General features: G+C 45.3%; 1 pseudogene across 1 annotated transcript; it reads left to right on the forward strand.

Annotated features, from left to right (window-relative positions):
* Positions 1-14798: 14798 nt before the first annotated feature.
* On the forward strand, positions 14799-53058 carry LOC307067936 (myosin-13-like; annotated as a pseudogene). Its single transcript has 25 exons — positions 14799-15001; positions 17054-17195; positions 17281-17437; positions 19487-19514; positions 20562-20670; positions 21716-21807; positions 24640-24779; positions 27508-27626; positions 28576-28725; positions 28844-29014; positions 29812-30124; positions 33938-34011; positions 34107-34194; positions 37408-37525; positions 39128-39251; positions 40335-40471; positions 42432-42683; positions 44636-44882; positions 46923-47048; positions 47439-47564; positions 48427-48630; positions 50706-50804; positions 50899-50994; positions 52649-52783; positions 52933-53058. The product of its transcript is annotated as a myosin-13-like (transcript).
* The last annotated feature ends 19031 nt before the right edge of the window (positions 53059-72089 follow it).

Consider the following 72089-nt stretch of genomic DNA (forward strand, 5'->3'; position numbering starts at 1 on the left):
GGCCTCTCTATTTGGCCCTGCTGCTGCTTTCTCCATCCAAATCTGCATTTCCTCTGAATGCCCCTTATATAGTGATTGGTGGAGAGATTTGCTCCCAGGGAAATCAGGAAAACTTCTTCCTCCTCCTTAACACCTGCTCACTCTTTAATCCTTGGCTTCAAAGCTTCCACCCCCACCATCCTGCTGACATTAATGTCAGGATCACCTCTCTGACTGACCCAATGCCCTTTTCATGGTCCTCCTTTTCTCCATCTTCTCTGTAGAGCTTTTTACTATATCCTCTCTCTTGAAAATACCACCCTCTCGAAAATACCACCTCCCTTGACTTCTTCTGACACTAATAATAAAGTTCCCATCACTTTAGAGTTGACAAAATGATTTTGTAACAAGACTGGAGAAAACCCTCATTGACAGAAGTCCTCTCAGGGTTGGGAGAGATGGAATGATGGTGTGGGGTGTGAGCTGTGGACTACAGGGCATAGTGGTGGGATAAAGACGAAGCTCCCAAAGGGAATGTGTGAGTAAAAATAGGTGATCACCAAACTTTCTAAGGATAAAAGTGGTGTTCTTTACTTGAGGACTTTTATTTTGTTGAGTAACCAGATGAGTAGGAATGCAGGTCAATGGCAGAGCTAAATGGCCCCATGTAACAGAGGAACAACTGAGTACCCGCAGGGGTCGAGCAGACACCTCAGGGGAAGAAAGGAAATCAACCACCTGCATCAGTGTGAAGGAAAATGGTCTTCGTGGAAGTCATTGCTGATGGAAACTGAATACTTTAGGGGATGTAATATAATCCTCTTCTAGTCTGCTCTACAAAATCTTCAGTAAAGTCTGCATTGCTCACTCATGTTTTTTGTGCTAGCGGATTATTTGCCAAGGTCTGTGTCAAAGTTGTTACAGATTGAAGCATACTGTTTGGCACTGGCTGGAAACAGACTGCCTGTGGAGACAGCCACATCTTGACAGTATCTCATTTGATCCCCACACTATCCTCATGACTTGGGCAGAAACAGAATTATGTTTCTGATTTTGCAGCGGAAGGGGAAACATCACAGCTGCGAAGAGAGGTGATGGGACTTGCCATTTATGGCAGTAAATGACAGAAGTAAAATATGGATCCACGTGGCTCTTTTGACTCCAACAAGATCTCACTCAGGTATCTGTTTACCTGAAGAATAACCTTTTTTTTTTCCACTCTTTTTGTCTTCATTTCCGCCTCTCACCTCCTCAACATGCAGCCTTTCTCTGAGAACCCAACTCCCTTAATGAGTTCAACTATCAACGGCATACAGGTGACGCCCTCACACTCACAGACCTACATCTTCAGTCTTAATGTCTCCTGTAAACTTTGAACCCTTATCTCTACCTTCTTAGATGGATATCACCATCATCTCAATCTCAATCTGTCCAAAATCTAAATTCATATTTCCCCCCCTTCAGTATTTCTCCTGGGCTGGTATCATGCCCCTAGATTTCTAGGCTGCAATGAGGGCTGGACGAAAGGTAGGATCCTCTGATTCCTTTTTCCTCTGCAAACGCAGCATCATCAAAGTCTTGTGGATCCTGCCTTCTGGGTATCCCTTGGGTTTTCTCTTTCCTTTTACATCTCATTTCTGTACTGCTTAATCAAGGCCCTCTTCATTTTACACCATGATTATTTTTATATTCAATGCAAATAGATATTACTTGCATGTTTAATATATGTTGAGAGGATTTTAATATATTAATGTGGGATAGGGCCTCAAAAAATAAGTCTAAAGGACTTCCCAGTGGTCCAGTGGGTAAGACTCTGCGAACCCAATGCAGGGGGCCCGGGTTCGATCCCTGGTCGGGGAACTAGATCCCACGTGCACGCCACAACTAAAGATCCCGCATGCCACAATGAAGATCTCACATGCTGCAACTAAGACCTGGAGCAGCCTAAATAAATAAATATTAAAAATAATAATAATAGGGCTTCCCTGGTGGTGCAGTGGTTGAGAGTCCGCCTGCCGATTCAGGGGACACAGGTTTGTGCCCCGGTCTGGGAGGATCCCACGTGCCGCAGAGCGGCTGGGCCCGTGAGCCATGGCCGCTGAGCCTGCGCGTCCAGAGCCTGTGCTCCGCAACGGGAGAGGCCACAACAGTGACAGGCCCACATACTGCAAAAAAAATAAAAATAATAATAGGTCTAGAGCTCAGAGAGGTCTTAAATGAGCTAAACATATTCCTTTCACCTCCTGGGGTTCTCTTTTTGCCAGGCCTAAATGGGACAGTGAGGCAGACAACTTCAAGCCCGCACAATACTCTTCTTGAATCTACAGGATGGACCCGGAGATACCAGGGCACAATCACTTTGAAAGCCAGCCCTCTGGTGCTATGAAGAGTTCTAACACAGATCTGAATTTATAGGGTCATCCAGGGGTTAATTCTAACTGCCCACCTACTCCCGTAAATCATATCAGAGCCTGTATAATCATCTTGGCAAGTTGTACACCAAGATTTTCTAAATAGTTGCTAAGTGGTTCTAGGACCTCAGGTTCTCCCTCTCCGTTATATCCTACCATCAGCTCTATACTAATCTTCAGATATATGTGTGTCTACACACACACACACACACACACACACACACGTTCACTTTTCTGCTTAAAACCTTGAAAGGTTCCCCAATGATCTCAGAATAATGTCCTGACTCCTTCCATGGGCATTGGGAGCCCATCACAGACAAGCCCAGCCCACTTCTCCAGCCTCACCTCCATGTTACCCCCAACCCTTCCATCCAGGCTTGCCCAGTCCACCTTCCTGAAACACACCGTGGGAAGTCTTGTTTCTAACCACAGTCCCTAAGTTCCCTAAGCCTGGAACCTTCTCCCTGTACTCTTAAAATCTGCCTCCTTTAAGAGAGAGTAGAGGATAGAGGAAGAGGTGAGGCTTTGGAATCAGCAACCTGGGATCCCAATTCTGGCTCCATTGCCTACTAGCTGTGGGGCCTTTTGGTCAATCACTTAACTCCCTTAGGCCTCAGTTCCCCATATGGACAATGGGAGTAATAAGAATATAAACAGTATAACCCCCTAAGGCTTGCAGAGGAAAATAAACATAATAAAATAGACAAAAATGCTATGTAAACTGGAAAGAACTACAAAAAGCATTATTATTATTATTATTATCATCTCCACAGTCACCACCCCCTTCAGATCTCTCCTCTCCTCCAAAGCAGTATCATTATCATTAATAACAATTCTGAGAATATTTTACATACACAACATACCTTACGGGTTTTAAATACCCTGTCCGTACATCTAGTCCACTGTGCATCTCACTCATCTTGGCACTTAACTTTGGAAAAGTAATTTATCTTTTCGTGTCTATGTACTCTCTTCCCATGTCCATTATCACCTCCTTTGGAGCAATGCCCCTATTTCATATCTCCTTTCCCCACTGCCAGCACTCAAAAGTGATGGGCTTGCAAAAGTGAAAGGTCATAGGCATTGGCTCGAGAGCCAGAGAGGATTTGGATCCCATTTCTGCCACTTACTAGTTGTGTGGCCTTAGGCAGTTTATTTAAACTCTCAGTGGCCCAATTCCTTCCGCCATAAAATGGGAATGATGTTAGCACCTACCCCACAAAACTATTATGATGCTTAAGTGAGCCAATATGGATAAAGCCTGGCAGTAGTGAGTTCTTAATAAATATAAACTATTACTATTAAGTGAGACTGAGTCTGATTCCATTCTTTTCTGCCTTATCACTTCAGCCCTCTTTCAACGCAGATTCCCCATGAATCGTCCTTATTCATTTATACACAGGAACAAAATCTACTGAGCATCTGTTACACACAAAAGACTGTCCCTTGAATAAAAGCAGCTGTGTTTATGCCTGATCACTCTCTGTTGCTTTCTTCTGGGCCAAATGGTACTAAGAATGAGACAAGTTCTCTGTGGATTGCAGCCTTCAGCCTTCTCTTATTTTCTCAAGCAGGGAGTAAGATGGTGTTCCAACATCAAACCACCAGGTACAAAAAAGTTCTTCATATTTTTTTACTGAAAGGCTTCTCAGGCCCCTTAACATGCTAGTATTTATGGTGAATCTCCAACAACAGGGAATAGAGTTGGCCACATTTCCTGAACTCATTTAGCCACGGGACCTTTGATTTCACAGTTTCTCTCAGAATCAGCATTCTGTCAAATCTACTTTGGAAAATGCTACGTGGAAGTCCTATTCCTATCTGTTTCTCCTTTGTCCACAATTTCATTTTGACTAATGCAAACTGTCCTTGGAAATGCCTCACCTATATGAGACTACCCACTGGAAGACTAGAGTATCTTTTTTCTTTTTAATTGAAGTATAGTTGATTTACAACATTGTGTTAGTTTCAGGTGTACAGAAAAGTGACTCAGTTATATTGTTTTCAGATTATATTCCATTATAGGTTATTACAAAATATTGAGTATAATTCAGTACACACTGATCATATACAACATAAACAAGTCAGACTGTATTGCTGTAAATGGCTCTAACTTCTTAAATGTACAGTAATTCCTACATAGTCAAACATTACTTATGTTTCAGCCAAAAAACAACCCCAAGCAACCATAAGAGTTGTCACAAAGGCCATGTATTTTCATTAGAACTTCTAGAACTTCCCATGGAACTTATGAGTCCTTTTTTTCTTTTTCTTTCTTTTTTTTTTTTCTTTTAGCCTGCTCATCTGTTTCCCATTCTATAGCAGATTAGAAAAAGGAAGATTGGGCTCCCAGAGGCAAACACACTAACCACAGACAGAATACAGCTGAGTATCTTGCCGTGAAGGTATAGATATAAAAACTAGAAAGGTGACAAAAATTCATTGCAACCTAGGAACAATTAGTGCAGGGTAAAATCCACGGAGAAACTATAATATCCCTGACAACTTTATTCCATCACCTCCCAGACCCCTGAGTGATCAAGGAAAAGTTAAAGTCTATTCAAGATACTAGATTAAATAAATCAATATAATACATTTTAGAAAGTTTTCCACCTACAATGGATTTTTTTAACAAAATAAATTAATGGATAAGAATAGATGTGTTAGATGGACCTAGAGATTATCACACTAAGTGAAGTAAGCCAGACAAAGACAAATATATGATATCGCTTACATGTGGAATCTAAAAAAAAAATGATACAAATGAATTTATTTACAAAACAGAAATAGACCTACAGACATAGAAAACAAATTTATGGTTACCTAAGGGGAAAGGGAGACGGGGGATAAATTAGGAGTTTGGGATTAACATATACACACGACTATATATAAAATAGAAAAACAACAAGGACCTACTGTATAGCACAGGGAACTATACTCAGTATTTTGTAATAACCTATAAGGGAAATGAATCTGAAAAAGAATATATAGATATATACGTGTGTGTGTGTGTGTGTGTATATATATATATATACATATGAATCTCTTTGCTGTACACCTGAAACTAACACAACATTGTAAATCAAATATACTTCAATTAAAAAATAATGTTTAAAAAAAAAGAATGGATGTGTTAAATGGCCAATCTTATGTTTTCCGGAGATTTCTGAGAAGAGGCGCACACCACCTCATGTTTACGATGCTGGGTAAAGGAGATGTAGTTAGTATCCATGCTATTGATCACCCATCGCTTGACAATTCACCCTGTGGCTCTTCCCTTCACTGACCTCCTTAGCACACTCTGCCCCAGTTCTGCTCGGCCCCTAGGACTCTCTAAGTCTCAAAGATCTGTGTCCAACGTCAAAATCCCTACACAGCTGACTTGGCATTTTACAGCCTCCGCTGGTCATTTATCCAAGTAACTTAACAAGAGTGAGAGATCAGGGCTACGACGCATTTACATCTAAGGAGTAAATGGTGATCCCCCAAATACAGCCAAGTTAGAGTGCTGGGCTTGCACATTTGGGAGTGTAAAGGGAGCTGAGGGGGCCACACTTTCGAAACTGCTTCGACCGCACCATCGCAAGGTAAGTGCTCACAAGTGCCTGCTTTTTTGCTCCATGTAGCCGTGATTATACCTGATCAGGTTACCTGGAGAGGAGAGAAGGCAACACAGCAGCCTTTGCTGAGGGCCTACTAAGCATAAGGAACTGTGTTAAGGGCAATATGGGAGACAAGATGGCAAGGCCTTTCAAGAAGCTTCTACAAAGAGTAAAAAGACAAGAATATAAGCAATTATGACACCAAAAAAAAAAAAACTAACCTGCAGGATATAAAGCTGAATATAATGCATACTTACCCCTCTAATTGTTTAGGTCAGTATTATAACTGCAGTTAGCAAATAAACATGCTAATTTGTGATATCTCTTCTGTGATTGCCTTGAAGTATTATTTGAAATTTTTGTGGTTATGTAAATTTTTTTCTTATGTCAGGATCTCTGGGAGATGATTGCGGGAAGAAATTCTCTCATGCATTATATCCATCTCAGAATGCATCCTAGTTTGCTTATTAATGACCAGTTTCCAGACTGCTCATGCATGGCATGCCTTGTGGACTTGGGGCTGGGTCATGTCTGACACTGCAGGAGCATCCCTCAGAGGGGTTCTATAGCTATAGGAGACTTGTGATGTTTTGATTTCTGGCCACCATCTTCACCAGAATACCTTCTGTCATACATTCACAGGGCTAAGAGAAATCTTGGGGATTTTCTGGTCCATCTGCCTCATTTTACAGAAGGAAACCAAAGCTCAAAGAAATTACAACAGCTACTTTACAGAGCTGGCATTAGAAAACTGAGGTTCTGCCTCCAAGTGTGATTTCGTTTGAACCAAGGATTCAGAATATGATACTTAATCATTTAATCTTTTCCTGAGAAGGTTGTGAGAATTTTAGGATATAGCTGGAGATTATTAGAGACTCATAAAAGGAAGAGACCAAGAGTAGGCAACCAAAGTAGGAAAGCAAGTGTTGAAATGTCTCTTCCTGCCTAAATGGTATTTCACGACATGTTCCCCAGGTTCCATAAAAGTACTGTGTGGTAAATGGGAAGTTTAAGTTAAATTTGATATTGAAAATTATTCAGACTCTTTTGGTATCCTGAGATCTTCATGTAGGTTACAAACTTCTGGACTGAGATTCCTTAGTCCCAAATCAGTTATCAGCTACCCTACCTTCATCTTCTCCAAGAGAATATAGGATATTTAAGAGAGTGCCCTTCCTAGACCTCTTAAAGAAGTCTTGCCCATAATTCACAACTTTTCTCTCATTGCCAAAGAATTCAACTTCTGGTCTAAAAGCATCCAAGTTACAATCCGGATCATCCCCTCCCTCCTTCCTTTGTTTTTTGACCCCTCACAGCCCCCTACCCTCAGCCGGAAGCATCATCTCTCTAAGTCCCCATAACACTTCATTTAGATGCTTACAGAATTTGTATTATTCTTCCTTGTTCAAAGATTTATTTGAGCATTTCTCTTAACTGTTCCTAAATTTTGCATTCCTTTAGGGTAGAGACTGTCTTTATCCTTTTTTATACCCCCTTAAGGAGCTGACATGGTACTTTGCACACACAGAAGATACTCAAAAAACTTGTTAATCAATGCTGTAATTACCCAATTATTTAAAGAATGATGATTTAACCGAAGGGAAAAATGGAAAATTTATTTCCAGCCCACACCATCCACTGTGTACTATTTAAATGTAGCTAAACTTAGAAAAGTACAATTTCTAGATTTACTTAAACTCTTCGTAGTTCATTTGTTCTTTGTTTGGTTTGGTTTTGATTTCTGGAATCACTCTCTCAGAAGCCACTTCATTCCTGAAGGACACTAACCATTGCTTTGGAAACCAAGAAGGTAAGAGTCACTTTCATCTTGACTGGGAATACAATCATTGAAATTAGCAAACAGTGTTTTACACATTCTCATTCTTGCCACCCTCATAGGAATCTAAAATTGATGAAATTAAAATCCATTACTTAAGTATTTCTAAAGACAGATTACAAAATATGCAGGTAAGGAAGAAGGGCTTCCCAAATTTGCTCATCACACTAACAGGAAAAAAACACACTGCAGAACTGTGACACACAAGCTCCAGGTCAATATACTTAGGTTGGCCCCAAACATGATGTTCATAGGCTCAAGATTCAGTCTTCACACAAGTCTAACTTTGCTGTTTTTTGAGCAGAGTCCACAACCCTGAATCCACTCAGCTGTGTCTTTACTCACAAATAATGCTGAGAGAATAAGGGGAAATGGATTCAAACCTATGTCCACTGTAGTAATAAAAAAAAATTACTCCCCCACCTCAAAATTTGTGTTTATTGGAAGTAATTCTAGATGAATTAGGACCAAGGAAACCAAAGTATAATTAAGTCATGACCACACCATTGCTGACAAGATGCAGTAGCTGAGAAATTCCTAGGAGAGGGATGAAAGTTGAGAGCAGTGACATAGTGCACTGACAGCAGAAAGAGGGGTTGGGGAGCGCTCAGAAGGTGGTGCTGGAGGTTAGGTAGACTGGGATGGCCATCCCCATTGGGAGACCCCTAAAGACAGGAACAGAGGGGATGGCTGGAGGGACACAGCTGTGTAGGGTTGGAAGGAGGTCAAGCTCTCAAAACCAAGAAGAAGATAATTAGGGGACTTTCTGGGGGTAGAGTTTCCAGGGACACCATGAGTCATGTCAAGAGAGTTGGATGAGACCTAACGAGGGAAAGTTTTATCAGCCAAGAATAAATGGTTTTAGCCCTGGGTCCCAGAGTACAGTTGTATAAATATGGGGACAAGATCAGACTTAGCAACCGTATGCACGCAGCGTGCATTGAGGGGCTTTGCTTGACAGTGAGTGGTGAGTCATCGGTGTGATGAGGCTGCCAGAGGGCAGTCACCAGCTCGGGCATGACACCTAGGTCAGGAGAGGCGAGGGCACATGCTGATGGAGGACAACATGTGGTCTGGATGTCACCCTTAAGAGATTAACAGGAGTGAGCTCACTGTGATGGTAAAGGAGATGCAGAAGCATATCACAGAAGAAACAGATGAAGACAGCACAGGGGCTACTTAGACTGGAAAAGAAAAGCTAAGGAGGGACTTCCCTGGAGGTCCAGTGGTTAAGACTTTGCCTTCCAGGCTCAATCCCTGGTCGGGGAGCTAAGATCCTACATGCCTTGCAGCCAAAAATCCAAAACATAAAACAGAAGCAATACTGTAACAAATTCAATAAAGACTTTAAAAATGGTCCACATTAAAAAAAAAAAAAAAAAAAAAAAAAACAGCTAAGGAGAACCCAGAGCAGCCATCAAATGGGTGAAGAGTTGTCTTGGGGGGAGAAGGTTTGAACTCTTCCTGTTGTTACCAAGAGCCGAAAGGAGGATCAAACATCCTGAAGTCACAGAGAGCCAGATTTCAGTTTAAAGCAAGAAGTATCTTTGGCCTGCAGAGACTACCCCAAATGATTTTCCAAAATTTCCAAAACGGAAAAAAGTTATCTTGAAGGCATTTGAGTAGGCTGGACAACACTTTTGCAAGAATATCACTGAGACAACTCATGCATCATCTAGGCAGTAAAACTAGGAGATACTGGATTCTGAGTCATGGTTAGAGCTGTGGGTGGAAGAAGAAAAATCTCCACCTCAACACACGCAGTGACTTGAATCCCAGATGGAAAGTCTTGTTTTTCTAAGAGACCTAAAGGTATAGTTTGATCATGAGTCATTGTAGTCTTTCCCCAACTTCAGACTTCATTCTTACACTACTATGACAAATTTTGCAATACTCATTTAAGACCAGTACTGCTAATTCGCTTAATATTTTGATTTACCTTGATTCCTTTTTCTTCTTAGATGTGTTTTTCAAAGTTACCCTATATGCTTGCTATGAAAGTCTGGACCGTCTCTCTCAGCATCAGCTGAGACATTTAGATATTCAAAATCTCAAACTCTACTCCAGATCTGCTGAATCAGAATATCTATTTCAACAAGATTCCCAGTTGGATTCCTATGCCCACCAAAGTTTGAGAAACACTGCTTTATATCACTACGATAAACAGATATTTCACTGTCTCTAAGTGGTTAGCACATATTCTTCTATTTTATTCTAACTTTCTTCACATTTTTCACAAAATATTATCTCTAAACTTGGGATGCATCTTAGAATCAATGGAAGGAGTACTGTAATTAGCAGGGTGTTCTCCTTTATTAGTGGGACACAAAATAGTTTATCTTACAATCGATGGCATCTTACATTTTGCTAAAATAAGGTAATAGACTTTAATATAACTATTAAAATTAAGAAACAGTTGCCTAAAATCATTTTGTATTTGACCATTGGGACCATGCCATGGTTTCGGAAAGAGTGGCTTTATAAAAGCAAAATAATGCTCCCAAACTCTGTTTGAGGCCCTTGAGAACAATTCCGTTTCCTCAGTCCCAACCACAGAGATTCTGTTGCAGATGATTTTGATGTGGATCAGCTTTCAACACTTTGGGTAGCAGGCTGAACACTAAGTCAAGCTAAATGACATCAGATCATAAACTTGCAGCCTGACGAGATTCCCTCACACTATAGTGCAACCATTCTCAAACTGTGGCCCATGGATCCTTGGAGATTCTTAAGAACTTTTCAAGAGGTACATGAGGTCAAAACAATTTTCATAATAATACCCAGATGCCATGTGCTTTCTTCACTGTGTTGACTTAATGATGCAAAAGCAAGGATGGATAGAAGTTCTGACGCTTTATTACAAATCAAGACATGGCACCAAGCTGTACTAGTAGTCATAGTATGCTTCACAGCCATACACTGAGAGTGAAAAAAAATTTTTTTAAATTTAAAAAGCCAGCTTCGGGACTTCCCTGGTGGCACAGTGGCTAAGAATCCACCTGCCAGTGCAGGGGACACGGGTTCAAGTCCTGGTTCAGGAAGATCCCACATGCTGTGGAGCAACTAAGCCCGTGAGCCACAACCACTGAGCCCGCGTGCCACAACTATTGAAGCCCGCACGCCTAGAGCCCATGCTCCGCAACAAGAGAAGCCACCGCAATTAGAAGCCCGCGCACCACAACGAAGAGTAGCGCTTGCTGCAACTAGAGAAAGCCCACACACAGCAACGAAGACCCAATACAGCCAAAAATAAATATAAATAAATAAATAAAATTTTTTAAAAGCCAGTTTCATTGAAAAATGACCTAAAATTTGCAGCAGTGTAAAGTATTAATTTTATTACATCTCAATTTTATCCACATCTTTATAACATTCTACATGATCAAACAGGAAGTCCATGAAAAGCACTCCTTTTGCACACTGGACTTTGACATTTGTCTCAAGGAAAAACACATGTGCAGTTGTCTAAGTTGCAAGATGAACCAGCCACTTGCTTCATGAAGCACCATTTTTACTTGAAAGAATGACTAGCGGACAAACTATTGTTTCTCAGACTTGGATATCTGGCAGACAGTTTCTCAAAAGCAGTGAAGTGTGTTTACCCTTTCAAGGAAAACTACTGACAGTAATTTTACTAATGATATAGTTGAGTTTTCAAGCAAAAATTAAAATTTTGGAAGACTTGTATCTACTATCATTAGCTTGACAACTTCCTAATATTTGAATTTTCTAATGAGATCAGTACTGATATTAATGATTGTGATTTTTTATACTGTATAATGAAACGTGCCAATATTTGGAAGTTCTGTATAATTCAGTGAACAATATTTTCCAAATGATCAATGTATGATGTTTACACATGGGTAAAAGTTTCATTCAAAGTTCAACACAGACCAACAGGTCATAACGTTTGTTGATATGGTTTCAGATTCCACATTGTAACTAGTCTTTAAGGAACTACCACAGAAACTACCACGTGTCAAGTTTTGGAATAGTATCTAAAAAGAATATCTGCAATTATTTGAAAGGGCAATTAAAATACACTTTGCTTTTCCAAATTATATATTTGTGAAAGATTTTCTATATCTACTTTAACCAAAAAAAACAAACAAGCAAACAAACAACCATACAGCAACAGACTGAATACAGAAGCAGGCATGAAAATCTATCCATCTTCTACTCAGCAGACATTAAAGTGAGTTGCAAAAATGAAAGACAATGGTAGTCTTGCCACAATTTTTTTGTTTTGGAAAATATAGTCATTTTCATAAAAATATGTCATTAATGTTAACATGCAATGAATTTGATAGGAATTTTAAATGAATTAGATTTTCTCAATTTTGACTTCTAATATCATAAGTATTGGTAGATATGACCTGGATAAACCAAACTCACTAGGTTCTCAATGATTTTTAAGAGTGTAAAGGGGTTCTGAGAAAACAAAGTTTGAGAACCACTGCTGTTGTAAAACTCACTTAAGCCACAAAAGTAGGGACTATCTTCACAGATGAGGAAACAATATGGATGAATTCTTCCTCTCCACCAGGCAGTAACTGAGAAAATTTAAACCACATGAAGCCTGCAAGCCAGAGGTCCTCTTTGTGATGCTATATTGAGTTCCAATCTCTTAACTATGAAAACTTAACCACGAGCACACAGATGGTTCAGCAGAGCCGCTGGCCAAAGTAAAATCGAAATGCAACTTATCCTGAATAAGATCCAGAGGGAAGCAGTTGCTCCCCTTTCTGTAGGACTAGATTCCCCCCAGAATCTCAAGGAGGGATATTGAAACAACAGTCAGTTACCAATGAAGAGTAATTTCATCAAGTGTAAGATTGGGGGCGGGGGAAGTTCCAAGAGACAACTATAAAATGTTCAATTTTCCCACTTTTAATAGGAAACATAAAAGTCCTTATTCAAAACATATGAACTATTTCTTTTTTTTTTTTAAGCTTTCTTCTTTCTTTTCTTTCTTTTTTTTTTTAGAGAGCTAGGTTCAAGTATTGACTTAAACATTCAGCTTATTTATTTATTTATTTATTTAGATGATGGGGGTAAGAGTTTATTAATTAATTTATTTATTTTTGCTGTGTTGGGTCTTCGTTTCTGTGCGAGGGCTTTCTCTAGTTGTGGCAAGCGGGGGCCACTCTTCATCGCGGTGTGCGGGCCTCTCACTATCGCGGCTTCTCTTATTGCAGAGCACAGGCTCCAGACACGCAGGTTCAGTAGTTGTGGCCCACGGGCCTAGTTGCTCTGCGGCATGTGGGATCCTCCCAGACCAAGGCTCGAACCCGTGTTCCCTGCATTAGCAGGCAGATTCTCAACCACTGCGCCACCAGGGAAGCCCGAAACATATGAACTATTTCTTAAGAGAGATATGGGGATACATGTGTGTAACTGAACTCCATTTTATGGTCACTTACAGAAGAATGTATGGAAAAGAAAAAGCAGAGAAAGAAAGGGAGAAGGGGGAGAGTTGTGGGGAAAAGAAGTAGAGGGTCAGGAAGGATGCGGGAAGAGGTCCCGAGGGAACAGGAAAAGCAAATGCAGACGAGGAAAAGGAACCAGAAAAGTCACACAACCTGCAGGGGGCTTAGAAATGAGCTCGGATTGCTTCTTCATTTTAAGTGAAATTAGTGGCCCAAAGGAGTTAAGTGGTTTGACCAAGTTCAGTGCCGGGACTTTAAGCCGAATTTTCTAGCTTCTAAGCAAGGAAAACACACAAAGAGAAGGTCTGTGAAAGGGGATGGTTTGGAAAGAATTGACGGGAGGGTGGACAGAGAGAGGCAGAAAGATACATAAACACACCATACACGCACATGCACACACACACACACACACACACGCACGCTAAGCACTGAGTTCTAAAACAGGGAGGGAGACTCAAGAGGGAGGAGATATGGGAACATATGTATATGTATAACTGATACACTTTGTTATAAAGCAGAAACTAACACACCATTGTAAAGCAATTATACTCCAATAAAGATGTAAAAAATAAAATAAAATAAAATAAAAATAAAGCAGGTATTTAATTAAACACTGTTTGTCACACCCCGACACTGCTACGCATAACTAAAGTTTGGAGAACCCTGCCTTCAGCCCAGTACTTCTCAACTCTACAATGCCTAGAAATCACCTGGAGATCTTGTTAAAGTGCAGATTCTGGTTTTGTAATGCTGGGTGCTTCTGAGATTCTGAATGTCTAACAACTCCTCGTGATGCTGATGCAACATGTTCAAGGACCACACTTGGAGTCAGAAGGCCCTACACCAGCAGTTCTCAGAGTGTGGTCCCTGGACCAGCAGCATCAGCACTGCCTAGGAACTTGCTAGAAATGCATATTCTCAGGCCCCATCCCATACCTACTGAATCAGAAGCTCTGGGGGTGAAGCCCAGAAATCTGTGTTTTAACAAGCTCTCCAGGTAACTCTGGTGCATATTAAAATTTGGAACCATTGCACTAGGCCATAATGTCTCCTATCACCTTGTTGCCTGTAATTGGCTAAACAAGTGTAGCAGTACTTTATGTTCAAGTCATTACTTTTCACTGGGCTATCTGAACTTTCTACTAGGAATTATCAACATTCCAATAATTCTTTTCAGACACCCTTAAGGTTTGGGAATGACACCAAGATCATGAGGCTCAAATGTGATGTGTAATTAAGGAAGTATTTTCTGAGGCCTCCTTTATTAGGCTCAGCTTGGCTTCCTCTAATTGGTTTAGACTTCCACACCTGGAGCTGGACTAAGAGATGTCCCCTCAAACCTTTTTCTTGGAGTAAAATATCCCCGTTAGCTCACCCCCACTTGCCCACTCTAGGCCCCTATACCAGGTCCTGGATTCCTCAGAACGTAGGTTAATCCCAGGAACTTTTGCATCTGGCCCCCTGTCTGAATGGAAATAACAGGATGGAGCTCCCCAAAGCTCCAGACTCAGCGGCCCTGGTCTTCCCAGCCCCTGCAGTCATGAGCTCCGATGTGGAGATGGCCATTTTTGGAGAAGCAGCTCCCTACCTGCGGAAGTCAGAGAAGGAGAGAATCGAGGCTCATAATTGCCCATTTGATTCTAAGAAAGCTTGCTTTGCAGTGGATGATAAGGAATTTTATGTGAAAGGTATGATCCAGAGCAAGGAAAATGACAAAGTCACAGTCAAGACCCCGACGACCAGGTAAGTGTTGATCTCAGATATCCTTGCTAACATGGACATCCTCCTTTTCCTTTGGAGTAGAATAGTAGAAATTGCATGCTGGTCCATAGGAATCTGAAGATAGAACAAGACTCACATGGATCTACTCCGAGTGAAGTCACAGGTAAAAACTGCCATGGCACATACCTTTGCTCTGGCTCTTTCCTTCGAGGACTTGGGCTTTGAGAGTTTTTACGATGTTTGCTTTGGAGAAAGGGGAAGGTGGTGGTGGAAGAGTTTGGACTGTTTAAGGGAGAGATTGATACAGATTGCTGCTGGATGGGCGAATATACCAAATAGAACTCTCTAGACTGCAGAGTGACTTACAGAGGGAGCTCCGGAGGCAGTGCCTAATTTAATGCAGAGAATTACAGAGCACCATTCAATTCAATACTTACTGGACCCCCATCATGTCTAGGTCACTGTGTCTATCACTTTGCAGATATGAGCAGATCTCAGTCCTGCTTCCCCAAAGTTTATCATCTAGTGTAGGAATCAAGAGTACATGGTGGGTATGGGGACTTTCCTGGTGGCACAGAGGTTAAGAATCTGCCTGCCAATGCAGGGGACATGGGGTCAATCCCTGGTCCCAGAAGATCCCACATGCCACGGAGCAACTAAGCCCGTGCGCCACAACTACTGAGCCTGCGTTCTAGAGCCTGTGCTCTGCAACGAGAGAAGCCGTGACAATGAGAAGACCGCGCACCGCAACGAAGAGTAGCTCCCATTCGCCACAACTAGAGAAAAGCCCATGCACAGCAAGGAAGACCCAATGCAGCCAAAAAGAAATAAATAAAATATTTTTTTTTAAAGAGTACATGGTAGGTATGAATCGCAGTTCACAAATTCAAGCATACGAGACAGGTGATGGTGATGATGATGAGGATGAGGATGATGATGATTGTTATTATTAAACTTAACCTCTGGTGTCAGCCTCTTTTCACAGGGCCGGAAATAAATTTTCTGGAGTTACTATTGGGGTCCCCTCCCCAGAGCCATGCCACATTTTCAGTAATACCACATGGGGTATCACTGCCCCCCTGAAGGATGTGCTAAGAAACAAGCCCCAGTTTCTGAATCTTCAGGACACACAGATTTTTCCATCTCCCTTATGCTATTTTGGATGTCTCTCTCTCTCTAGTTTAGGGCAGTAGGGCAGAAGGGCTTCCTTTCCTCAAGAGACTTGGTCTATATCAACAAATCTCCTCCCTTTTACCTTTTCGGTAAAACCCTCAAAGCTCTTCTAAGGATTCGGGCTTTTGGAAAACAAACGCTAGAAAGGCTTACAGGCTCTCTCACTTTTATGCCCTATTTTCTACCTTTCCTGAGTAATGGAGTGCCAGTTGTATGCTTAAAGGGAAGGGAAAGCAGAGAGGGGAAAATGAGGTAATAGTCTCAAAATACTGTTCAGCCACGGACCATGCTTCAAGTCCAAATGTTTTAACTATTAGAGCAGCGGTGCAAGGAATTCTGGAAGCCTTGAAAAGACAGGGGAGAGAAGAAACAGGTCATGGAAGAGGTGGCACTTAAGAAGAGCTTTGAAGGTTGCTAGATGTAATTTCAATGTAGATATATTCCAGACAAAGGGACCCACATGAGCAGAGGTATTGAGGTGGAGATGCACAGAATACACTGGAAGAGTTTTTTCCAATATTCCAAGCTTGATCTCATTGCAGCACTCACAGCAAATGGGGTAAACAGAGGCAAGCTGCTGTGGCCTTGGCCATCCTGAGTTCCACCTGGCCACCCTGAGGCTGAAGGGCTCTATAACTTTGCACACCTGTAACCCACTTCTGGTATACAGAATGGCACGCCGACTTGGGGGCATCAGACCAGAATTGGTTATACACTTTGACCAGACTTAGATTTATCAAGAACAGTTATTTACGGATCATTGCTGGGTATAAAAATGATCCATAAAGTTAACCACAGTAATGGGGTAATCTCACCACAGTATCTCACCATTTTCACCACACTGGTAGCTCACCACATCGGCTCTCCCACTCATCATGTGATTTTCCTCTCAATATCCAGACACTCACTCTGAACAGTGACCAGGTGTTCCTCATGAACCCTCCCAAATGACAAGATCGAGGACATGGCCATGATGACCCACCTGCACGAGCCAGCAGTGCTGTACAACCTCAAAGAGCGTTACGCAGCCTGGATGATCTACGTGAGCGCCCTTCAACATCTCTTTATTCCATTTCCTTCTCTGAGTAAAATCAAGATCCATAGGTTGAATTTTCTGATTTTCTCAGACCTACTCAGCCCTCTTCCGTGTCACCGTCAACCCCTACAAGTGGCTGCTAGCATACAACCCCGAGGTGGTGGCTGCCTACAGAGGCAAAAAGCGCCAGGAGGCCCCGCCCCACCTCTTCTCCATCTCTGACAACGCCTATCAGTTCATGCTGACTGGTGAGTAATTTCTTTAATCCATATTTTTAAAAATAGTTTTAGTGAAGTATTCAAGTCCTTTAACTGTACTGGTTCTTAGTTAATTACTTGAGCCCTTCACAGGCTTTGGTCATCCAAATGGTGCAATGACCAAAGTGACCTCAGGAGATTCAGAGGATGTCAGGATGGAAAGCCAGGGGCGTAGTATCTTCCATTACCAGTCACGGTTCTTAAGCCAGAGCTTGGGACTGAAGCCACACTGAGTACATGCTTCTCTGGGGGTGGATGTGGAGCACAAGGACATGCGCTGCCCCCACCTCCAAAGAAACCCCCAACATGAACACACTTGGAAGAGAGACTATATTAGTAGCCACTTAGGAATGCAAAGTTGGAGAAACGGGCACGGCAACTTCCCTTCACCTGTTTTCTCAGGCTCCCTCTTTCTCCTCCTTAAATTTCCAGGATAGCAGATGAAATAGCAGAGATGTGGTAACACTGTCGCCCTGTCATGCCTAACATTACTTCAGTCTGTTCAACTTTCACCTGATTTGACTTGGTGCAGAGAGAAGAAGTAGAAGCCAGCATCTGCAATCTGAAGATGCTTAAAAGTCATCCAGGACAATGTTGCCCAAACTTCAGCCGTTCCAATTTCACAGTCGCAATCCTGGCCATTTCTGCATATTCAAAATCTTTCCTTATAGTGACTGAAGTTCCGTCCATTTCAAAAAGGAAGAATAGGGAATTCCCTGGCGGTCCAATGGTTAAGACTCTGTGCTTCCACTGCAGGGGACACGGATTCGATACCTGGTCAGGGAACTAAGATCCCACATGCCACGCGGTGTGGCCAAAAATAAAAATAAAATAGGAACCAAACAAATCTGCCCTTTGATCTGGAGGAAAACTATTTTTTAAGAAAAGGAAGAATAATATCACTATTCTTATTAGTTTCTTAGGACTGCCATAACCAAGTACTACACACTGGGTGGCCTAAGCAACAGAAATGCATTGTGTCACAGCTCTGGAGCCTGGAAGTCTGAGATCAAGGTGTCAGCAGGGTTGGTTCCTTCTGAGGGCCGAGAGGGAGAATGTGTTCCAGGCCACGCTCCCAGCTTCCAATGGTTTGCTGGCCAGCTTTGGCATCCCTTGGCTTATAGAATCATCACCTTGATCTGCACTTTCATCTTCACATTGTGTTCTCATCTGTCTCCAAATTTCTCTTTTTATAAGGACACCAGTCATATTGGATTAGGGGCCCATCTACTCCAGTATGACCTCATCTTAACTAATTACATCTGCAATGACCCTATTTCCAAATAAGGTCACATTTTGAGGTAGTGGGGATTAGTTAGGACCTCAACATATTAATTTGTTGCGGGGAACACAATTCAACCTATAACACTCTTTTTTTTTTTTTTTTTTTTTTGTGGTACGCGGGCCTCTCACTGTTGTGGCCTCTCCCGTTGCGGAGCACAGGCTCCGGATGCGCAGGCTCAGCAGCCATGGCTCACGGGCCCAGCCACTCCGTGGCATATGGGATCCTCCCAGACCAGGGCACGAACCCGTATCCCCTGCATCGGCAGGCGGACTCTCAACCACTGCACCACCAGGGAGGCCCCTAAAACACTCTTGTAAATGAAAAACCACGGTCACTATCCACAAGTAGAAAGTAAAGGTGAAAGAAAAATGCAATGACAACAAACCAGTGTCCATAAATTCTAATTAGAAGCTGTGGCTTCTTACAAGTTCTAAGTCTGAGACTTGCTTTCTTTGTTGAAAAGGGAGATAAGAAAGTGCTAGAGAGGAGGTAAAGATCTGTGAACATGAACAACTTTCACACTGTGGGACTCACCGTTCACTTCCCATGCTGCCCACGTTACACATCCAGCATTTGGGAAATCTGCACAAATTGTCTCAGAGAAGACTAGACATGACCAGATCATCACACCACTAGTTAATGGCAAAGCCAGAACTAGAACTCATGGGCTCTACCTACCCCCAATGTTGCCTGATTTGTATATCCTGCCTATATGTTGTTTATTTACTCTGTCCTGCTTCCTTCTGCATTTCTAGATCGAGACAATGAGTCCATCCTCATCACGTGAGTCACCTGTGTTTTTGCCATGATGACTTGGAAGGGGCTGTCCATTCCTTCTGCTCTCCTTTATCTCACTTACTTTTTTATTATTTTTTATTTTTTTATTTTTTTATTTTTTTTATTTTGCAGTATGCGGGCCTCTCACTGTTGAGGCCTCTCCCATTGCAGAGCACAGGCTCCGGACGCACAGGCTCAGCGGCCATGGCTCACGGGCCCAGCCGCTCCGTGGCCTGTGGGATCCTCCCGGACCGGGGCACGAACCCGTGTCCCCTGCATCGGCAGGCGGACTCTCAACCACTGCGCCACCAGGGAAGCCCTCACTTTTTAAAAAAAATTTATTTTATTGAAGTATAGTTGATTTACAATGTTGTATTAATTTCTGCTGTACAGCAAAGTGATTTAGTTATACATATATATTCCTTTTCATATTCGTTTCCATTATGTTTTATCACAAGGTATTGAATAGAGTTCCCTGTGCAATGCAGTAGGACCTTGGTGGTTATGCATTCTATATATAATAGTTTGCATCTACTAATCCCAAACTCTCAATCCATTTGTCCTCCATTCCTCCTTTCCTTGGTCCCCTTGGCAATTACAAGTCTGTTCTCTATGTCTGTGTATCTCACTTTATTTTATTTTATTTTACTTTATTTGATTTGATTTAGTTTTGGGTGCGTCGGGTCTTAGTTGCAGCACTCGGGATCTTTTGTTGGGGCACGTGGGCTCTTCATTGTGGTGCACAGGCTTCTCTCTAGTTGTGGCGTGCGGGTTTTCTCTTCTCTAGTTGTGGCACGCAGGCTCCAGAGTGCGTGGGCTCTGTAGTTGTGGCACGTGGGTACCAGAGCACGTGGGCTCTGTAGTGTGTGGCACGTGGGCTCTAATTGAGGCGCGCAGGCTCAGTAGTTATGGCGTGCGGGCTTGGTTGCCCCGCAGCACGTGGGAACTTAGTTCCCTGACCGGGGATCGAACTCACATCCCTTGCATTGCAAGGCAGATTCTTAACCACTGCACCACCGGGGAAGTCCCTCTCACTTACTTTTAAATCAACAGCCAAGAATCCGGGGCTGGGAAGACGGTGAACACCAAGCGTGTCATCCAGTACTTTGCAACAATTGTGGTCACTGGGGACAAGAGGAAGCAGCAGCCGGGCAAGATGCAGGTGAGCAGCTTCCTGCACCTGGAAGGCTTGCTGGAATAAGAATAACTTAACTCCCAGGTGAGCACCAAGTGTTTGCAGGGCTTTGTGCTCAGCAGAGATGCACAGCACGGGGTCCTGCCCCAGGGGGTGTTTACGGGGCAAGGCAAGAAATGGCTCCACCTTGCAGACTCAGGCTCTAGCACCAGCTCCATCAGCAACAGCCGAGTGACCTTGAAGAACTCCACATCCTCCTTTGGAGAAGGAATGGTTTAGGCCAGTGGTTCTCAAACTGGAGTGCACATCAGAATCACCAGGAGGGTTCGTTAACAATTGATGGCTGGTCCCCAGGCCCAGAATTTCTGACTGAAATTCCTATCTCACATTCAAAATCCTGGCATGTTGCATTTCTGTCACGTTCCCATTGTTTATGCTGCTGGTCCAGGGATCACACTTTGAGAACCACTGGGCTGTCAGTAGTTTCCAAACAGCTCTGAAGTCAGAAAGGCAAGCAATCATGTGGGGAAGGGGGGAAAGGTGAAAACTCTGCTTTCCATAAGTGGATTTCTACGTAATAATTCTCACAAAATATTTTATGCAACTTAAAAATTTTTTTGAGAACCACTGTTTCTATCATATGGGTCACTTTCATTGCTCACAGTCTATTTCTACTTCTGAACCCGAATATCTATACAAATGGGTCCTGGTGCATGCAGGAACAGAGGTCTATATTTTACAAATCCATGATTTATAATAAAATGTTATCAGAGAAGAAAGGCCGTCTGGGAGATTGAGATGTAGCGGGTAGTGCTCCAACCTGGAATCTGGTGTGGCCAGAAGCCACTTTGATGCTGTGCTAAGACCCCTTCTACGATGGGACCTTGAAGCCTCCTTGGGTGGGGTGGGGATGGGCCTGTGGGTACTCAGCACAACTGTACCTGCCACCAGCCTGAGCTGGGCGACATCTCTCCCTGGGCCCTTCCCAGAGCATCCACACTTTTGAGTCACTGGGAAGTGACTTCAGAAGACGTCCAAAGTCCTCTCTTTTCCTCTTCTCACTTATTATTAGGGAACCCTGGAAGACCAGATCATCCAGGCCAACCCCCTCCTGGAGGCCTTTAGAAATGCCAAGAACATGAGAATGACAACTCCTCGAGATTCGTAAGACTCAGTCCAATTGTCAATGACGCCCAGAAAGAAAACCCTCTCCTCCAATGCTGAATATGAAAAATGGCCACATAAACTAGCATATACCTGGCCTTAGTTTACCCCCAAGTGCTTCAGATCAAGCTGCCCAACCGGGATATTCTGATAACCCTTCAAAGAACATTGTGTCTTATTCCCAGCCGAAGGAAGATTTAGTTGTCCTTCCCTAACTAATCAGCATCACCTCAGAGCATCCTGAAGTCACAATGGTTCAAGATTCAAATTCCACAAGTACAAAATGACTTCTCTGTGGTAAAATTGGTCTCTTCAGGTGGAAGCATTTTAAAATACATAAGTCCATTGAACAGTATCCACTGACTTATTAGTCATGAAAACCATAGTGTGAAGTTAGTTAGCAGATCTGACCTTCTCCAAGTCAGGAGGTGCTGGGAGGAGGGAAAACCTGGAGGAGGCAGCAGAGCTCAAAAATTGGGAAGAAGCTGATACTGAAGATATTGAAGGATATGTCCCATCCTTCAACGTTTCACTCAGGTTTAGCTCAACCAAAGAGGCATTTACTTCCGACACTGGCAAATAAACAAGTATACAGTCTCCTATCTAATTTCACTGGCCAGTAGAGCAAGTACCCAGAGGCACTTCCATTCAGCAGCTAGAACTCCTGAAGAGCGAACACATAATTCACATAAACCTCCACTGGTCCTTCATTAACTCTTCTTAGGCTTCATTCAGAAAATACTGAGAATACAAAACCTCTGGGATCAGCACCACTGTTACCCCCGTTTCATAAAGGTAGAAGCTGAGTCTTAGGAAAAAAACACACAATTTGCTCGAAGACAGTTTGTAAACGACAGTCTGAACCCGGATCTGCCCAACCCCAGAACTTGCATTTTTAACTAAAATACACCATCTCAGTGCAATTAATCTCTACCCCGCTGGCTCTGCCCTCACGGAAGCTGTAAAAGCTTTTGGAAAGTGGTCTCACCCAACACCCCAGGGGCTCCTGCCCAGGGCCCAGCTCCCTGGCCTTCATTTTGTGACATTCCCAGGTGATGCTGATTGTTTTAAGGCAAGGAGAAAATGTTCATGTTCAAACAAACTTCATTTTACATTAGTCTGGCTATTATAGATTCTTAACCAGCTTTCCCCAGTCTTTACCAGCTGGGGAGGAGGGTTAGTGACTGATACAAGGTCTCCAGCCACCCTCCCCCACCCCCCGAAAGGCCCTCCTAAGGAATTCTAAAAGTCCCCAAAGTATCTCAGGTCCTCACCAGAGATCCCTGCCATCAGGGCTGCTGTTGCTCCTTCCTCCCATGGAGCTTCTCCAGGGTGATGGTTTATGGCCAGATGGAGGGGGATTAGGTGCCTCCAAGTGACTGCACCCCCCAGAAGGCTCCCCGGCAGTCGCGCTCTCACCTGCTTCCTTTCAGCACTTAGCGAAAGAAAGTTCTTTCTCTATTTTCCCGCAGCCGCCCTTCCTAGGACACAGATATGTATCAGCTGGGATGGGATACGGATTCGGAGCCTCAGAATCTCTCCTCCCCTCTGTCAGCTCCTGGCGTGGACTCTCCCTCCCCCACAAGGGGGCGCCACCCCAAGAGTGCCTCACGCTTCAATACCATGGTCTGTCCCGCCAGCTTACCTGACACATCCAGACATGTTTCAACTCCACCCCTGGGCATTGCTTAGGCTTGGGCTGCAAACCCTGCTACACAATCATATGTATACCCCAGAGAAGGATTTTCCAGTTTAAACCATTGTGGTAGAGCAAGAGGTTATAAAACCAAATCAGCATCTGCTATAGGCTTTGAAGTGACCCAGCGCCGCTCCAGTCCCCTTTTTATCACATCCTCCCTGCAGGGAGGTCCCTCAGAACCTCAGTGCTTCACCTAGAAATTTGGAAAAATCTGCACATCTATAAGGTTCTCATAGGGACTTAATGAGATAACATAGGGATGGTGCTGTCGACTTAAAAAATATTCACAACCTAAAAGTTGAGAGTTATGTTTTATTTGGTGGGGATTTTTAGGACTTCAAGCCCAGGAGGCAGCATCTCAAGTAACCCTGAAAGAAGTGCCCCGAAGAGGTGAGGGGGCAGCCAGGTTATACAGAAGTTTTGCCACAAAGGGCAGGTAGTCTGAACATCAAAAGATTACTGTTGGTTAAAGAAAACCAGCAATCCCAAGTTAAGGAATTTAGCACTTTTCTATGTGTGGGAAGATGCCAGAGTCTGAGCTCACCGAAATCATTCCTTTGATATGCACCTCAGCCATCTGGGGCTAGTATCCCGTGTTTTCACATCCTGAGTTTCCTCAGGGCTGCAATCGCTGATGACTGTGACATCCTTTGTTTACTGATATGGCAGGAAATATTCCATTTCTCAGTGCCTAGCCCCCTACCTAGCTCCCTTCTCATTTGAAAAATATCTTCCCTTCCAGTTCTAATAGTCTCCGGTGCTATATTATCTCCATGATGAACTACACTGTAATTCCTGGGTTGCAATGCAAAGTCCGCAAGCTCTGGTATGGTGCCCGTGAAAGTACATCCTCCCAGCATCACACAGTGTTCCCCAGTGTTCTCATCCAGAAAACAGTGCCCACATCTATGCACAGTGGAAAAAGATTAAAATCAGATTATTCACATTTTCTTCCCATAATCTTCACCCACCCACACAAACATGTTCAATTAAGACATGGTTTTTAAGCCCTAACTTGTCATCCACTTACTGGGGTAAATGCTGTATCACGTGCTATACAAAATGCCAGGGGAAAGTAGCATTTGGGTCCCTGAGGCCTGCTGTGACGGCTGTCCTTTTTTTCTAATTCCAAGAATGCCACGGACATCCTGGGCTTCAGCTCAGAGGAGAAAGTTGGGATCTACAAGCTCACAGGCACCGTGACGCACTACAGGAACATGAAATTCAAGCAGAAAACAGCGGGAAGAGCAGGCAGAGCCAGACGGCATCGAAGGTACCACATCTGGGAAGGGGACAGAGGACTGCCTCTCCCCCTGCGTTCACGTGTGGACTGGGCCACAGGAGATAAACTTTGTGCTCATCTCAAGGGCTGCTCTTAGAAAACCATACAAACTGAATTGGGGTTGTCCAAAGCCTTTTGAACGTGCGCCGGGGAAGTCCATTCACTTGGTCAAGGAATCATTTAGTGGAGATGCCTTAGAAAACAAGAGCATCATCTCATAAGTGAATAATCACTGTGCACTCTCTCTCACCATCAGTTTACCTGGTATCTCAGGGTGGACATTTATGAGAGGTTATGGTTGAGTGAATTTCACTTTCTTTCTGCGCTTACATATCATCATTAATATCCAGAATATTGTCCTACTCCCTGAGCCTAAAATAAGAACCTTGGTTAGGCAGCTATTAATTTAGGTTAATAAATTAATTAACCTAAATTAATTAATTAGCTGCCAATTTAGGTGGCAGCTGAATTTCTCCCTCCTATCACTTTCTCTTCCGCCTCCTACATCTGTTGAACTGACTCTGAACCAAGGACTGGTGAACAAATCTTCCTCCCCGTGACTCTCACCTGGATGAGCTCACCACCTGCCTCTGCCTCATCCCAAAAAGGCCTGGAAACAGAGCAGAGGGCAGTGTTGGGGCTGACCGACGGCCAGACCCATCACCATACACCCTGCATGCCTCATGCCTCTAGTTCTTCATCTTACAAGCTCCCAGAGTAAAAGGCTGGTTTATCCCTAATAATTCTACCTTTTGATAACATCCCCACACTGCATGAAGCAGTGCGTCTGGCACCCCAGATGAGAAAAAGGAACAATAGCCATGAATTAAAAGGCCAGGAAAATATACATGACTTTATCACTGTCCATAAAGGCTCTCCTGATCAGCTTAGGTTTGTCCAGGATGGTCTCCCTTGTTATTAACTCACAGTCAACTGATTAGTAACCTCATCATGGGAGTGATATCTCGTTACATTCACAGGTTCCACCCACACTCAAGTGAAGGGGATTATACAGGAAATGTACACCCACGGGTGCATTGTCCTCCCAATGGTGCATGCGAAGTAACAGGAGAAAAATTCAAAGTGTTCAGAGCAGGGAGCACTTCTGATTGGGGTAATCAGGGAAGACTTCCTGGAGGAGGTAAGGGACATTGACTTGGACTTTGAAAGATGGGAAGGATCCTAAAAGGTGGGGGGGCGGGCAGTCTAAGCAGAAGAAATGATGAGCAAGGGGGCTAAGGAAGGGATGTGATGGGGATAGAGAATAGAGATAGAGAGTGGTCCACTTTGGTTATAGAAGACGATACGTGTAGTGGATTTGTAAGAGATGGGAACTAAAAAGCGATTATTTTGGCATCAGTTTGGAAAGGCCTTGAGTGCCAGGATACATGGTTTAGAATGTATGTGATAGACACCAGAAGCCACTGACGCTCCAAGCAGCAGCAGAGTATGTGTGACAGCCTGGAATTAATCTGTCTGTAGTCATGCTCACCCAGAGGGTGGAATGTAGGAAAAAAATGTATCAGGCTCCTCAGCACAGGCGGACCATATGGATATGTATCACGGCAAGGTCCCAGACCCTCTTCCAGCACTGGCAGCCACGTGTTCAGTGTTTAGAAGCAGAAAGAGCCTGGCAAAGGGGAAAACGGTGGCTGTAACCAGGGCCTGAGCTCCTCTGATGATGCTACCAACCCAAGTCAGTGTTTGCTGAGTGCTTACTATATACCAGGACTGCTTCACAGCCACCCAGTAACATAAGTACTGTCACTGTCCCCCAGTTAACAAATGGCAAGACTGAGGCATAAAGGAGCAAAGCCTGAATTTGAACCCAGGCTCTTTGCCACTTTACTATTCTACAGTCTTAGAAACCATAGAGAGGCAAGCTATTTTTAAGGTGAAATGAGCAGGACTTAGATGTCTCTCTCAACACTGCATGTCAGGGGTGAAAAAGAAGGATGCACCACCCCAAGCTTTCAAGTTTAAGTAACCAGAAGAATAATGGTAAATGGGCAGAGTAGGAAGAAGGGATGGTTTGAGCAAAGAGTAAAACACACAATTGGTCTCTTACTAAGTCCTTCACAAACACTGCCCTGGATGTTTATTAACTTGGCTCCCAAACCAGCAATGAGGCGACGGTCCCAACAAAGGAGGAGCTGTCCTTGGGAAGCAGCATTTCTTTACCTTTTCTATGAGCTCAGTGCAGGCAGCCCGGTCCATCCCAAAGTCAACTGAACTAGTGAACTATAGGAAATTGCCCATATTCAACTGAGCTTGACCATCTCCAAACACTTGCAGGTGGGGTGAAGGTTTTGTACTTCTCTCTCAGCTGTTAGCACGGCACTTTGCAGAATTAGGAAGGTGCCTAACTTATATTAACTGTCCAAATGGTGCTTCCTTTACTCATATACCATGTTGCTGTATTATCAGACTCCAACAATACTACGTAACCATATTTTTTTTAATGAAATTTAAATATCAGTCAGTCAAGATCAACCTATTTCTAAAGATTGTATCTAGAAGGCAAAGTGAAAGTTCTTGAAAACCCAGGACCCTGGATTATGGGGTTGAAACTCCATTCGTCAAGTCCAGGCCTGGGGCGTGTAGGAAAACATAAAAACATCCAAAAGGATTATAGGAAATACTTCTAGGAGGACCCAGGGCCTAACTGGCTGTTTTAGCAGCTGCTGACTGTGTGACACCATTTCTCCTCCTCCTTCAGTGGCTGACAAAGCTGGGTACCTGATGGGTCTGAATTCTGCAGAAATGCTGAAAGGCCTGTGCTGTCCAAGGGTGAAGGTTGGGAACGAATATGCCACGAAAGGGCAAAATGTCCAGCAGGTAATGGAGATGCTCTGAATCCGAATGACTCACGTATTTTGCTATTTTTTTTTTTTTTTTTTTTTTTTTTTTTTTTTTTTGCGGTACGCGGGCCTCTCACTGTTGTGGCCTCTCCCGTTGCAGAGCACAGGCTCCGGACGCGCAGGCCCAGTGGCCATGGCTCACGGGCCCAGCCGCTCCGCGGCATGTGGGATCTTCCCAGACCAGGGCACGAACCCGTGTCCCCTGCCTCGGCAGGCGGACTCGCAACCACTGCGCCACCAGGGAAGCCCTATTTTGCTATTTTAACCGCCATCCTAAAGTTCTTTCGGTTGCAGGAATCAGAAACACATATGAAACTGGCTTCACCATGAAGGGGGAATTCATTCTTAGGCCTCAGGGGTAACTCAAGGAGTGCCTTGGGTGCCATGAGGGTCTGGAGCCAGGAAGTGAAGAGCCGTCCAGAGCCAGGCAGCCTCTCTCCAGCTCCTTCTTGGGGCACCGTGGGCTGTCTTCTGTCTCCTGCTCTGTTGTGTTCTCACTAGGTGGATAAGCTTTCTCCACCTCTCCTGCCCGTGGCCACCCCAGAACTCCCAAGTTTACATCTCCGTGGTTCCAGCCTCACCCTGAGACTGAGACCAGCATCTTTTGATCCCAATTCCAAATTCTCAGGAGAGACACTCCGTTTAGCCCAACTTGGACCAAATGTCCACCTCTGGTTCAATTAGGTGTGGCCGGGGCTAGAGTCACGTGTTATAACCAAGGTTGGTAGAAAACGATCTTTGTAAATGGGATACACCTCATGGAACTGAGCAGATGTCTCAAGCAGATTTAATATTAGACTGAAATATATGAAATTGCCAATCTCCAGTTGCTTTTGACTTTCAAGACGTGAACTTTGTATGTTTCAACTTAATACAATCATAAAAACATTAATTTGAGGGTTGAGTGGGTGTTCTTTTTTTTCAAGGTGACCAATTCGGTGGGCGCTCTGACCAAAGCCATCTACGAGAAAATGTTCCTGTGGATGGTCACCCGCATCAACCAGCAGCTGGACACCAAGCAGCCCAGGCAGTACTTCATCGGGGTCTTGGACATCACTGGCTTTGAGATCTTTGATGTGAGTTGTTTGCATCAATGACAAGCCTCAAAGCACCCTTCCGCTTTGTGTCTGCTTTGCTGAGTCTCCACTGGATCTTCCAAACTCACTCAAACTCTCTGGTATTCGAAATACCCAGTTCAACAGCCTAGAGCAGCTGTGCATCAACTTCACCAGCGAGAAGCTGCAGCAGTTCTTCAACCACCACATGGTCGTGCTGGAGCAGGAGGAGTACAAGAAGGAGGGCATCGAGTGGGAGTTCATCGACTTCGGGATGGACCTGGCCGCCTGCATTGAGCTCATCGAGAAGGTCTGCTTCCCTTTCTCAGATCACAGATCACACTGCTGACCCATATTTAAAAGAAAATCATAACACTCACTGTATACTCTGGTAAGAGATTTCTACTTGTAACTAAACTCAGGAAAATTCCTTTGCCAACTCCAAGGTAGGTATTCTGGTAAAAGGAGACTGAATCTTTTCTAGAGAGTCCAGAACTCTACATTTCCCCACAGTGTGCAATGCAAGCCTGATACTTAAGCCATCTTTCCTTATAAAAGAGCTCTGAGGAGAGTATGTTTTACTTCTTATTTCTTTGTCAGCCTTGAAGTCATCACTGCTGGCATTTGAAATTGGAATTTCTAGTGCTTTAAAGAAGAGGCTCTCAGTTGTGTCAAAGACTTGCCACAAGTACTTTTAGTAAAACTGCACATTTCCCTAATCTCACTCCTAGAAATACTTTTGGGTAAGTGTGGGGTGGAGCCTTGGAATATCTGCATTTTTACCAAGTGCTTCTGACACAACCCATCTGCAAGTCACACCTGGAGAAATATTGCTCTAAGGCCTTTGGGGCAAAGACACAAACTCCACCAGAACTCCTTCCTTGTTTATCTTACTCTCCATCATATCCCGGAGCCCAACACCACACCCAGATCTTGATAGGTACCTGATAAAAATATTTGTGATTTAACAACTTCTGAGCAAAGAAATGAGTTTTCACTAACTGTAAAGAATGAAATGATGAATTGACTCAAATAGGATCATTGTGTTCCACATTATTTCTACAGGCAGACAAAATTCAAGTGCCATGTTTCTTTTCATTCTCTCAGCCTATGGGCATCTTCTCCATCCTGGAAGAGGAGTGCATGTTCCCCAAGGCCACAGACACCTCCTGCAAGAACAAGCTGTATGACCAGCATCTTGGAAAGTCTGCCTACTTCCAGAAGCCCAAGTGGTTAAAGGCAGGGCTGAGGCCCACTTCTCCCTGGTGCACTATGCAGGCACCGTGGACTACAACATTGCCGGCTGGCTGGACAAGAACAAGGACCCCCTGAACGAGACCGTGGTTGGCCTGTACCAGAAGGAAGTCTTCGCTGAAGCTGCTGTCCTTCCTTTTTGCCAACTATGCTGGTGCAGAAGCAGGTAAAAATTTTTTTTAATTCCCCCTGTGGAAACTCTGTGTAATTACTCATAACTCATGGAGAACCAGTAGTTGGACATGAGCTTCATGTTGAGCTTGATTTATTTGTCTGTCTCTGATCTCTGTTTTTCTTTTTCCTACTTCTATTCTTCCTGTTCCTTAAGAGATTAAGCTCTAACCATATGACCCAGCAATTCCACTCCTAGGTATATATCCAAAAAAAAACCAAAAACACTAATTGGAAAAGATACATGCACTCCAATATTCATAGCAGCATTATTTACAATTACCAAGGTATGGAAGCAACCTAAGTGTCCATCACCAGATAAATGGATAAAGAAGATGTGAGATATATAGATAGATAGATAGATAGATAGATAAATAGATAGATAGATAGATATAAAATGGAATATTACTCAGCCATAGAAAAGAATGAAATTTTGCCATTTGCAGCAACATGGATGGACTTGGAGGGCATAATGCTAAGTGAAATAAGTCAGACAGAGAAAGATAAATACTGTATGATATCACTTATATGTGGAATCTAAAAAATACAACCAACTGGTGAATAAAACAAATAAGAAGCAGACTCACAGATACAGAGAACAAGCTAGTGGTTACCAGTGGGGAGAGGGAAGGGGAGGGGAAATACAAGGGTGGGAGGGAAAAAGGGTTATTATGGGATTATATGAAATCATGTTGTGAAACTTGTGAAAATTGTACAGCACTGTAGAATTTAAAGAAACTTTCATTCAATAAAAAATAAATTAATTTTTTTAAGTCAAAAAAAATTTTAGAGATTGAGTTCTATGGAGGTGAACAGGGCCTCCCAGTGGACACAATAGCCAATACCACATTCTTTAATAGTTTTTTTTTTACTGAGATATAATTCATATAGCATAAAATTCACCCTTTAAAAAATTCAGTGGTGGGACTTCCCTGAGGGCGCAGTAGTTAAGAATCCGTCTGCCAATGCAGGGGACACGGGTTTGAGCACTGCTCCGGGAAGATCCCACATGCTGCAGAGCAACTAAGCCCCTGCACCACAGCTACTGAGCCTGCGCTCTAGAGCCCGTGCTCCGCAAGGAGAGAAGCCACCGCAAAGAGAAGCCCGCGCACCACAATGAAGAGTAGCCCCCGCTCACCACAGCTAGAGAAAGCCCGTGCACAGCAGCGAAGACCCAACACAGCCAAAAATAAAATAAATAAATAAATTTATCAAAAAAAAAATTCAGCGGTTTTTGGTATATTTATGGGTTGTGCAACCATTACCACTACGTAATTCCAGAACATTTTCATCACACCAGTAACCCTTTAGCAGTCACTTTCCACCTGCCTCCTTCCCAGCTTGTGGCAGCTGCCAAACTACTTTCTGTCTCTTATGAATTTGCCTATTCTGGATGTTTCATATAAGTGGAATCATACACTATATGGTCTTTTGTGTGTCTGGCTTCTTTCACTTAGCTTAACGTTCTTCAGGTGTCCATGTTGCAGCAAGTGTCAGCAATTCATTTCTTTTTATAGGTGAATAATATTCCACTGTGTGGATCTTACACAATTTTGTCTATCCACTCATCAGTTGATGGATCTTTACGTTTTCTCCACTTGTGGGTACTATGAATAATGCTGCTATGAACATTTTATAGAAGTTTCTATGTGGACATTGTTAATGCTTTTGGGTACATACCTAGGAATGGAACTACTGAATCATATGGTAACTCTATGTTTAACTTTTTGAGGAACTTCCAGACCATTTTCCCAAATGGCTGCACAAGCCAGTATCACTTGTTAAGATTACCTATATATTTTTAAAGTAATTTCCAGAATAAGGTTTAAAAATTATGGACTATTTTAAATGCATTAATTTAACAAATTAATGCTTTTAATTCATGCAATATTATCATTCATTAGATAATTTTTTACAATTAATGTCTAGTGTATTGGGCAGTATAATATAAAAATGGGGGCTTCCCTGGTGGCACAGTGGTTGAGAGTCCACCTGCCGATGCAGGGGACACGGGTTCGTGCCCCGGTCTGGGAAGATCCCACATGCCGCGGAGCGGCTGTTACTGTGAGCCATGGCCGCTGAGCCTGCGCGTCCAGAGCCTGTGCTCCCCAACAGGAGAGGCCACAACAGTGAGAGGCTCGCGTACCGCAAAATAAATAAATAAATATAAAAATGGGCATAACTTTAAACTTGAATGATGAACACCATCTTCAAATCTAATTAGGGCATCTCTGTAACTGTATTGCATAACCTCACTTAGCAATGATGCCAGGACTCTAAACATAAGCTCCTGTGTAGGCATGAACCTGGGGAAGTGGCTTTCCTGTCTCTCCTCCCCACCCAAACACATGGTCATGCTAGACCCCGGGGACAAAGAGGGTGGAGTGAGAGGAGGGTGGGGGAAATGAAATTTCCCCAAGGGCTGAATCTTGATTACATATCAGAAGCTAAATCTGAAATTGAGCCATTCAGAAAAAGTAGACCCAATATCACTGATGCCACATTAAGCTGGGTTGTTCCTTCTAGACAAGAAAAAAACTGACTTGTAGAATATTCTGAGAAACTTCAGTTGTATTACTTTCAGTTACTTCCTCATGAAGAGATAAACAGGGACTCAAGAATTTTTAAAAGGGACACTCATGAAAGAAACCACACTCACCAAGAGGAAGACCTCAATCTTGTCAACAATTCATTTGGATTTCATGTCTGATGTCTAAAGGAAAAGATTCTTCCTGGATACCGAGAGTCTAAATTATACTCCCAGTTAAATGCCACCCATATCCCACCCCACTCCGTTCCCACAGTGATAAAAATCAGTGTTCCCAAATCTGAGTAGTTTGGAGGAATTTTAAGAATCAGAATACAGAAATGAACAAACCAAAAAACCCTCAGGTCTCCGATGTCAAAAGAAAACCAAACTCTCACTTCAGGGTTTGGAGGAAGTGGTTTAGAAAGGCCACCACTGACAAAACGGGGCACTGTTAGTGGATATGTAAATTTGCGCAGCCACTACAGAAAACAGTATGGAGATTCCTTTAAAAATTAAAAATAAAACTACCATATGATCCAGCAATTCCACTTCTGGGTATATACCCAAAGGAAATGAAATTACTACCCCAAAGAGATACCCCCATGTTCATTGCAGCATTATTTAGAATAGCCAAGACATGGGAACGATCTAAGTGTCCATTGATGGATAAATGGATAAAGAAAAGGTCATATATAATGGAATATTATTCAGCCATAGAAAAGAGTGAAATCTTGCCATTGGCAACAATGGACCTTGAGGGCATTATGCTCTGTGAAATAAATCAGACACAGAAAGACAGATCCTGTATAATCTCACGTATATGTGGAATCTTAAAAAACCAAACACATAGAAACAGAGATCAGATCTGCAGTTGCCAGAGTTGGCGGTGAGAGGTGGGAGAATTGTGTGAAAGGGGTTAAAAGGTACGAACTTCCAGTTATGACATAAATAAGTTCTGTGGTTGTAAAGTACAGCATGGTAACTGTAGTTAATTTCACTGTGTTGTATATTTGAAAGTTGCTAAGAGAGTAGAGCTTAAAAGCTCTCATCACAAGAAAAAGAAACTGTAACTAAGTGAATGGATAGAGGTTAAGTAGCCTTAATGCTGTGATCATTTTGCAATATATACATATATCAAATCATAATGTTGTACACCTTAAACATATACAGTGTTATATGTCAGTTACATCTCAATAAAACTGGTGGGGCAGGTGGGTAGGAAAGGCCACCCCTGTGTCCTCAGGACTCACCGGACACACCCTCTCTGTCCGTCTCCAGGCGACGCCGGGGTGAGCAAGAAGGGCGGGAAGAAGAAGGGCTCCTCTTTCCAGACCGCGTCCGCTGTGTTCAGGGTTTGTTTTTTGGCAACTTCCACATTCGGTTGTATTTCTGCCCAGTGCAACGGCGTTTGCTGAGGTAAATGTGCTTCTTCTGGTTTGTGTCCCAGGAAAATTTAAACTAATTGATGGCCAATTTAAGAAGCACTCATCCTCACTTTGTGCGATGTCTGATTCCCAATGAGACAAAGACTCCTGGTGAGTAAGAATCCATCAGAACAGGACTCCCTGAAATGTATGCAAAATTGTGTGGGTATGGGTGCACACGTGAGTATGTACATGTGTCTGTGTGCACGTGCATGTGTGTTTCCCTGAGGACAGGATCATGATAGCCTTTATCACTTCTCAGTCTATGAAATAGGGCTGCCAGATTTAGCAAATTAAAACCACAAGACGCCCCATTAAATTAGAATTTCAGGTGAGACAATGAAAAATTTCTTAGTATAAATATGACCCATGCAATATTTGGGATGTACTTATACTAAAAAAAAAAAAAAAGTATTTACTGTTTCTCTGAAATTCAAATTCAACTGGGCATCCTGGGCATATTTTATCTGGCAACCCTACTATGAAATTATATCCAAAATATTATCTACATATATAGGTACATTAAATCCATACCTTTCATAAGATTCTTAAAAACCTTTCCCCCCAAAGTGAAGAGCCACTATATTTGGCAAATAATCAGCTTAGGTGTTCCATAATAAAAACAGCATCAGGAAAACATAGGTAGAACACTCTATGACATAAATCACAGCAAGATCCTTTTGGACCCACCTCCTAGAGAAATGGAACTAAAAACAAAGATAAACAAATGGGACCTAATGAAACTTCAAAGCTTTTGCACAGCAAAGGAAACCATAAACAAGACCAAAAGACAACCCTCAGAATGGGAGAAAATATTTGCAAATGAAGCAACTGACAAAGGATTAATCTCCAAAATTTATAAACAGCTCATGCAGCTCAATAGCAAAAAAACAAACAACCCAATCCAAAAATGGGCAGAAGACTTAAATAGGCATTTCTCCAAAGAAGATATACAGACTGCCAACAAACACATGAAAGAATGCTCAACATCATTAATCATTAGAGAAATGCAAATCAAAACTACAATGAGATATCATCTCACACCAGTCAGAATGGCCATCATCAAGAAATCTAGAAACAATAAATGCTGGAGAGGGTGTGGAGAAAAGGGAACACTCTTGCACTGCTGGTGGGAATGTGAATTGGTACAGCCACTATGGAGAACAGTATGGAGGTTCCTTAAAAAACTACAAATAGAACTACCATATGACCCAGCAATCCCACTACTAGGCATATACCCTGAGAAAACCATAATTCAAAAAGAGACATGTACCAAAATGTTCATTGCAGCTCTATTCACAATAGCCCGGAGCTGGAAACAACCTAAGTGTCCATCATCGGATGAATGGATAAAGAAGATGTGGCACATATATACAATGGAATATTACTCAGCCATAAAAAGAAACGAAACTGAGCTATTTGTAATGAGGTGGATAGACCTAGAGTCTGTCATACAGAGTGAAGTAAGTCAGAAAGAGAAAGACAAATACCGTATGCTAACACATATATATGGAATTTAAAAAAAAAAAAAAATGTCATGAAGAACCTAGGGGTAAAACGGGAATAAAGACACAGACCTACTTGAGAATGGACTTGAGGATATGGGGAAGGGGAAGGGTAAGCTGTGACAAAGGGAAAGAGAGGCATGGACATATATACACTACCAAACGTAAGGTAGATAGATAGTGGGAAGCAGCCGCAGAGCACAGGGAGATCAGCTCGGTGCTTTGTGACCGCCTGGAGGGGTGGGATGGGGAGGGTGGGAGGGAGGGAGATGCATGAGGGAAGGGATGTGGGAACAGATGTATATGTATGACTGATTCACTTTGTTATAAAGCAGAAACTAATAAAAAAAAATAAATAAAAACAGCATCAATAACAACGGTTTTCTGAGCCTAATGCAGTCCCATTATGATGTTATCTCTACTGTTTACAGCAGCTCACTGCAAGATAAGCATAATCATCTCCATTTTATAAATGAGAAAACTAAGAGTCTGAGACCAGATATATAGACATAGAACACCATGTGGTACAGTAGACCTTTAACCATCAACAATCCTGGATTCACAAATATGGCTGAGTTTCAGGGCCATTTGCCACAAAGGAAAGAACAAACCATCACACAGACTGTGGCTACGAGGCAGCTCTCTGACCAGCCAAGCTGTTGAATCCCAAAGGCTGGGCTTCTGGCATCAAGGTCCTGCTTCAGCAATGTTACAGGACAGCAGAGGAATTAGATGATCAAGGAAAAGATCCCAGCTCCACCTATTACTGCCCAAGGGACCAAGCTGAGTCCTTTAGCTTTCTGGTCTATAAAAGGAGGATTAAAACGGCATTTTCTTTATGCATTCACTTAGTTATTAATTCATTTATTTATTGAGTGAGCGCTTATAAAGTGTTGACGCATTTTGTAAATATTAACTCATTTAACCCGCCTTAGAGGGCTGTTGTGAGAATTAAATAAGCCAGTACACGTAAAGCATCTGAAACAGGTCCCATCACAAGAACAAAAAAATTGTAACTATGTATGTTGACGGAGGTTAACCAGACTTATCGTGGTGATCATCTCACAATATATACAAATATTGAATCAATATGTTGTACACCTGAAACTAGTAAAATGTTCTATGCCAATTACACCTCAATGTTTTTTAAATGCTGGTAGATAGCACTACAACAATAGTTGTAGGTGAATTTAAATAAACTCTGTCAGTTCATGATTAATGAGGTAGACAAAATATGTAAGAGTGCATGCAATATAATAAATTATATGGTCAGTCTGATCAATAGATCTCAAACACAATACTCTCATGATAGAGAAGACTTCTTTGTGTATTCCCATGAAACTCTTACAACTGATTATTTATTAGGCCACCAAGGGACTAATAAAATAAAATGAAATAAAACAAAACGAAAGAAAATAGGGCCAAACACATTGTGAACACTCAGTAAATGTTGGCTGTCAATTATAGTAATAATATGACTATTATAATCACAAGAATAATAATAATAATTATGAGACGCATTTCTAGATGGAGACAACCATTCCATCTTCATCACAGTCAAGGGCCATGAACAGGGCAAAGATTAATATTTTGGTTTTTAGTCCCATGGTTACGGGGTGCTAGAGTCTCCCCAAGGCATTGAGACTATTTCTACTGTGAGATTGTAGGCAGGGTCCAGCCTCCATCCCCATCCCTCTGGAAAGGAACTGGCCTCAAACCTTCCCACTCAAGTCTGGGCATGTTGGGGTGTCTCATCGTGCCCAGCTAACCAAAGGAAACAAGGAAAAGCCAAACACGCCCCGGGCCATTCTCTCCCCAGGCATGATGGACCACCACTTGGTCCTGCACCAGCTGTGCTGTAACGGGGTCCTGGAGGGCATGCTGATTTGCAGGAAAGGGTTCCCCAGCCGGATCCTCTATGTTGACTTCAAACAGCAGTAGGTCACCTGTCTTTGAAGCTCTCTCCTTTTGAGGGTACCTCTTGCATTCTCCAAAGGCACTCCTGGAGCTGGGTGTTTGGTGAGCTCACAAGCCTCCCAGGGTTTCCCTGGGATTCTTGACTTTTTTTTTTTTTAATAACCTTAGTGAGATCTTTTATTTCTTCATTTTTTCGGTTATATTTTTTTAACTTTTTATTTCATATTGGAGCATGGGTGATTAACAATGTTGTGTTAGTTTCAGGTGTACAGAAAAGTGATTCAGTTATACATGTATCTGTTCTTTTTCAAATTCTTTTCCCATTTAGGTTGTTTCATAATATTGAGCAGAGTTCCCTGTGCTATACAGTAGGTCCTTGTTGGTTATCTGTTTTATATATAGCAGTGTGTACGTGTCAATCCCAAACCCCCTAACTATCCCTGCCCACTCCCGACCCTAAGCTGGGATTCTTTCGCTGGGGAGATGACCCTATGCAGAGGGCTAGGCCAGCCCCAAGTGATTCCAAGGTCAGCTCCCAGACCACTCTCGCCTGACTGTGACTCCAGACCAGGGCTTCTCAGCCCCTACACTATGGACATTTGGGGTTAAACGATCCTTTACTATGGGGGCTGTCCCGTGTATTCAACCATTTTAGCAGCATCCCTGGCTTCTGCCCGCAGTTGCCCGTAGCAACCATACCTCCACAACCTCCAGACATTGCCCAGTGTCCCCTGGGGGCCAAATTGCCCCCAGCTGAGACCCCTTGCTCTAGACCAGGGCTCTCTTCCCAGCTGCCATCTGGGCCCATAGGTCCAGGCCTGGTCCAGGGGAGTGGCGGGAAGAGGACCCTCTAGAATGACTGTTAACCTGCAGGTCACAGCTGATTTCAAGGCTCTTTTAAGTCAGGTAAGAACCATTTCCTCTGAAAGCACCATTCCAGCCATGCACCCAGCAGGCCTTCCTTCCATTCTGTTTCTCTCCCTCCTGCCACAGCCCGCTTGCCTAAAATCAACCCCTAGATTCCGCTCTGCCAGACTAGTCGCTGTATAATATTCCATTTCCTCCTAAGGCTAAAGCAGGAGAAGGTTCTAGAAGCCCTGGTCTCACGTGTGGAGCCTTTCTCAGGAGATGAATCCATCTGGGAAGTGTTGTCCCTCAGCTGAAACCTCTACCGTCGCCAGCACTGCCAAGCCAGTGGGGGGATCTAGGTAGATGCCAGTCCTGACCTAGCCGCCCAGTGCAGGGAGCCAGTGAGGGTCAGGCATCTCCTTGGCTCCCGTGTGCTGGGCCAGCTGCTGGCACAGCCTTTCCCCTCAGCTGCCTCCCAGGCTCCATCCCGGGTCCAAGGGATGCCACCTCCTCCCGCCCCAGGCTTACCCGTGCAACAGGGGAGGCTGCGGCCTCTCCGGCCTGGGTCACCGCAGAGTGACTGGGCTGGGCCCCCTCAGGGCTCTGAGGCCCCTGGGCGGGAGCAGGGAGAAGCAGGAAAAGGCAGCACCTCAGGGAACCGCAGGGCTGAGGACCCTCCTGGCTCTGCCCAGGGCTATGCGGCCAGAGGCCCTCCTCCAGACCGCTCACACCCAGGCCCCAAAACTGAACTGACCCCCACCCTCCCTCATCAGGCACTGGATCCTCAATGGCAGCGCCATCCCAGAAGGGCAGTTCATTGATAGCAAAAACGCTTCCGAGAAGCTTCTGAACTCCATCAGTGTGGACCAAGAGCAGTACAGGTTCGGCTACACCAAGGTGAGCACAGGTGGGGCTGGGACAACCCCCAACCCGGGTAACCCCCAGCCCTGGGCCGCTCGTGAGCTGATGGGAGGAAATGGGTCTCTTTCCCATTTCGGTCAGCCTGACCATCTCTTGCCCAGTAGCCCCGGCCAATGGAACTCTGTGTCCAGGTATAGGAAGCTCTGTGTCTGTGCTGGTTTTAAGGGTCTAGAGGCTTAATTGGAAGCCAGAGCCCTACCAGCAACAGAAGAAAGCGATGGGGAGCAGAGAAAGAGCGCTCCTAAAGGGGAGAAGGAGCCCAAGAGATCAGAAAGTGTAGGGAAGAGTTCCAGGGACAGAGAGGACTTGAGAAGAATTATAACCAATAAACATGATTGCCATTTTTGAGCACATGTGCGTTGAGGCCTGTCACATGCCTTCTATACACATTTCACCGAATCCACCCAATAACCTGATAGTGATAAGGGTGGTACTTACTTCATGGGGTTACTGGGAGGCCCCCAGAGGACAAGAAACTTGCTCAAGGTCACGTGGATAGTGGGTGACAAAGGCCAGCTGCAAATCCTGGCCTGACTCCAAAGCTGTATGTCCAGAAGAGGGCCAGGCTGGGGGCGGGGAACATCATCGCCTCAGGAAAGATCCTGCTGCCCCCAAGGGTGCCCTGTTTCCTTGAAACACCACAGGGGCAGAGGAAGCCCTGCAGGTGTGGGCAGTGCGGGGAAGGGCCCCAAGAGTGGGACCAGCCTCCTCAGATGGGCAGAGACAGAGGAGGACAGGGTGGCAGAGGTGTCTGTGAGTCTCTCCCCATCTGGGCCCAGCTGCACCTGTAGTTACTTTCCCACCTCATCCTTGCTTCCTGCACGTGAACTCCATCAGAATCAGTCTACATGGGCTGGGGGGGCCTGGAACATACTTGGAACAGGACCCAAGAGGGGCTCCTGTGGAGACCAGAGCCTCTGAAAACCAAGTCCTGAGTGCCAGATGGCTGCTGGTGCCAACCCAGGGCTCTGAAGGCCACGGGCTGGGGTTGGGCAGAGACAGCCTCCCTCGAGGGCCCCTGCTGAGGATGAAGCAGGGCTCGTCTCTCCTCTAACACAGGTGTTTTTCAAAGCTGGGCTCCTGGGACTCTTGGAGGAAATGAGGGACGAGAAGCTGGTGACCCCGATGGCACGCACGCAGGCCTTGTGCCAGAGGTACCTGATGCGGGTGGAGTTCAAGAAGATGATGGAGAGGAGGTGACGCAGACCCTCACCTCCCCACCCTCTTCCTTGGAGCTGACTATGGCTTCCTGCTCTTGTCTGGGGATATTAATTTACTCGGTCACCCCTTTAACCCACATTTACTGAGCTGCAGTTCTGTGCTGGGGCCTCTGCTTGGCCCTGGGGATGCAGAAATGAGCCCTGGCCTCCAGGAACCCGTGGAGGAGCAGGAAGCAGACACGTGCGTGGCTAGTTTTAACGCCTATGACAAGCGCAATGTCAGTTATATTCGGGGCGGGGGGGACTCGTTGGGGTTGGCATGAAGGGGTCAGCAAGAAAGAACTTTCTGAAGGAGGCTTTGCATGGCCTGAGAAATGGTGGCCTGGGGGGAAGGAGACCGACAAGCAGGTCACGTGACTGGGGCGAGGAGTGGAGGTCCCCACATGCCACATTAAAGAGCCCAGGTTAAATCTTCTAGTTGATGGGGAGCCATGGAGGAGACGAGTGAGAGGATCAGGTTTATAGCTCAGAGCGGTCACTCTGGAGGACTTCCCTGGTGGTCCAGTGGTTAAGACTCCGCACTTCCACTGCAGGGACCATGGGTTCGATCCCTGGTCGGGGAACTAAGATCCCATGTGCTGCACGGCGTGGCCAAACACACACACACACACACACACACACACACACACACACACACACACACACAGAGGTTGCTCTGGCAGCTACAAGAAGAGCAGGCCTGAGGGCACAAGAGGGGCCAAGACCAGGCTGTAGCAGAAGTCCAAATAAAAGATGACAAGGACCTGAATTAGGAAACAGATCATGGGGGACAGGAGGGGAGGCACTGAAGAAAGCCTGAAGGGCCTTATTCCTTCAGTAATTCAACAGGAGGAACAGCAGCTCTGATGGCTGGTCCTGTGTGGGAATGTCAGGAAGAGGGGAAATTGATGGAAGCACCTTCTCCCGATTCTCCGATATCCCACAAAGCTCTACCGCTGTCGTTGCCATAACGCGCCACCATTACAGATTAGTCAAGAATACCTCCCAGGCATCTGTCCCGGTGAAGGGAAAGGAAGCCAGCATGGAAACGAAAAAAATCTCAGAGAAGGGACCAGTTTAATGGAAAGAAAAGCAAGTTTTCAGGTTCACGTGCGTTTGATATGAAGCTGTGGAGGAGGAAGATTAGGAAACACTGTCGGTGTCACTGGGACGTAGGCTACAGTCTAAGTTTGGAAAAAAGATCAGTCCTAGAAAGGCAAGAGTCTGGGAGGTGACCAGTGGGCTGGAGACAGGTCCTAGGTGGACACCAACACTTCAGCAGGAAGCAGGAGCCCATATGGCAAAACATAGTGAAACAGGAAAACTGTCTTATCAGGGAATCAAGGGCAGAAGGATTGGGATTGACATATACACACTACTATATATTATAAAATAGATAACTAATAAGAACCTACTGTATAGCATGGGGAACTCTACTCAGTACTCTGTAATGACCTATATGGGAAAAGAATCTAAAAAAGAGTGGATATATGTATATGTATAACTGATTCACTTTGTTATACAGCAGCAACTAACACAACATTGTAAATCAACTATACTCCAATAAAAATTCATTAAAAAAAAAAGGTGAGAGTTAACAACTCAAATGTGGGAGAAAGACCCAATTACACAGGAATGAAAGAAGCTCATCACATTGTAATTAGAGGCCACTGACAACCTTAGGCTGAGCATTTTCAGTAGGGTAGTGGGGGTGGAAGCCAGGTGGATGGGAGACCCTCAGTGGCCCTGGACCCTTGCTCACCTCCCAAATTTGCATGTGCTGTTTCCTCTGCTCTTCATTTGCAGAAGGGACTCTGGAGTCCATAGGATCTGCACAGCTTGGCTGTACCTCCTTCCCACCTGGCCGGGAAGGGTGAAGGTCATGGAGCCCGGGGGGCAGGGGAGTGGAGACTGGGTCTTGCTATGGTCCATTAATCCCAGTCCTAATGATGCACAGGGACTCCATCTTCTGCATCCAGTACAATATCCGATCTTTTATGAAAGTCAAGCACTGGCCCTGGATGAACCTGTTCTTCAAGATCAAGCCCCTGCTGAAGAGGGCAGAGGTTGAGAAGGAGATGGCCACTGTGAAGGAAGAGTTTGAGAGGGCCAAGGAAGAACTGGTCACATCTGAGGCTCATTGGAAGGAACTGGAGGAGAAAATGGTGTCCCTGCGGCAGGAAAATAATGACCTCCAGCTGCACGTCCCGTCTGGAAGTATCTCCCTGAGACCAGGAGGCCCCACCAGTGTCTATTCAAGAGACAGTGGTGTCACTCAGTGGGCCTACAGAGTATTGCATGACTACCCTGCCAGGGAAGGAGGCCAGCCCGGCTTAGTGGACTCAGAATACTGCGGAAAACACATCTGCAAAGTGACTTCTGCTCACTCTGATTTCTCCCTTGCTTCCATAGCGGAGCAAGATGTATTTTGCTGTGAGCATGAGGGGGATGTGTCTGTCATCAGCATAAAAAGCTGTCAAGAATGCACCAGGTCTTTTTAAAAACTGTAAATAAAAAGAAATCACTGGAAGTTCCCTGGTTTCCTAGTGGTTAGGATTCCAGGCTTTCACTGCCGTAGCCTGGGTTCAATCGCTGGTCGGGGAACTGAGATCCCGCAAGCCACACAGCAAAGAAAGGAAAGAAAGGAAAGAACGAAACAAAGAAACAAAGAAACAAAGAAACAAAAAGAAACAAAGAAAGAAAGAAAAAAGAAAGAAAGAAAGAAAATTTTTAAATTAAGTCATTCAATTCAATGTAGAAAGAGTAATTTTCTATATATGATTTTCAAGAAAATAATTATACTCTAAAATGCTTTATATATACATAACTCATAAATTACTGTTCATTTCCTTTACAACAAATATAAAATAAAATAAAAATGCTTTAAAGATACGCATTTTTTATCAAAGAAATAGGGAAAATGAAACCTACAACCAGTAGGTAACACTGGCAGCATAATGGTCTCTTTTCACAGAGTTAAGACATTTATCGTTTGCCCTCTTTAATAAACCCCCCAACATTTTACTGCTTGCCTTTTACTGTTCCCCTTTTCACTTTCCCAGTCAGTACGTGCGGCTGTTAGGAACCCTTTCCCAAGCACAGCAGGCAGGAAAAAGTTTTGGAATCAGATCTCTGGGTTTACATCCCAGATCCCCTACTTGGGAGCTGTGTGACCTTCGGCAGGTGACATCCTTTTTGTGCCTCAGTTTTCTATAAAATGGGCACAGCAATAGTAGCCACCTTGCAGCGTTGTTGGGAAGATCAGGTGAGTTCATGCTTGTACAATGCCAGCACACAGCACACGTTCAACAAACACAGAGGCTATTCTCGCCAGACTCTTTTCATCCTTTACCTCGAAATGTGTGTCCTGTTCTTACAATACTCTGGTAGGAGAAGACACAGTCCCATTACGTTTAAGAGCATAATCAGCTAATCCTGGCCACTCCAAGAGACTCATTACAGAGTCTTCTGGGACATGTATGTATTAAGTGATGACAAAATCACTTATTTTTGTCTATTTGGAATTTTCAGTTCTGTGGCTTGAGGAGGCAGGGCTGAGGAGACACAGGGTGCACTTTTCTGCTGAGAGTCTAAAAAGGTAGTCATGTTTGGGAACTATTAGTCAGCTTGTGAAAGCACAGAGTAGATGAGTTGTTTTTCAACTCCTGGTAGAAGGAAGAGTAAAATGGCTGGGGGTCCAAATGTGGTAAATTTGCAGAGGCTTTATGAATGCCATGAACGCCTTTGCTTGAGATTAGCTTAGGTGATTTTCTATTAAGTAGATGACAGCCTTAGTGGTTAATAAAAAAAGGACTTGGATGATATATATGTGCAAGTGTGTGTGTGGCCATGACTCATTCCTTGACTTAGGTCCAGATAATGGCCTTTTGGAGGGCAAAGCCCTTCCCTTCTGGGGTTGGTCAAGAGGCTGATCAAAAAATAACAATCTGTAAACAACAGGCCCTACTGTATAGCACAGGGAACTATATTCAATATAGTTCAATATATTCAATATAAACCATAATGGAAAAGAATATGAAAAAGAATATACATGTATAACTGAATCACTTTGCCATAGAACAGACACTAACATGACACTGTAAATCAACTATTCGTCAATAAATTCAATTTTTAAAAGACATAACGATCTGGTTCTTTCAGTCAGGAAACAGAAAGCCTGATGGATGCCGAGGAACGGTGCGAGGGTCTTGTCAAAAGCAAGATTCAGCTGGAGGCCAAAGTGAAGGAGCTAAATGAGAGGCTGGAAGAGGGGGTGGGGATGAATTCTGAACTGGTTGCCAAGAAGAGGAACCTGGAAGATAAATGCTCCTCCCTCAAAAGAGACACTGACGACCTGGAGCTGACCCTGACTGAGGTGGAGAAGGAGAAGCACGCCACGGAGAACAAGGTGAGCACGCCCAGCCCCCGCTAGGACCAGACAGGCGGGGAAGGAGCCCATTCACCCAACATTGTCCAGAAGTGAGAGGGGAGCCAGTGGACGGGCGGTTACATCCCAACGAGTCCGCCTCTGCCCTGTTCTCGACCCCATGGGCTCTTCCCCACTCCGGCTGCCTGCCTGGTTGCACCACAAACTTCTAGCCCTAACCCTTCCTCCACAAGCCAAGAGATGCTTCAGGAGAAGCATGTGGCACAGGGGGAGCCGACAAATGTGCCTACAGGGCCAGGCAGATGATAAGGGAAGCAGGTGGTGAAGAAGGCAGAAAGCTGGACCACACCAGGGATTGGCAGGGAGGTTAGAGGCACAGGGACCCTCGTGCATTACTGGCAGAGTGTAGACTGATGCAGCCTTCGGGAACGCCGTCTGGAAATTCTTAGTCGAATTAAGAATCCACACATCCAGACTTCCCTGGTGGTGCAGTGGTTACGAATCCACCTGCCCATGCAGGGGACACAGGTTCGAGCCCTGGTCTGGGAAGATCCCACAGGCCGCGGAGCAACTAAGCCCGTGCGCCACAACTACTGAGCCTGCGCTCTACAGCCCGCAAGCCACAACTACTGAAGCCCACGTGCCACAACTACTGAGCCCGCATGCCACAACTACTGTACCCCTGCGCCTGGAGTCCGTGCTCTGCAACAAAGAGAAGCCACCGCAATGAGAAGCCCGTGCACCACAACAAAGAGTAGCCCCTGCAAGCCACAACTAGAGAAAGCCCGTGCACAGCAATGAAGACCCGACGCAGCCAAAAATAAATAACTAAATAAATTTAATTAAAAAAACGAATCCACACATCCTTCAACCCAGTGATTCTGCTCCTGGGTATACAGACCAGGGAATTCTTCTGCCAGGTCCACGAGGGGACATGTATGAGGATGTTCATGGCAGTGTGGCTTGTGGTGGGGGGTGCTGGAGGCAAGATTGGGGTCCGCCCTGGAGGGATGGAGAGGTGCGGGGCAGAGGACACATGGCAGGGTATACTACACAGCCATCAGGGCAACAAGATGGATGTAAAAACAAAGGAAGAAAAAGAAATATACAGCATGGTACCATTTATGTAGACTAAAATCACACGCACACAAAATAACATAAACTTCACAAAAATAAATGAAAAACACAATCCACGATTCACATCATAATGGTTGCCAGTGAGACAGAGGCAAGGATGAGCTTGGCCAGGTGTGAGATGACCCGCGCCAGTGTGGGACAGACAACAGGGTGTTGACAGGGAGGTGATAGGGAGGGGTGGGGACTGCCCCCAGGTGGCAGCCAGGGCCCAGCGCCAGCCAGATGGTGCCCGGTGGCAATGTGACTCCAGCACTGCCAGAGCTTCCAATTTTCCTTGAGAAACCAGACATCCCAGATTTTATGTGAAATCTCATGTTTTTTCAACTTTTATTCAAAAGTTGTAAACTATTATGTGGCCAGATTCGGCCCATAGGTCAGAAATTACCAACCTCTGATCTGGCAGAGTGTCATACATGGAAAATAGTTCAATTTAACGCCTTAAAGTCTCTGCGGTTGGTGCCGTTGTCCTGCTTCCTGACACACAGGACTCCTGTTCTGGATTTTCCTGCACAGCACCTCATGCCTGTCCTTCCCCTTCCTGCCTCATTCTAAACCCCGGGTCAGCTAATAAACAAATCCCCATGGATGTACTGCGATGAATACAGACTGTTGTGTTCCTTCCAGAGGCGGCATATTTGCATTTATCAGTGTCCTTCCTTGTACCTTATAACACCCTCTTTAAAGGAATCCGCCTTATGGGGAGGGTTTGAGGCTCTGTGATAGGCCAGTGAGGATTGAAAAAACCCAGAGGCTGCCAATTTCAGGATGGTGCAGCCAACACAGTGAGCACCTGCTGGGGAGGCAAAGAAGCAGTAGCCAAAAAACAAAAAAGTCAAAGAAAAGGAAAAAAAAGAATCAATAGCCTTTGCCAGAAGCTTCTGGTTTAATTGTTTGAACTTTCAATTGGTGTTGATATTCTCTTAGGTAAAGAATCTTTCAGAAATAATGACAGCGCTTGAAGAAAACATTTCCAAACTGACCAAAGAGAAGAAATCTCTGCAGGAAGCCCATCAGCAAACATTGGATGATCTTCAGGTTGAAAAAGACAAAGTCAGTGTGCACATTGCAGATGTTTTCTCGTTTGTCATCATCCTAAGAACTCTATGTACAATGTTTTGACCATGAGAATTATTTTTCATTTCACAGTTATGTCAACAATTTCCTTGTTCTAGCACCTTTAACTAAATAATCTATCCTTCCTCAAATATTTGAATGTCCACATTTATCATTTACTCAGTTCTTTTATGTACAATTCCTGGGCCTGTTTTGGGATATCTGTCCTATCAAAAATGAAAGTCTTTTTTATTTTTTTTCACCTGTGTGAAAAATAAGAAATGGAACATTCTCAAGATTGACTTCTTTCCCCACCCAACCCTCTCCTTTCCAATCGTTGTCAGTGTCCAAATGTAGCCCGAACCTCTTATCTAATTTTTCTTGTAGAACATGTGCCTGATAAATAGCAAGAAAAAACTGGAAGCTGACATAGCCCAATGCCAGGCAGAGGTGGAGAACTCTACCCAGGAGTCCAAAAATGCAGAGGAAAAGGCCAAGAAGGCCATCACGGATGTGAGCTCCATTCTTTCTTATCAGAGATGCTGTCTGGAGATAAGAAAGGGGCTTCTAGGGGCTTCCCTGGTGGCGCAGTGGTTGAGAATCTGCCTGCCAATGCAGGGGACACGGGTTCCAGCCCTGGTCTGGGAGGATCCCACATGCCACGGAGCAGTTAGGCCCATGAGCCACAACTACTGAGCCTGAGCGTCTGGAGCCTGTGCTCCGCAACAAGAGAGGCCGCTATAGTGAGAGGCCCACGCACCGCGATGAAGAGTGGCCCCTGGGCTTCCCTGGTGGCACAGTGGTTGAGAGTCCGCCTGCCGATGCAGGGGACATGGGTTCGTGCCCCGGTCTGGGAAGATCCCACATGCTGCGGAGCGGCTGGGCCCGTGAGCCATGGCCGCTGAGCCTGCGCGTTCGGAGCTTGTGCTCCGCAACGGGAGAGGCCACAACAGTAAGAGGCCCGCGTACCGCAAAAAAAAAAAAAAAAAAAAAAAAAAGAGTGGCCCCTGCTTGCCACAACTAGAGAAAGCCCTCGCACAGAAACGAAGACGCAACACAGCAAAAATAAATAAATAAAATTTTAAAAAAAAGAGTTAATTACAAAAAAAAAAAAAAAAAGAAAGGGGCTTCAGCCAGGACCTGCAAGTAGGTTTCCTCTCCTCACCCCTGCATTCAGTCAGTGGTGGCTTCCTGGAGAGACGGAAGGAGATGGAGCCTCGGCAAAGGCCAAGTGGGAGGGGAGCCATGCAGAATCAGTGGTGGCTGCGGGAAGGAGGAAAGCATCAGCATGCCTAGTACCAGCCTCACAGCATCCTCCGTGTGCCCGCATAGGAGGGCTGGGTGGCCCACTGATGCCTCCTGTGAACTTAACCAGGCGGCCATGATGGCCAAGGAGCTGAAGAAGGAGCAGGACACCAGCGCCCACCTGGAGCGGATGAAGAAGAACCTGGAGCAGACGGTGAAGGACCTGCAGCACCGCCTGGACGAGGCTGAGCAGCTGGCCCTGAAGGGCGGGAAGAAGCAGATCCAGAAGCTGGAGGCGCGGGTAGGGTGGCGGGAGAGGACTCTCCCTCCCAGAGTGACACCAGGTCAGCTGCCTCTGGCAGAACCACAGTCCAGAAACTTAGGTGGCGGGGATTTGGGCACTGAGTCGACTCTGGTTCAGTTTGAGGACCACTTGTGAAACTCCCTGTGAGCCACATGTCCCCCCTACTTCTCCCTCTCCAGTCCCTACGCCCCAAGACACACACAAACCCACTTTCGAATGCGTATCCCTCGATACCTACAACGTAATGACATTTCAAATGTTCACATTCTGTTTTTATACAGATTCAGATCTACATAAATGGAGGGGGAAACATACTTTACAATGGTAAGATTACACATTTTGGTGTAATTTACATTTTGGACCAAGCTCCACTTTGATAAACAATAGCCCATCCTACATAAGAGATGCAGTCTCCCTTGCCCTCCCATTCCGGGATCTCATTCCCTTCCCAGATTTCCTAATGCCGAAACACAACTTGCAATTCTGCTGCCTTTCTCACTCCACCCTAAATGCAGGGTGATTGGCGCTTCCCCCAGGCTAACTCGCCAGCAAAGTGCGATCCACACGCAGAACAGTCCTGATTTTTCTTTACCTGGGAGCGTATTTTGTAGTTTTTAGTTTCTTTGCTGGTGGTTCCCTTTGTTTCCTATACCCCTTGCTTTTCCCGTTAGACCCTGGATGGTTTGTTTTATTTGTTTTTTTTAAACAGGCTGCATTACCCATTTGCAGTTTGGAGAAGGGCTCGGAGGAGGAGGATGTTAAACTGTCTCTGTTGTCCCCCAGAGAAGGGGCATGAAAGAGGGAAAGAGGATGAAGGGGAGGAGAAGAGAAGGAAACAACTTCTCCCAGCAGGAAAGACCCAAACACATTCTTCACGCCAGCCTCCCAGGGATGTGGTCACCGGCACTTGTACACTTTAAATGTGAAACAATTATTTGGCTAAAAACTACAAGGCTGTAGACACATGAGTAACAAAAGTAAACACCAGGGAAGTCAGAGCTCCTCCCCAAATTCTTTAAATGCTTATTTTAAATTATTCCCAGTCCTCTTCTATTAAAACAAACTTGGGCTTGTCCTTCACACGGACCCCTCCCTGGACGGAGGAATTAGATCCCATGCCCCCCTCTTTGATACTTTGATTCCTGGGTTGGCAGGGAACCCTCCGCCAACCTCCCCTCTGTCGTGGTGAGGCTCCTTGACTGTCCTCCAACCCCCGGCTGCCCAGTTATCTTAGTTCCATTAAACTTGCAGAGGCCTAGAGAGAATTCCCAGGGAAGCTGATGGAAGACAGCTTCCCGGGGCCGGTGGGTGGGGTCTTCTCTGGAACAGTGCCCAGAGCTGCCTGTTCCACTGGTAGATTTCAAGGTTGATCCAGTGAGTCTAAAGGCCCAGGGCCGCCCTCTCTGTGGCTACTGGGATGCCCAGTGACTGGCTGCCACCTCCACCACTGTGCTCTCTCTGGATTGAGGAATTGGGCCCCAGGTGGTGACCTGCACTCTCAGTGGCTGTCCTGCCCCCTCATGACTTCAGGAAAGGCAGACACAGCTATGAAATCAACAATACCTGTGTAGTGCTTTATCATCAATAAATACTTGCACAGACTTTGTCTCATTTGATCCCCACAGTCAAGGCAGTTTGGGCAGGAATTATCATCACCATTCTAAATACACAGAAACTCACTCAGTGATGACAACGGACTTACTTTGGATCGATCAGCTGGACCGGGGGCCGAAACACACCTTTGAGTCTACCTGGCCCAGGTTCTCTCCATGACCCCTGCCACCTTCCTTGATCAGAAAGCCCTCACCGAGCTGCATGGCCCCGGAGGAGGCGTCACTTTTTTGCAAAGCCTAGTCCACTAGGCAAGGCGCGTGCACCCGGGGCTGCTCTTGCCCAAAGACGGCGTCTCGTTGTCATTTGCACAAAGCCACGGCACGGACTAGTGGCGGCCTTGGGAACCACATGTGTTCCTGAGCCCTACGAGGAGACATCTGCGCAAAACATAAGTAGAGCATCTTGAGTTTACCCTAAAACAACCGGCACATGAGTGGGTGAGAAAAGCCTGGGAGGCGTAACCTGACCTCTGTGTTCTCTTCTGGGTGCAGGAGTTAGATAGCGGGCTAGAGGCTGAGCAGAAGAGGGTAGCCGAGGCCCTGAAGGGCGCGCACAAATACGAACGGAAGGTCAAGGAAATGACTTACCAGGTAGGCAACGGCTCTCCTGCATCCCCTGGATCAGACCCGGCAGAAGCAGCGGGGGAGGGGGTCTGGGGCCCTGGCACCGACGCTGTGTTGGCAGGCCGAGGAGGACGGCAAGAACATACTCAGGCTCCAGGACCTGGTGGGCAAGCTGCAGGCCAAAGTGAAGGCTTCCAGGAAGCAGGCGGAGGAGGCCGTGAGTAGGGGGTCCTGGGTTGGGGGGGGCGCCCCGGCCCTGAGCAGGAGTCCGTCCCTGTTTCACAGCGCCCGCGGCAGCTGAGGCCTGAGTTTTCATTTGCAGGCTATAAACCCAAGCTCAGGACGCCCGCCCTTTTCCCTGCCCCGTCTGCATTACGCACACCTGCCCCAGCTCCCCCTTCCCTGGGCCTCCTGCCTCACTAGTCCTGGCCCCGCCCCTCCATCCCTTCCCTCTGCCTCAGCCCACCTGGCTTTAATCCCACCCACACTGGCTGACTCCACCCACCCCCAATTTACTCAGAATTCCCTGCCCCTGTGAGCTAACCTTGAACACCTGGCCTTAATTCACATGATCCCATCTCAGCCCTGGCCCTGGCTTCTACCACCTCCATCCTTCCCTGGCCTCCCTAGCTCCCACCTTCCAGTTCATCCTTTTTTTTTTTTTTTTTTTCCGGTACGCGGGCCTCTCACTGTTGTGGCTTCTCCCATTGTGGAGCACAGGCTCGGGACGCGCAGTCTCAGCGGCGATGGCTCACAGGCCCAGCCGCTCTGCGGCATGTGGGATCTTCCCGGACGGGGGCACGAACCCGTGTCCCGGGCATTGGCAGGCGGACTCTCAACCTCTGCACCACCAGGGAAGCCCCCAGTTCATCCTTTTTGATCCGCCCTTGAGCAAACAGGTGAAACCAACAGTGAGGAAATAGTTTGGGCTGAAACCAACATTTCCCAAATATCTTCTGGAGACACTAGGCCTGGAGGATGTTAATAGCAGGAAGCTGGGGCAGCAGGTGTGGGGACTGTGAGGTATTTTACAGAAAAGAAATCGTTTGGGAAACTCTGGGTTACGCAAAGTTGGACGACGGGTGGCTTTACTTCAAGGATTTCTCAGATTTTGCAGGTAATACGGGATGGACTCCATAGTGGAAAAGGCATTCTGGATTGTAGCATTTCCTACCCTGTAATGGACCTTGGCATCTTTGTATTGGAGGCAGAGCCTCCCCCAGGACTAGTGTCCTGAGGAACAAAACCTGCGGGATTCTGGCCTGGATAAATGACTGAGGATGTGGCTTCTCCCCTGTCCTTTTTACTCCCCGCCCAAGAGCCTGGTGCTTCTGTCCTGACCTCTGGGAAGCAGATCTGAACTGGTTAAGTTGGGGGAGGATCAGTACAGTTGCAGCAGGACTGGCCAGGCTGGAGGGGCCCCGGGAGGCCACCTTCATCAGAAACCCTTGGATGGACCTCAGACTTATACAATGCCTGGGCTGCAGGCAGACAGTACGGGGAGCAGGTCCAGGGTGGGGTTGGGGGTGGGGGCTGGACCTTTGGTCTCTGACAGCTCCACATGCCTTGGGACACTTGGATTTCCTCCCAAGAGCTCCGGGGTTGGGGGCATGGCAGAGAGGTGGGGTGCAGGGGAACATGCAGGCATCCTGGGGGGCAGCAGACCCGCAAGGTAACCAGGCAGTGCACACAGGAGCCAGGGGCATCGTCTTCACCGCTGCAGAGCTCAGCTTTCCCTCCTCTGCCGCCAGGGAATTGGGGGCCCAAGCTCTCCTGGTTCCGCAGTTCCCCAGAGGCCATCAGGGACCAGGGGCCTCAGCGCCAGAATGAGGGATTTCCTCAGCCTCCTGCCCCCTCCACCTTCCGTTCAGGAAGAGAAGGCCAACATGCAGCTGTCCAGGTGCCGGAGGGTCCAGCACGGGCTGGAGGAGGCCGAGGAACGGGCGGACATCGCCGAGTCCCACGTCAACAAGCTGCGGGCCAAGAGCCGGGACATGGGGGCCCAGGTGAGAACAGACTTCCTCCCCAGACGTCCTAGGACCCATGACCAGGCAGCACCCAGCAGAGTTTGGAGGGTGCCTGTCAGTACACCTTCCTCACTGCTGGTCGTGCATCCACAAAAGTCACTGCTTTAGCCTGGACCCCGTGGTTCCAGGCTCACAGGAGCAGTGCGGGACCAGGGGCCAGACCACCCTATCACCCCCGCCCCTCCATGTTGCAAGAGGCGCTGCCCAAGAAGCCCCTGCTTTTGGGGGGATTCACCCCAACTCTGGGAGCTTGACTGGTTTGTTTTTACAACGCGTGAAGGGAGATAAAGCCACACCTGAATATTTTTCTGAGGCTCCAGCATCTCCAGCTGCCCCCACTTGAAGACAGTGCCCAGCCTCACCTTTGGTTTGACTCATTTCCTGTGTACAATTCTTTTTCTCCCCCAGAAGATGGAAGAATGAGCCCTTCCCAATGCCCGTTGCCATGGGACACCTCGGGAAAATGGAGAGAAGGTGTGAGAAATAAATTCTCCTGACTACTCGGATCCCTGGCTCTGCCGTGTTTATCATCACGGTCCATTCCTCCTCCGTGGGGTGGTTTTCAGATTCTTGCCAGGTCTATTTATAAACTATAAAGAAAGTAAGGGATGTGAAAGCAGACCCTCCTGGCCCCGAGAAGGAAAGGTGGAAATCCAACCCATAGCGAGATATATCACCAGCTCCCCGGCAGTTAAAAATAAAAACCCTTTCAGGTAATCATACCCCTTTTTCTGCCTAGGAGCTCATAAGTCTTTCCAGTTCAGTTCCCCTAAATTTACAGACAGGGAAACTGGACCCAGATAGACGAAGCACTCTGACTGTAGTTGTCCAGGGTGGTGGGAGACTAGACCCCAAGATCCCAGGCCCCCCAAGCAGGGCTCTTTCCACCACGCAGCTCTGCTTTTCCATCCCGTCCCCCCCAGCGGCCGTGTCTCCACTCCTCTCAGACCACCCACAGCTCCCAGAACATCTTTGGAGGCAGTAGGCTCTCCTGAACCTGGGATGCATTCCTGGGAGGACAGATGCTTCGGGAAGGACTGCCTAGGGGCTGGCCTATCCTGCAAGCCCTGCCCCTCCTTCGGGTCCCTCCTCTCCACGCACATGGATCCTCCCCCTGGTGCTTGAGCCAAGGGTGAGGGGCGCAGCTAGTCTCAGGGTCCCTCCCAGATCCCAACCAGATCTTGCTGAGTGTGATTATGTTGGTTTGCGTACCCTGAAGGGTAGTAAAGCAGCAGGACAAACAAGAACAGGATCAGAAGCCAAGACTAAATCTGAGCGCCGGCCTGGCCACTTAGTAGCAACAGCTGTGTGGCCGGGGTTGGCCGCATACATTCTCTGAACCTGAGTTGCCTCAATGGTCAGACTGACCCGTGTGGTCAGGGGCATGGACTTTGGGTTCCAGCAAACCTGGATGGAATCCCAATATTATCACATACCAACTGTGTGGCCTTGGGCAACTTAAGACTAACGGTCTGGGGGCTTCCCTGGTGGCGCAGTGGTTAAGAATCCGCCTGCCAATGCAGGGGACACGGGTTCAATCCCTGGTCCGGGAAGATCCCACATGCCGCGGAGCAACTAAGCCCGTGTGCCACAGCTACTGAGCCTGTGCTCTAGAGCCCACGAGCCACAACTACTGAAGCCCATGCGCCTGGAACCCGTGTTCCACAACAAGAGAAGCCACTGCAATGAGAAGATAACGCACCGCAACGAAGAGCAGCCCCTGCTCGCCGCAACTAGAGAAAGCCCATGCACCGCAATGAAGACCCAGTGCAACCAAAAATAAATAAATAAATAAATTTATTTAAAAAAAAAAAAAAGACTAACGGTCTGAGCCTCAAATTTCCTTATTCTGTAAGGCAGAGATACCAATAAACATCACAGCTTCCCTGGGACAGATGGGGAGTTGGGGTGTTGGCAAGGGGTGCAGGGTTTCTGGCTTACTATGTACCAGGCACTGAGATGCACTCTCCTCTTACATCTTAGATCGTCCCTTCTCTCTGGCCTTCTAGATCCTCCTTTCCATCTCATCACCAGCCCAACCCTGTGCCTTTGACACAGTGGGGCTGGAAGTTAAGGATGGGTGGAACCAGTAGTGGTGGCAGGAAATGATTCTGAGGTCGGGTGATCTCAGGTGTCTGACGTCACCATCACCGTCATCACCATCATCATCACTATCACGATCTTCACCATGCTTATCATCAGCGCTATCATCAACATCCTCCTCATCATCATCCTCACCATCATCACCACTATCATCACCATACTCACCATCATCGTGGCTAAACTTGAGGACTGAAAGAGTCATTGAAAATGATCTCTTTGGGCTTCCCTGGTGGTGCAGTGGTTGAGAATCTGCCTGCCAGTGCAGGGACAGGGGTTCGGGCCCTGGTCCAGGAAGATCCCACATGCCGCGGAGCAACTAAGCCCGTGAGCCACAACTACTGAGCCTGCGTGTCTGGAGCCTGTGCTCCGGAACAAGAGAGGCCGCGACAGTGAGAGGCCCGCGCACTGTGATAAAGAGTGGCCCCTGGGCTTCCCTGGTGGCGCAGTGGTTTAGAGTCCGCCTGCCGATGCAGGGGACACGGGTTCGTGCCCCGGTCCGGGAGGATCCCACATGCTGTGGAGCGGCTGGGCCCGTGAGCCATGGCCGCTGAGCCTGCGCGTCCGGAGCCTGTGCTCTGCAGCGGGAGAGGCCACAACAGTGAGAGGCCCGCGTATCGCAAAAAAAAAAAAAAAGAAAAAAGACTGGCCCCCCGCTCGCCGCAACTAGAGAAAGCCCTTGCACAGAAACGAAGACCCAACACAGACAAAAATAAAATAAATAAATAATTAAATAATTTTTAAAAGCTAAAAAAAAAAATGATCTCTTCAATCTCCTCAATTTTACAGACAAGGAAACCAAGGCTGTTCTCAAAGTCCCCAGATACCAGATCCTAATCCTACATTTCTGCCACCCTACTGCATCGCCCTCCCAATAAAAGTAATACAATTTCAAATACACGAACAATTTTGTATGATGCTGAGTATTTATGGGACTGTCTTCCTCTTTTCCATCCTGGCCTCCCAACAAGCCCGTCAGGAGGTCAGGCAGATATTAATACCTTCATTTTCTAATGGGGTTGCAGGTGGACGGTGGCTTTTCCAAGGCTGAGGAGGAGCTGACATGGCAGCTCTTTAGACTCACCGTACAGCACAGCATCTCACACAGGGGCCTTTCCCTCTGTGTGGGCGTGGGCTTTCGTGGTGAGAGCCCTGGGGCCAACCTTCCGGGGTCCCAGTCTTGCCCTGCCATTCATAGCTGTGTGATTTGGAACAACTTACTTCATGACTTTAAGCCTCAGCTTCCTCACGTATAAAACGGGATGGAACAATGTACTTTAGAGGGTTATACTGAGAAGTAAGTAAGAATATGCAAGGAACACCCTTGGTCTGGAGCCAGACACACAGTTTGTACCCTGGTAGCCTGTCATCATGGTGGGCAGAGGTAACACATGGTCTAAGGGCACAGGTGGAGTGGAGTGTAAGACAGGGGTCCAGATGGGCTGGGGCTTTCACGGTGTCTCTAAGGAGCTTCCTCTGGTTTGAGGAGCTGACACACCATGCATTTGAGGGTCATCAAAAAAATTTCCTGTGGAATCACCCCTTCCTGACACCCCAACAAAAGCAGATCTGAATTCCGTCTGCTCAAACACTCCCCAGGTCACCTGGAGCTGCCTAGCATCTCTGCGCTTACCTGGTCCCCCACCTCCCCACCCTGGGCCCCCAGGCCTCCAGCACATCATACTTTCCAGAAGGCCTTGGGCAAGTAAGGGAATGTCTCTGAGCCTCAACATGGGGTAGGAAGTCCTGGAACTTCCTACCTCAGGATGAAGTTGTTGAAAGATTCCTGCGTGATGCTGTGCAAGACATTTCCCCAGAAACACAGTCCTGCGCAAACTGGAGATGTTTTACTAACAAGAATGATAATAATAATGATATCGTTGTTGTTTTTGTTGTTATTGTCATTCAGCAGTGAAACCTAGACACCAAACCTGGGCTTCTGGGAGAACAGAACCCACCCTGACCCACAGGCCTCTTCAAAACGGAGCTTTGCTGCCACCTCCTGGCTATGGAAAGACATGCTTTTCATTTTGCAAATGACCTAGAGATTGCGCCCCTGAAGTCTTGACATTAGATGTTCAGAGTCAGAGGTGTCCTTGGGAATCAGGATCATCCCACCCAGGCCCCTGGTTTTGAAGATGAGAAAATTCAGATTCGTGATAGGATCTGCTAACCCCATAGGATGAAGTGTCAGAGCCAGATGCCCAGGTCTCGGGGCTCCCAGACCAGAGCCCCCTCAACTAAGTGTCTGTAGAAGAGGACCCTGAAGAATCTGAGATGGAGGCCTAGGACCTGGACAGGCAGCGAGCGGGCCCCAGTGATGGCCCTGGCAGCAGAGGGTGGGACCATGGCCAAAGGTCTTCTCCCAGACATCACTCTCCTCATTCCAGGAACCACCAGGCTGGAGGAGAAGTGTTGGCCCCAGAGTGGAAGGCAGTGGACCTCCACAAACAGCCCTCTGCCCCTAGCAGGGGTGGGTGATCAGACCCCGGGTTTCTCTGGGATGAAGGTGGCCCATGGAGGTTCCAAAAGTGAGTCTCTTGGCCCTTTTCCTAGGCCCAAGACAAAGAATCAGGGCGTCCACTCCACAGTGAGATACCCAAGTCAAGACCTTTGCCATCTGATCCTTCACACCCCTCCCAGCTTTCTCCTGTCCCAAAAGGGGTCGAAACAACGGGTTTCCTTGCCCTCTGGCCTTTGGGTAGATCCAGCCAACAGGGAGCTGAGAAAGAAAAGCAGAGGGGAAGAAGAGAGAGAGGCCCTTTATTCCCTGCATCCCTCCCTGCAAGCAAAGGTCCCACTTCCTTGAGGCATCGCACTCCCCAGCCCTCTCTGTGTCCACCTCCAGTGACCGGTCCCCTCACCCTGCTTGCACCTGGAGCTCTGCCCTACCCCTGTGGCCTCCCTAAACCTGCCCACACCTCCCAAAAGAGTCTCTCCCTCAAACACCCACACATTATGCTGACCTGAGTGTGTCGCCTGCTTCCTGCCGGAGCCCTGGCTGATACACACCCTGACCTGCATATCTATTTCCCTGCTCCACGGCCCTCCTATGAAGCAGGGCCAGCTGACCATGCAAAGCACCACTACCTCGCTGAGGCCAGTGTACATCTCCAGGTCAAAAATCCCATTCGGATCGCTAATGACCCATTAAGTTTCACTGCACACTTCCACTTGACGCAGACATCCCCTCAAATCAAGCTTTTAGGATTGCATCCAGGTCCCTTCTTTTCATTTAAACTCATAGCTCTTTTTTTTTTTTTTTTTTTTTTTGCGGTACGCGGGCCTCTCACTGTTGTGGCCTCTCCCATTGTGGAGCACAGGCTCCAGACGCACAGGCTCAGCGGCCATGGCTCACGGGTCCAGCCACTCCGCGGCATGTGGGATCTTCCCGGACCGGGGCACGAACCTCTGTCCCCTGCATCGGCAGGCGGACTCTCAACCGCTGCACCACCAGGGAAGCCCTAAACTCATAGCTCTTAAACCCAGGAAGAAGCAGTCCTTTCCTGCTGAGATCTAAGTGGCATCGGTGGTGTCCTGGAACCAGCCCGTACCAGTTTGCAAGAGCCAATTATAAAAATTTTTAGGAATTCTGTGAACCAGTTCTTACAATTAAATTTCATAATTTACTTACTGTTAAAATTAAATTTTGTAATATTACAATGAGATAAATTACAGATCTTCCTCGACTTAACGATGGAGTCACATCACAGTAAACCCACTGTAAATTGAAAACATTGTTAAGTCAGGAATGCATTTAATACATCAAACCTACCAAACATTGCAGCTTAGCCCAGCCTCCCTTGAACGCAGTCAGAACCCTTATATTAGGCTACAGTTGGGCAAAATCATCTAACACAAAGCCTATTTGATAGTAAAGTGTTGACTGTCTCGTGTAATGTATTGAATACGGTACTGAAAGTGAAAAATACAATAGTCGTCTGGGTGCAGAATGGCTGTAAGTGTATCAGCTGTTTCCCCTTGTGACTGCATTGCTGCCTGGGAGCTGTGGCTGCTGCCCTGCCAGCATCACCAGAGGATCAGACTTCATTCCCTAGGCCAGGGGAAAGATCAAAATTCAAAGCACAGTTTCTACTAAATGCATATTGCTTTCATAAAGTTGAAAAATTGTGAGTCGAACCATCGTAAGTCAGGTATACTAAAAACAAAGGTACTAAAAATCAATACATATAACTAATTTACTACATTTTGTTATGATCTATGATTTATGACTATTAAATCTGTGTGGTAGAAATACTCTCCAATGGAGTGCTACTTACATCTCTTCTTGTCTCCGCATTCAGTGATGTCACGGGGGATCCTGAACCTGGCCCTGGTGGAAATATTTACACCACGGAAACTGGCAAACACGTCAATGCAGTGCTTTTTTATTTGTTAGCTTGTTAAACATTTACCAGCACACCACTAACTGGAGCCCATGAAACCCAAGTAAAAACAAATGTGCAATTCTGTATATAAAGATATTGGAGTACGTAGGGCCAAGCCCACCCTCCATGTTCCCACAAGTCCTACCAGGTCAACTGATTCAAGGCAGCAAATTGAGAGGATTTCTCAGGGCTAAGAACTGCATCCTGCAGAGTGTAGGGAAGGTGGGGAGGACGGGAGGGAAATGTGGACCATGCCATCCAAGTCCCAATTCCACGGCTAGGGCATAGGAACTCATGCAACTGTGACGGAAGTTCAGCTTCAATGTCTAGGCAAAAAAGAAGATTTATTGGTTCACCTAAATGGAAATTTCAAGGGTAGTCAATCTTCAGGCTGACTGGGCCCACAGACGTGTTGTTGGATCTAGGTTTTCAGATGATTTCTTATTTTTCTCTTTCCATCTCTCCGTTCTGCTTTCCTCTAAATTAACTTTATTCCCAGGAAGGCTGCCCCTCTGTGATTACAAAATGGCCAGGCTTATATCCTGTATCTTACCATCTTATGCCAGAGCTTCTCTTTCCCAGGAGTTCCTGCAAAAGCCAAAGGGCTGGTTTTCATTGGCTGTAATTGCCCGGATGGCCAGGCCCCTGGTCAGGAGATGGTAAGAGGATGTGAGGCTTTGACTGGTTAGTTCTCAGTCATGGGGGACCAGCTGCACCCAAACCCCATGAACCCAGAGTCAGGAGGGGTGTTTCCTATTCCTCCTACTAGGTCAAGCTCCTATTCCCAGAAGCAGTGTCGGGGGGAAAAGGGCACCAATTCTTCATTACGAGGGCTCACGAGCACAGGGCTTTGCTGAGTCTGCTTTCTGCTTTTGGAACTGGGCTGCCTTCCCACAGGGTCACTGTGTGGACAAATCCATACGACTGCTGTAAACCCCCTGGCACAAAGTGCGCTTCTAAAATGCCAGTTGGCATTTTCCTTTCTTCCTTACTTATCTCGTTCCCACCAAAGAGGCACCACTGCTGACACCAGTTTCTCAGTCATGGGGTATGTACAGGATCTCTCTTCACTCACTGTGGACCCAGCTGGCACGGCAGACACCCCTCGTCCTTCAACACTCTGCTAGAGTGCAACTTCTCGTAACATCACATCATTCCTCCCCCAACAGTGACCTGAATTCCACATAGGGCCTCTCACTGCTGATGGGAGAAGGAAAAGCCCGTAGCTCTGAGGCACTGTCCCAAGGCCAGGAGCTTCCTGTCTCACGAGTCAGGAGGGAGAGGTCCGGGTGGAGCCAGACAAAACATCTGGACCCAGATCAGGACACGGCTGGAATCTGTACACAGGGCCAGCCCACAGCAGGCTGGTGGCGCTGCCAGGGCATTGCTCCTTCTAGGGTGCAAGCAGACAACGCATCCAGCCAACAGTGGATTGACGGAGGGCCCATGACATGCCAGGAGCTGTTCTAAGCTCTGGGAGCAAAGTGGGGAAATAAATAACAAGCCTTAGAAGTGCCTTCCTCCCAAAGGTATTACAAGTTCATCTCAAACCTCCAGTGCTCCACCGAGCGGCTCCTGACCCTCACCTGCCCCACTTGCCCTCTCCCATCCCTCTCTGGTCCCTTGCATTATTGTAATCATCCACTTCCTGGTTTCTCAGCATCACTAAACTGCCATCTCTTCAAGGGCCAGCACCCTCTTCATCATCTTAGAATCCTCTAGTGCAGGTGAGGCAGTCCATAGAGGTTGCTGGAAAGGATGAACATTCATAACAGCATTTTCACAATAATAAAATAATTGCCGATAACCTAAAACGCTTAGTAATCGAGGGCTCCCCGAATACCTTATGGTAATAGTTATAACAGCAACTGACATTAATTGAGCACTTTTTATGTGCTAGACGCTGTTTTAAGAACTTGACATGTGTCTTCTCATTTAATACTTACAAAACTTCTCTGCTACTGGCTCCTATTTTCTCCTCATTTTACAAGTGTGGCTCAGAGAGGTTAAGAATTTGCTTAATGTCACACAGCTAGTAAGTGGTAGGGCCCGAGCTTGCAGTCACCACGCTAGTCTAGGATTACTTGGAAGGTTATGTGTCCTTTAAAAGGCAACAGCACAAACAGCATTTGACTACATGAAGATGTAGATATTAGTATATTTACTAAAAGAAGTTAAATGAGAGAAGCTTAAGTTAATATGTACATGCTGATGACAGCCCTGTGTCAGACAAGCCCACAATCAGGGTGATGAAATGGAGTTTCTCATATCTTTGAGGTTTCATTTCTCTGTAAAGCTGTGTATAATTTTTTTAAGTTACCTACCTGTGAGTTTTATGCCCTGGGGGCTGGGTAACCAATTCCCTAATTTGATATGTTAGAACATGAGACTGACTCAATTCTGCTCCTTCCCAGCAAACGCATTTTATAAGGATCTTCTGAAACAAAGCCCTGGCTGAAGGCTGGCTTTGGGGGGGGAGTGGTCCTGAGAGATGGAGGAGGGGCTTCCAGGTGGTGGGCGTGGGGGATCCTTGTAGAGAGGGTCACAAAAGTGTAAACTTAGTCACAAAGGCGTCCCCTGGGTGCTCAGAAATGCAGAATCCCAGGCCCTCCCAGATGCAGTGGATCCAAATGTGCCCCTGAACAGGATCTCCAGGTGATCTGTAAGCACATTCAATTTGAGAAGCACAGATCTGGAGCGATTCTACTCACGTTGTGGTTCAGAGGCCAGTACCCATCTCTGAACTGTTTGTTAACAGTCTCCCGCAGGATAAGTACAGAAGTTGAGAGTGTTTGGAGGCTTCTAAAGCCATGTGACAACTGCAGTGATATCCAATCTCCTGATCCGTGGACCACACTCTGACCATCTTTGCTGTTGCAGAACCGGGGCCATGACTTGCATCTGGTGTGAGTGGAGGACTCGTCCCACCCGGTAGGGCTCAGAATCACCAGGAGGGCTTGTTAAAGTGCAGCCGGCTGAGCCCCATCCCCAGCATTTCTGATTCATTAGCTCCGGGGTGAGGCCTGGGAGTCTGCATTTCTAACACACTCCCAGACGATGCTGACACTGCTGGTCCTGGGATCACATAGTGAGAAGACAGGTCCCGACCAGTGGGAAAGAGTTACAGGACCCATATTCTTGCTTAAGAGAAAGAAGAAAGTTCTAACAATGCTGTGTAGCGCAGAAACAGGTGAGCTCACTGTTTACAAAATGCTTTAACATTCCTTACTTCCCTTGGACCTCACAATAGCCCTGTGGGCCAAGTTGTTACATTACCATTTCTATCCTAGAGATGAGGAAACTGACTTGTCCAAGGTCAAGTGGCAGAACAGATCCACATCACCTGGTGGTTCAGATGGAGCCTGGGTGGGAGTTTGGGTCTGCTGGTTTTAAGACCCCTCCTACCTTAAAGAAACTGGGGCCTCTTCTTTCATGAATTCTAGCCAGGTGGCTTCACTGGAGCTCATGCAGATTTCTCATCCTTTCTTCCCCAGAGATGAGGCTCTCCTTTCACTGGGGGTCAGGCTCTGGACTAAAGTGCTCAACCACGGTGAGCCTCAGACCCTACAGGGGTGATTATTGTTAATGGGTTAATTGTTGTTATTTTAGATGAATTAAATATTTTTAAATGCCTCAGTTTTATTTTCTAGCACAGTAAATATCCCTAGATAGGATCCACATAGACAAAAGCCCTTTGGGGTCCTCAATAATATTTTAAATTATAAAAAAAGGTCCAGGGACGTCCCTGGTGGCGCAGTGGTTAAGAATCCACCTGCCAATGCAGGGGACATGGGTTCGAGCCCTGGTCCAGGAAGATCCCACATGCTGTGGAGCAACTAAGCCCATGCGCCACAACTACTGAGCCTGCGCTCTAAAGCCCACGAGCCACAACTACTGAGCCCACATGCCTGGAGCCCGTGCTCCTCAACAAGAGAAGCCACCACAGTGAGAAGCCCGCGCACCACAATGAAGAGTAGCCCCCGCTTGCCGCAACTAGAGAATGCCCGTGCGCAGCAACAAAGACCCAATGCTGCCAAAAATTAATTAATTAATTAATTAATTAATTATTTTAAAAGGCCCAGAGAACAAGACTTTTGAGAACGGCTAGCATAGGACTTTAGCTAAACCTTGAGGGGATTGTTGAGGACAGAGCTTTGGAAAGGAAAGTAGATTCTCCTTCTACTCCTCTGCCAGCACAACCTCAACCTGCCTCCAGGACAGCAAACCTCCCCAGGATGTAGGACAGGAAGAGGCAAAAGGAAACCTTCTCTCTTGCTTCCTTTCCTGGAATGTGCCCCGCCAGCCTCCCCACTGGTGTCACACCCTGTCCTTCCAAACAAATGCCCCTGGAGGTTTCCCCATCAAGGAAGACGATGCTGAGAATGCCTTGGCCAGTGGGAGGAGAGAGGGTTAAAGGGAGGAAGCAGAGCTGGAGAGCGTGGACGACTGTCTGTCATCCATGCTTCTACACTGATTCTGCTGCTTCTGGACAAACCTCAAGGAATAGCTTTGGAGTCAGGGTGAATTTCCCTGCTGCACTGGGTGCCTGGGGCTCTACACCTTGGCTTTCTGTAATCCCCCATCTCCTCCCCACCCCCAAAAACACACCCATGGGGGCACCTCCCCCAACCATCACATACCTTCAGCCTAAGGAACGACTGGTGTAAATGATCTGTGATCAGCCCATCATCGCCTCCAGTGTTGCAAAGCCCAGAGAGGATGAGCCACACATGCTCTCCTCCTGGCTGTAAAGGGTTAGTGTAACCCACGAGGGGCACTCCAGGGCTCTGGAGAGAAACATACAGCAAAATGGTTGTGAGACACTCAAGTCAGGATCCTGTATTTCTTGGCCGTAGACACTCATGGGAGTGAAATATTTAAGGAAGAAATAATTCCAAACTCACCCAAACCCTTCCAGAGGAAAGCACACAAAGACACACACACACACACCCCAGCTCATTTTATGAAGTCAGTGTATAAACTTTGATATCAAAACACAAATTATCGGTTAATCTCAATCATGAACATGAACACCAATGCAAAAAATTCTAAAACATATATTAGCAAACTGAATCCAGCAACATATAAGAAAGATAGTGTATCCTGGGATAAAACTAGGTTTATTCCAGGATTGTAAATTTGATGGAACATTATGAAATCAATTAGTGTTAACACTCTACATACACAGATTAAAGGAGAAAAATCATATGTTCGTTTCAATGCATGTGGGACAGGAAGGGGGCAGGGCACAACCGTTAAAAGAATGACAGCCATGGAGGACAGACATAAACTGGTTAGAACCTACTAGGACCAAGATAGCGAAAAATTTGACTTCCAGTGGACCTTGAGCCTCATTATATACTCATTGTAATACAACAGCATGCTAAGTGACATAGCCACCAGCGCCATGACAGTTCCGAGGCTGACCACAAAAGGCCAAAAAGTGGGCGGTGACCCAATTCCTGGAAATCTCTACCCCTTTCCCAAAATAGTTGGAATAATCTTCCCACTCATTAGCCTATGAAATTACCGAGCCCGTAAAAACTAACAACCTTGTACCCTGGGGCTTCTTGCCTTCTGAGATGGCCCACACTCTGTCTATGGAGTGTGTAGAGGATGTCCCTGAATAAACCTGCCTTCCCTTTACTATGGCTCACTCTTGAATTCTTTCCTACTCGAAGCCAAGAACCCACACTGGCAGCGCATCCCAGGGACTCGCCGGAGACCTGGGACGTGATCAACCTCTTGCACCCCACCACTTTTCCGTGAAACAGGTGCAGGAAAAAAAAAGTGTTTGATAAACATTCAACACCCATTTACCATGTTAAGCATGTGCTATTACTAGTGTCCCTCCATTTACCTTTTTTTAAATGCTTCTTCTTAAACTATAAATAAAAGGGAATGTCCATGACTGTACAATGAGTTTTTATACATGCTTGTAAATGTATGCTTCTAAAAAAAATCAGACTTAATGGTAAAATGTTGAAAGCTTTTCCTTTGAGATCAAGAATAAGACATGTAGGGACTTCCCTGGAGGTCCAGTGGTTAAGACACTTCCATTGCAGGGGGTGAGGGTTTCATCCCTGTTTGGGGAATGAAGATTCTGCATGCCACATGGTGTGCCCCCCCGAAAAAAAAACAATTAGGGAAAACTGGATGAGGGGTATACAGGAATTTTGTACTATCTTTGCAACCTTTCTCTAAATCTAAAATTAATCCAAAATTAAAAGTTTACTTATAAAAATTTAAAAATAAAAATGCAAAAGTAAATTATACTTGTATATTCCAGCACCAAACAGGTAGAAAATGATTTTTAATTATCCTATTTATAATTGAAATTTAAAAATCAATTTCCTAGCAGCAAATATATCAAAGCACATACAAGACCTCTACAGAGAAAATTATAGAACTATTAGACCTTAGATCATTAAGAACTACTAAAAAAAAAACTTAAAACAAAGATACAGCATGTTAACTGATTAGAAGACTCCATAGAATAAAGGTATCATTTCCTCCCAAATCGATTTATAGACTCAGTACAATCCAAAGTAAACATTTCTATAGTCTTCCTTCTTTCTTCCTTCCTCCCTCATACCCTTCCTCTCCCCATCCCCTTCCTTTGCCAGAAGTTAACAAGTTAATCCATTTTATAAGGAAATGCAAAAGATCAAGAATCACCAGTATATTCTTGAATAAGAAAAACAAGGTGAAAAGATTTGCTTACTCTACCAAAAGGGACCCAAGGGGCATAGGAAACGATGGATTTATTAAAAAAGAAGCAGTTTAGAGGGCAGACAGCAGAAGCAAGAAGAACTACAATCCTGCAGCCTGTGGAAAAAAAACCACATTCACAGAAAGATAGACAAGATGAAAAGGCAGAGGGCTATGTACCAGATGAAGGAACAAGATAAAACCCCAGAAAAACAACTAGATGAAGTGGAGATAGGCAACCTTCCAGAAAAAGAATTCAGAATAATGATAGTGAAGATGATCCAGGACCTCGGAAGAAGAATGGAGGCAAAGATCAGGAAGATGCAAGAAATGTTTAACAAAGACCTAGAAGAATTAAAGAACAAACAAACAGAGATGAACAATACAATAACTGAAATGAAAACTACACTAGAAGGAATCAATAGCAGAATAACTGAGGCAGAAGAACGGATAAGTGACCTGGAAGACAGAATGGTGGAATTCACTCCTGTGGAACAGAATAAAGAAAAAAAGAATGAAAAGAAATGAAGACAGCCTAAGAGACTTCTGGGACAACATTAAACACAACAACATTCACATTATAGGGGTCCCAGAAGGAGAAGAGAGAGAGAAAGGACCTGAGAAAATATTTGAAGAGATTATAGTCGAAAACTTCCCTAACATGGGAAAGGAAATAGTCACCCAAGTCCAGGAAGCACAGAGAGTCCCATACAGGACAAACCCAAAGAGAAACACGCCGAGACACATAGTAATCAAATTGGCAAAAATTAAAGACAAAGAAAAATTACTGAAAGCAGCAAGGGAAAAATGACAAATAACATACAAGGGAACTCCCATAAGGTTAACAGCTGGTTTCTCAGCAGAAATTCTACAAGCCAGAAGGGAGTGGCATGATATACTTAAAGTGATGAAAGGGAAGAACCTACAACCAAGATTACTCTACCCGGCAAGGATCTCATTCAGATTCGATAGAGAAATCAAAAGCTTTACAGACAAGCAAAAGCTAAGAGAATTCAGCACCACCAAACCATCTCTAAAACAAATGCTAAAGGAACTTCTCTAAGTGGAAAACACAAGAGAAGAAAAGGACCTACAAAAATAAACCCAAAACAATTAAGAAAATGGTCACAGTAACATACATATCAATAATTACCTTAAACGTGAATGGATTAAATGCTCCAACCAAAAGACACAGGCTTGCTGGATGGATACAAAAACAAGGTTCATATATATGCTGTTTACAAGAGACCCACTTCAGACGTAGGGACACATTCAGACTGAAAGTGAGGGGATGCAAAAAGATACTCCATGCAAATGGAAATCAAAAGAAAGCTGGAGTAGCAATACTCATATCAGATAAAATGGACTTTAAAATAAAGAATGTTACAAGAGACAAGGAAGGACGTTACAAAATGATCAAGGGATCAATCCAAGAAGAAGATATAACGATTTTAAATATATATGCACCCAACATAGGAGCACCTCAATACATAAGGCAACTGCTAACAGCTATAAAAGAGGAAATCGACAGTAACACAAAAATAGTGGGGGACTTTAACACCTCACTTACACCAATGGACAGATCATCCAAAATGAAAATGAATAAGGAAACAGAAGCTTTAAATGACACAATAGACCAGATAGATTTAACTGATATTTTTAGGACATTCCATCCAAAAACAGCAGATTACACTTTCTTCTCAAGTGCATATGGAACAGTCTCCAGGATAGATCACATCTTGGGTGACAAATCAACCCTCACTAAATTTATGAAAATTGAAATCATATCAAGCATCTTTTCTGACCACAGTGCTATGAGATTAGAAAGGAATTACAGGGAAAAAAACGTAAAAAAACACAAACACATGGATGCTAAACAATACGTTACTAAATAACCAAGAGATCATTGAAGAAATCAAAGAGGAAATCAAAAAAATACCTAGAGACAAATGACAATGAAAACATGATGATCCAAAACCTACGGGATGCAGCAAAAGCAGTTCTAAGAGGGAAGTTTATAGCTATACAAGCCTACCTCAAGAAACAAGAAAAATCTCAAGTAAACAATCTAACCTTACACCTAGAGGAACTAGAGAAAGAACAAACAAAACCCAAAGTTAGCGGAAGGAAAGAAATCATAAAGATCAGAGCAGAAATAAATGAAATAGAAACAAAGAAAACAATAGCAAAGATCAATAAAACTAAAAGCTGGTTCTTTGAGAAGATAAACAAAATTGATAAACCATTAGCCAGACTCATCAAGAAAAAGAGGGAGAGGACTCAAATCAATAAAATTAGAAATGAAAAAGGAGAAGTTACAACAGACACTTCAGAAATACAAAGCATCCTAAGAGACTAGTACAAGCAACTCTATGCCAATAAAACGGACAACCTGGAAGAAATGGACAAATTCTTAGAAAGGTATAACCTTCCAAGACTGAACCAGGAAGAAACAGAAAATATGAACAGATCAACCACAAGTAATGAAATTGAAACTGTGATTAAAAATCTTCCAACATGGGCTTCCCTGGTGGTGCAGTGGTTGAGAGTCCGCCTGCCGATGCAGGGGACACGGGTTCGTGCCCCGGTCCGGGAAGATCCCACATGCTGTGGAGCAGCTGGGCCCGTGAGCCATGGCTGCTGGGCCTGCACGTCCAGAGCCTATACTCTGCAACGGGAGAGGCCACAACAGTGAGAGACCCGCGTACTGCAAAAAAAATCTTCCAACAAACAAAAATCCAGGACCAGATAGTTTCACAGGTGAATTCTATCAAACATTTAGAGAAGAGCTAACACCATCCTTCTCAAACTCTTCCAAAAAATTGCAGAGGAAGGAACACTCCCAAACTCATTCTATGAGGCCACCATCACCCTGATACAAAAACCAGACAAAGATACTACAAAAAAAGAAAATTACAGACCAATATCACTGATGAATATAGATGCAAAAATCCTCAACAAAATACTAGCAAACAGAATCTAACAACACATTAAAAGGATCATACACCATGATAAAGTGGGATTTATCCCAGAGATGCAAGGATTCTTCAATATACGCAAATCAATCAATGTGATACACCATATTAACAAATTGAAGAATAAAAACCATACGATCATCTCAATAGATGCAGAAAAAGCTTTTGACAAAATTCAACACCCATTTATGATAAAAACCCTCCAGAAAGTTGGCATAGAGGGAACCTACCTCAACATAATAAAGGCCATATATGACAAACCCACAGCAAACATCATTTTCAATGGTGGAAAACTGAAAGCATTTCCTCTAAGATCAGGACCAAGACAAGGATGTCCACTCTCACCACTATTATTCAACATAGTTTTGGAAGTCCTAGCCATGGCAATCAGAGAAGAAAAAGAAATAAAAGGAATACAAATTGGAAAAGAAGAAGTAAAACTGTCACTGTTTGCAGATGACATGATACTATACATAGAGAGTCCTAAAGATGCCACCAGAAAACTACTAGAGCTAATCAATGAATTTGGTAAAGTTGCAGGATACAAAATTAATGCACAGAGATCTCTTGCATTCCTATACACTAATGATGAAAAATGTGAAAGAAAATTTAAGGAAACACTCCCATTTACCATTGCAACAAAAAGGATAAAATACCTAAGAATAAACCTACCTAGGGAGACAAAAGACCTGTATGCAGAAAACTATAAGACACTGATGAAAGAAATTAAAGATGATACCAACAGATGGAGAGATATACCATGTTCTTGGATTGGAAGAATCAATATTGTGAAAATGACTATACTACCCAAAGCAATCTACAGATTCAATGCAATCCCTATCAAATTACCAGTGGCATTTTTTATGGAACTAGAACAAAAAATCTTAAAATTTGTATGGAGACACAAAAGACTCCGAATAGCCAAAGCAGTCTTGAGGGAAAGAAACGGAGCTGGAGGAATTAGACTCCCTGACTTCAGACTATACTACAAAGCTACAGTAATCAAGGCAGTATGGTACTGGCACAAAAACAGAAACATAGATCAATGGAACAAGATAGAAAGCCCAGAGATAAGCCCACGCACCTGTGGTCAATTAATCTATGACAAAGGAAGCAAGGATATAAAATGGAGAAAAGACAGTCTCTTCAATAAGTGGTGCTGGGAAAACTGGACAGCTACATGTAAAAGAATGAAATTAGAACACTCCCTAACACCATACACAAAAATAAACTCAAAATGGATTAAAGACCTAAATGTAAGACCGGACACTATAAAACTCTTAGAGGAAAACATAGGAAGAACACTCTTTGACATAAATCACAGCAAGATCTTTTTTGATCCACCTCGTAGAGTAATGGAAATAAAAACAAAAATAAACAAATGGGACCTAATGAAACTTCAAAGCTTTTGCACAACAAAGGAAACCATAAACAAGATGAAAAGATAACCCTCAGAATGGGAGAAAATATTTGCAAGCGAATCAACGTACAAAGGATTAATCTCCAAAATATATAACAGCTCATGCAGCTCAATATTAAAAAAAACAAACAACCCAGTCAGAAAATAGGCAGAAGACCTAAAAAGACATTTCTCCAAAGAAGACATACAGATGGCCAAGAAGCACATGAAAAGCTGCTCAACATCACTAATTATTAGAGAAATGCAAATCAAAACTACAGTGAGGTATCACCTCACACCAGTTAGAATGGGCATCATCAGAAAATCTACAAACAGCAAGTGCTGGCGAGGGTATGGAGAAAAGGGAACCTTCTTGCACTGTTGGTGGGAATGTAAATTGATACCGCCACTATGGAACACAGTATGGAGGTTCCTTAAAAAACTAAAAATCGAAGTACCATATGACCCAGCAATCCCACTACTGGGCATATACCCAGAGAAAACCATAATTCAAAAAGACACATGCGGGCCTCCCTGGTGGCGCAGTGGTTGAGAGTCCGCCTGCCGATGCAGGGGATACGGGTTCGTGCCCCGGTCTGGGAGGATCCCATATGCCGCGGAGCGGCTGGGCCCGTGAGCCATGGCTGCTGAGCCTGCGCATCCGGAGCCTGTGCTCCGCAACGGGAGAGGCCACAACAGTGAGAGGCCCGCGTACCACAAAAAAAAAAAAAAAAAAAAAAAAAAAAGACACATGCACCCCAAAGTTCATTGCAGCACTATTTACAATAGCCAGGTCATGGAAGCAACTTAAGTGCCCATCGACAGACGAATGGGTAAAGGAGATGTGGTACACATATACAATGGAATATTACTCAGCCATAAAAAGGAACGAAATTGGGTCATTTGTAGAGACATGGATGGATCTAGAGACTGTCATGCAGAGCAAAGTAAGTCAGAAAAACAAATATCGTATATTAACATATATATGTGGAACCTAGAAAAATGGTACAGATGAACCGGTTTTCAGGGCAGAAATAGAGACACAGATGTAGAGAACAAACGTATGGACACCAAGCGGGAAAAGTGGCGGGGGCGTGGGGATGGTGGTGTGCTGAATTGGGCCATTGGGATTGACATGTATACACTGATGTGTATAAAATTGATGACTAATAAGAACCTGCTGTATAAAAAAATAAATAAAATAAAATTCAAAAATTTTTTTAAAAAGCAGTTTACTTTTAACAAATAGTATACTATAGAAAATAGCTAAGATTTGAGGGTTCATATGTGCCAGGCACTGTCCCAAACCTTTTTTGTATATATACTCATTCAATCCCCACAACAGTTCAAAGAGGTAGTTACTGTTCCTATCCCATGTACCATTATTAGGAATACCAAGGAGAACAAGGCCATGGCGGAGGCCCACAGTGGAATTCCCGGTTCCCAAAGGGCTCTGGCTGCCAACACACTCCAGAGAGACTGGGACACACACTGAGCTCCGCATCTGAGCGCACCTGCTCTACAAACGCTATCTCTAGCAATGGACCCAGGGATACCACCTGGGACCTCTAAGGGCTCATTTCAGGCTCAAATTGGCCCCAGGCACTCACTCACAAAGCTCCTGAAAGTGTTAGGAGGAAGGTGGGGTGGAGGTGGGGGGTGACTGAGATGCAGAGAAAAGCTTCCTAGTGAGTTAAGATTCCTACTGGTGC

Source organism: Hyperoodon ampullatus, assembly GCF_949752795.1.
Source record: "Hyperoodon ampullatus genome assembly, chromosome: 19".
Lineage (NCBI taxonomy): Eukaryota > Metazoa > Chordata > Mammalia > Artiodactyla > Ziphiidae > Hyperoodon > Hyperoodon ampullatus.